General features: G+C 44.2%; 1 long non-coding RNA gene across 1 annotated transcript; it reads right to left on the bottom strand.

The window, feature by feature from the left end:
* Positions 1–14659: 14659 nt before the first annotated feature.
* Positions 14660–39735, bottom strand: LOC115088863. The gene is made up of 3 exons (XR_003855944.1): positions 39655–39735; positions 19186–19363; positions 14660–16010 (listed from the first exon to the last, which is right to left on the bottom strand). It is a non-coding gene; the product is annotated as an uncharacterized LOC115088863 (long non-coding RNA).
* Positions 39736–72089: the final 32354 nt, after the last annotated feature.

Below are 72089 nucleotides of genomic sequence, written 5' to 3'. Positions count from 1 at the left end.
GGTGATCCTCTTCTCTCAGTGCTCCCACTTGTAGACATGGTCAGGACGAGGGTACTTGGAGATTTGGATGAGGCGAAGACACTAGGAGAGTGGACAAGGCTAAGGCAAGGCTGAGGGTCAGGTTGAACAGGAGGACCTGGGCAACTCTCGGAACAGATTCCAGCCGGAGAAGGCTTCAGTGACCCAGCGTGATCGATGCACCTGACAGGTCATCCAGAAGGCAAAACTTCAGACCCGGCATGGAAGACGCACCAGAAGATCAACTAGAAATGGAGTCCACTGGGGAGGCTAGGGCTGACCTCGGAACCTGAGACATACGAAGCAAAGAGCAGGGGTGTACTAGGACATCTGGAGAAAGGACATCAGAGGAGAGGAACATCAGGAACATCGACTAGGACACTTGATGTGGATAGATGACAGCAGATCAGAATGAAGAGGAATCCAGGCATCACTCGAAGCAGGATCCTTCCCAGGCAGAGGCTTCAGAGACCCAGCGTGATGAACACACCTGACAGGTCATCCAGAATGCGAAACCCCAGACCCGGCATGGAAGACACACCAGAAGGTCATCTGGAAGTAGAAATTGGCAAGGAAAGCTAGGAGTTGAACCGGAACCAGGAACATCCGAGGGCTAGGCAACCAAATAGAGGAGCTGGAAGTCTGGAGCTGTAAGATCTGAAGATGAGGACATCAGGGACATCTGAAGACGAAGACAACTGAAGACTGGAACATCTGAAGACGAGGACACGGTATTCGACGAGAGACCAGGAACTATGGATGAAGACAAGTCGAAGACGACAAGAGAATTCCCAAGAAGATAGAGTGCCTTGAAGAAGCTGGAATCAAAGAGAAGTTCAGGAGTGGACTGGCTCCTTGCAAAGGCGCTAGAGGACTGGCAAAGTGCCATTTTATAGGGCAGAAGTGGAGACACACAGATGACATCATCAGACAGGGCTGCAGGTCCTTTCCTGCCACGGGAACTTTAAGAAGGCAGGAGAGGCGTGGCCACGTGCCTAGGAGGCAGGACCACAGACAGTGGCATCCATGCCGCAAAGAGGAGGACTGGAGGGGGCACTAGGCCACAAAGCAAGTCTCAGCATTGGCGGCAGCGTCCTCCAGCCACAGGAGGGAAGTAGAATGACAGCTCCATACCATGTGGGCAACAGGGCATGCAGCGGCCCTGCCAAGCAGGAAGGGATGGCAGCAGCGGCGGCCCTGCCTGCCGCAGGAGAAATGACAGTGGTGGCCTCTGAGCTGTGCGAAGACATGGTTGTGGCTCCCTGCCACCGCATGGCAGGAAGATGACATCAGCAGCCTCCATGCCGTGGAGGCAGGACGGTGGCGGCTCTGACTGCTGCGGAACTCAGGCGGTGGCTCCAGGTCACAAAAGACAGTGTCAGGCAGCTGGCAGCATCGCAACAATAGTTATCCAGATAAATGGCTTATCTGGCTATATTCAGCCTTTATCCAGCTAAATTCTAGCTGGCTAGTAATTTAGGTGGCTAGAATTTAATCAGATAAGTTAGGAGCGGTCCAGGGGCATACCTGGGATGAATTGAGTTACCTGGCTAAGTTAACTGGCTAACTGTGATATTCAACGTTAACCAAATGACTTAGCTGGCTGTCTGGTTGAGTCAAAGAGCTGTCCTAAAGTTAGCTGGCTATAGTTAGCTGGCTAAATAATATACAGGGTCACTCTTTATTCTGCAATGTGCCGATATTGCATGCGGTATAGCAGTATCGTATGTGTTAAGGCCCTACACACGCGATACTGGCCGCATCGTGGTGGTATTATTCTAATTAGGTGAAGGGGAGAGGTGTGGGTGAGATTTGAGTGGAGTTATCTCTCGGCAGCGCTGCGGGCAATAATGTTTTTCACATTATTGCAGGTAGCACCACAGGAAATAACTATACCTTTTCCTGTGGCACTATGGGGGCAATAGTGTGCGGCGCAGCCATACTGCGGTGGGCAAAACCACACCACCACGATGCGGCCAGCAATGCAGTCCTTGTATGAAGGTCTCCTAAATCAGTAATTTCTAGTTTTAGTAATTCACATAAGTTTACAGGATCTTAATTGAATGATATAAATGGGTTTATTTTTGTAAGATAAAACAGAAGGTCCACAAGCAAACCCACAACATAAATTCACTTTACATGGACCAAGGCAGAAGAAAGACAGATTGGGGTAGATTTTCAAAGGGGTATGCGCGTAGGAACAGAGGCAGGCTGCGTGGCTTTGCGCGTGCCGATCCCGGATTTTAATGGATACGCGCGGCTACGCGCGTATCTATTGAAATCCCGCGTACTCTTGTTCACGCCTGGTGCGCCTGGTGCGCGAACAAAAGTACGCGTTCACGCTAAATTATAAAATCTACCCCATTATATGGGCTTCTTTCATTGGTAGCCCTCTATAAAATTTATTTATCCAATTATTTATACCAGCTGTGAGACTCTTTTATTATTTTTTTTTACCCTGGTAGTTTGCTCCTGCTTATTTAGGATGAATCAGAACTAGCAACTATTGGCTATTGGGCTATTGCCATGAGTACAAAGTACTTCCAAACTTGTTTACCTCCTTTTTATAGGAATTTGTTTTCCAAGGAAAATAATGTGGTTGAATAGAAAGTGCAATCTATGTGTGTTATTTTCCTCCTTCAATCTAAATGTGCCTCAGGGAATGCCTCCTTTAAATGTGGCTATAAGTAAAGCTCACCAGTTGTGAAACAACATGCATACTTTCAAGTGCATTGAAGGATTGCAGACAGACATTTTATGTTCATAAAGCACTATATAGCCATGCAAATGGCTTTGAAAATTGTTTTTACTACTCATCGTACGAGATAACCCTTTCACATAAATTCATATCTTAATTACACAACCTTTGCCACCTGTATTTTGTTTAAACCAATCATTCATACTACATCTAATCCCTTTTCACTCACAAATCACCACTTATGACTTCTAGTATGTATTCATAACACCAAATATTTTACAAAGGAATTATCGCTTAAGCTTTATTTACAAGACATAAAAAAGGTGAGCCTTCAGCCGCTGTCTTGTTGTCTAAGGGGGATATAAGTGGAGCAGAGTCTGATTAGGTTTTTCCCTGCCTCTGTACCTGCTGTGGTGGGGGATTTGGGGGCCTCGCTTTTTGCTGCGGCTGTTGCTCCTATAGCTGTTCGAGCAAGAACAGTAGTGTTATTGATATAACCTTCATATGTGGTGTTGTATTAAAAAATGCAGGATCTTTTCTAAGTAAAATATTCCAACAACATTATAAAAAAACAGAGAAGTCTATTTCCTGATTGAGACCATTAGGTAAGAGAGTATTGAAATCATGTATATATTTTTGTTCTAGTCTTAGAAAGTTATTATCAAAGTTTCCACCTCTCCAACTCTTATTAAGTTTCTTTATAGTGCAAAATCTATATTCTTCAAACTTGTGCCCTGCTTCAATACTATGAGCCACTGTTGTCCAGCCTTCTGGAGAAGTCCTTTTGTGTGTTCCCACAACTGATGTAATTCTTGCCCCGATGCCTGGGCTGCAGGAGAGGCTACAGATAATGGCATAGGTAGTGGAGGTAATGGCTGACATCCATAAACTAGTTATAAAGGAGATGACCCAGTTGAAGCGGACTGATATGAGTTCAGAGCAAATTCAGCCCAGGAGAGCAATTCTGACCAGTCGCTTTTGTCTGAAGTTGATGTAAGCATGGAGGAATTGTTTTATTGTGCGGTTAGTTCTCTCCATCTGTCCATTGGCTTGCAGGTGGTAAGCTAATGTAAGATCTAATGAGATGTCAAATTTCTTGCACAGCGATCTCCAGAACTTAGTGGTCAATGGTAACCCAGATGGTATTTATCTGTCACCAGTGAATATCGAGAGTAAAACCTAGGGGGCTAATGAAATGGTGAAATCATATCAGAAACAAACTGATAACTTAAGAAAATAGCTTTTATTTATTTTTTAGAAGCAGAATAAAATATCTCATAAGAAACATTATCAATTAACAACTTAAGAAAATGTCCCTGCTGTATGAATCCTTGCCTCCCTCCCCCATGACTGTCCCTGTTGTTTGAACCCTTCTCTTTTATTCAAATCCTTCCAAGTGATTCTTCATCATCGGAATGTCCGAATAAACAGTGGAACTGTTCTTTGGTGATGCCATCAGAGTAAATGTTGTCTTTGCTGTCTCTATCTATTGAATCATCATCCAATGCTGATTTGTCTTTGCTTCATAGATGGTGTCATCTTCTGATCCATAGCATTGCTAATGCCGCATTTCAAGAATGACTTCTTGACCATTTCTAGAGGAATTGACTCCCAGGCATCCTTTACCCATTTTGCTACCGAATCAATGTCTGTTTTCATCAGGTTCCCTCCTTTCGTTAACTGTGCTTGACCAGAAAGTCTTGTTGAGACAGACATCTAATGGCTAGAGCCATTTTCTTTGCATTGTCTTTCACATCCTTTGTTTTATGTGTGTGGAACAAATCCCACACCAAAAGTGATGGTTGTTTTCTTAGCCCCTTGTTTGGTTGCTTACCCCACATATCGCACGACCACCATTTCATTTTCTCCTCATCTATCCAGCCTTTAGGATGAACCTGAACAGTTAAACCTGCTGGAATTTTTAGGTTCTTTGGCATCTTTTCCCTCTTGAATATTACCACCGGATACATTTTTGTGCGATCTACGAGGCAAGACAGGACCACCGTGAAATGGGTCTTTTCATGATCAGTTGTTTTTACAAGTATAGTCTTCTTACCAATGCTAGCCACAATGCGATTGCCAGGCATATCAAATGCCTTCGGAGTTTCATCCATATTACCAATGTTATTCATATCGAAATTATTCTTTATTCTCTGCTGAATAATGGATAAACAGATCTTTTCATCAAGCTCTTTAGGCAGGTTCTGTGAAATCTTTGTGCGCTGACGAAGGCACAATCCATGTCGGTTCATGAACTGCGAACACCAAACAGAAGATGCTGTGAATTTTTTTCAGACCTTTGGTCGCTGGATATTTTTCTTCTCTTGCCATTTGATGGGCATGAATCCTAATGCTCAAACAAGTCACAATGTAGACATTCTGTCTACATTCCATTACCTAGTTATTCAAATCCTTTTCCATTCCTTCAAAAGGTGCAATTTTGAAGCGTAAGGCTTTCTTTGACTTTGGCATTTCTAGCAGCTTTTCTTCATTTTTTTGTCCAATCTCTGATGAGTTTTTCACTAATGTAAAATTCTCTTGCAGCTACACAATTATTGACCTCCTTTGCATGTTCTATAACCTTCAGTTTCAGTGATGTGGTATAAGATGCTCTCTTTTTGTTCTCAGCACTCATTTTCCTGAGGGTAAAAGATCATTATTCTAATGGCTGACCCTGCTTTCTCAATCTTTCCCTCCCTCCCTCCCTCCCTCATGTCTATCCCTGCTGTCTGAATTCTTCCCTCCCTCCCCCATGGCTTTCCCCCTTCCCATTTTAATCCTTCTCTCCCTCCACCATGGCTGCCCCCCCTGTTTGAATCCTTCCCCCCACCTGATTCCTTAACTCACCCACTGCTATCTGGACAAGACAGCACTTGCATTGCTCAGGAATGTCCTTCCTCCTCCCCCACAGTGTCCCAGTGTAGCAGTTGGACAGCTTCTCCCTCACAACTCCTCTGGATTCCTTAACTTGAATGCTCGCTCTTGCTATGAGATTGACGATGAGCTTGTGGTCGCTCAGGCGTGTCCTCCTTCCTCCCCTACGCGCTTAGAACCATGTGGTTCTAAGTGCGCTAATCAGACCTTGGCTTGGGATGGGGGAGGACATGCCTGCACAAATGCAATTGCTGTCATTGTCCTCATAGCAGCAGGTGAATTAAGGGATCTGGAGGAGGAGCGTGCCAATGATTCACTCGTGCATCTTGAATTACAGTACCGGCATTATGTGGATTGACCCATGGCATGTCTTCGAAGAGCCAACACTTAACAAGTTCATGGGCCTTGGGAATAAAGCAAGAAAGGAAGCCAGAGAATGTCTGCAGGACTTTCTGTCAGCCAGAATCACAACACTTAGAGACGAGGAGCTGCAGGAACAGTGAGAGATGCAGAAGTATAACCAGCAGCCTGTGATAGTACAATGTGTGCTGTACCGAATCCCTGTGGATGGCATTTTCTGCTAATCTTGGGCTCTGGGAGGAAAGGTGCCATTAGCTGGTTGTCACTGACATATCTGTGCAGGATTACAGGCAGCATAAACTGTTTGGTTATACTAGTTTAAAAAAAAAAATCAGTCTCCTACATTGACACTCTATCCTTCAGTCAGATTTTTGTTGTCACAAAACCTTAGATGAAACAATTGTTTTTAAAATGTTTAGCAGATAATTTATTTAGCTGAAGTTATCTGGATAAATTATGCTGGATATTCAGTGGGATAAACATCCCACTGAATATCCCTGAATAATGTTATCCAGCTATACATAGCCAGACAACTTTGAAACCTAACTGGCCCTCTTTGAATATTGCTGGTTAAACGGTTTCACTGCGGTCCTCGCAGCCAGATCCTCTAACCCCCATTACAGTGAAAAATTGCAGGCCAATCCCCTCTCCTCCTCAGTCCCCCCAAATGAAAATATGAAATGTTGTGGGCCTTTTAGCTTGAAAAGCTGACCACCTGCAGCCCCCATAACCTCCTCTGCAGACAGAGCTCAAAACTAGCACTCAGCACATGTAGCATGGTTCTGACAGCCACACTGGTCATGTGACTAGACCAATGCTGGATCCACCGGGAGCAAGCCACTAGTTCCGAGCTCCCAGTCTCCATACAAGGTTTGGGGTGGATATGGATAGGGCGGGAGGGTTCTGTTGGACTTGATGGAGGTGGGTTGGGTTGTCCTATGCTGCAGGCCTTTTATTTATTAATATCTGGACTAAACGATTTACCTGGCTAAAATCTAGCTGGATAAATGTTGGAACTATTCAAAAGTTGCTGTTTAGTTAAATAACTCGCATGTTATTTGTCTAAATGCCTTTAGAGTATTGACCTCTCTTACCATGCATGTGAGACATGGGAGGAAGGGTTTGGGATTGGGCACCATTGTTGCTGTGACTGCAGCTCTGTCCTGGCTTGTCCTCTGACTACATTGCGGACTGCTGTTGCTCCTACGGGCACAGTCTTTGATCCTATGGCCTCGCAACACCTGGTTAGGCATGTAGTTTTCACCTTATGGTATACTATAGGTTAGGCTCTGTTCAGATGATAATTGACTATTTGGGGTCTGGTTTCTTCCCTACTTAGGGTGCTGGTGTTGCAAGTCCTGGCTACAATGCATCTTTCAGCTGACATTGGTATGTTCTGCAAACTGGCAGAAGCCCATCTATTGTCACCAGGTGGACTGAGAACTGAACCAAGTTTGTTCGGTGCTCTTCCTCATGGCTATGTGGTACCCCTGGATAGCATTGACCCCAAAATGGAATGGTTTAGATAAGATTGGATTCTGTCTTGTTTGTCCAACCTATATTACATGACCAAAACATCCTGGAAAATACCTATTTAACTTGTCTAAGTAATAGTAGAAGTAGGGGGGGGGGGGGGTGACAAAATGAAACTCCAGGAGGAGACGACTCAGAACCAACATCAGGAAATATTTCTTCATGGAAAGGGTGGTAGATGCTTAGAATGCCCTTCTGGAAAAGAAGGTGAAGATGAAAACAGTAAACAAAATAAAAAAGGCATGGGATACACTGTGAAACCCTAAAGGCTAGAGGTGGATATAAAGAAAAGGGTGCTTGGGAGTAACTTGCAAGGAGTGGCAGTTACTTGCATACGAAACTTGCTGGGCATGCTGGATGGATCATTTGATCTTTTCCTGCCAGCAATACTATGTTACCATGTTAAGACAATTGCGATTGTAAGAACTGGTTTTGGGAGTAAAAGTTTTTGACTTATACATGAGTAATTAAGGTCATTTTCCAGGACAACTTAAATAGCTTTGAAAATTGCCCTCACAATGAATAATAGTTATTTTCTGATTTTGGTATGTTGTGCATGGTGTCCAAACTCCCAGCACTTTTAAGACAATGCAAATCTAGACTTGTGACATGAAGGCAGGTCTGTATTAGTAAATTTACTGACTGTCATTAAAAATAATGAACAAGAAATAAGCATGTCTGTAAAAAAAAAAATAAATAAATCTTAGTAAAAACATTGTGAGTGACAGCCCCTCTGCCTTTGCTGCACTCAGGCTTTGCAAGCCTGCAGTACTTGGAGTTGAGGACTTTATCTCACTGTTTAAAGGCGTGATTCCTCAGCATAGTAAAACTAGCTCTGCATAAAATGGTGATGATGTGTCTGTAATAAAGTTAGGTTGTCAGTAAAAATCTGAAAAATCAAAAGTAAAAAATATTTTCAATAGTTGGCAAATCTGCATGAGATACAAATTCAGGCTTTCCAAGGTGACTGTAATGAGCAGCATGGAAGTGAGCCCGTCGTGCCGTGGAATAGCTGGCACAGCCTTTTAGGCCAGCTACGGGGCCCTATGCCAGCAGCTGGTGAACGCGCCCTGTAACGTCTGGAGCTTCACCTGTGCCAGCCACCTCCTCCACAGGTTGAGCCCTTGGGTTCTGGCATGGGTCCCTAAGGCGGTGAAGCAAGCAAGAGTGCAAGGGCACACCAGGGTCTGGACAGGTAGCAAGCTGAAGACATGAAGACAGGCCAAGGGTCAGGGCAGGCAGCAGGAAAATGTGGACACATCCAGCCAAGAGGTCAGGTCCAGGGGCCAGGCAAACGAGATCAGGTCCAGGTAAGAGGCCAAGTCCAGGTGGCAGGTAGTTATGGTCAGGTCCAGTCAAGAGGTCAAGATCTGAAAGTCAGGTCATGGTAAAGACTTACTGAAGACGTGAATGAGACAGACAGAGCAAGGCAAGGCTAGACGAGGATGGCTGCACAAGATTAGACTGGATGAAGCAAGGCTGGAGAAGGCAAGGCACAGGAATGCAGGACACTTGGGACTGCATGAGCAACTCGCGCGACAAACATAAGAGACCCATTGCTGAAGCAGAGGTAAGCTGGATAGTAGGGGGCTGGATGATGTCATCAAAGGGCGCCGTGGGGATTTTCTCACGGCGAGCCCTTTAAAGGCATGCCTTAGGAGGGGCCAGGATAGCAGTGGCATGGCAGCATGTGGGGCTGCACTCAGCGGTGTCCCTGCCATGCTGAAGCTGGGGCCTGATGGGGGCATTTAGGGTAAGTGCAACAGCTTGCAGGGCTGACCCATGAGCTGTGAATCTTAACAGTGACTCTAATTTGTTATTTTCTAACCTATAGGTATTTTGATTTGCTCTTTCTGCATAATCAACTTTTGACCATGTCATGGTTAGTAGTAAATACATTTATTTTAATAATTATGTTTTACAATATGGTATTTGATAATAGAAATTGATGACAGCAAATATTTCTTAATGAAAATTTCAGACTTGAATTAATCTGTTTCTGTTGTATTGCTTTTTCTTCTGTGAGGCTTCTTAAAAAAATATGTACAAACTTGACCCATAAGTAAATTTTCTGTCTTAGATACTTATCTTTCAGATGTCTCAATTCTGAAAATTTAGCCCATTTAGGCATATTACCTCTTTAAGGTCAAAAGAGTACCTCATCTCCTTAAACCCATTCACATTCTGAAATGCAGTTCAAGTGTGAAAATACCAGAGGCGATTGTGTATGTAAAGTTTTATATGCAAAATATGATGCTGCAAACGTAAGCATCATTGGGAATCTATTTGGATTATGCACATTATTGGAAGAAGGAGAAGAGAAACGACTTTAAGTGAAATCATGAACAATTGTTTTTTAGTCCAATTACATCTCTGCTACATCAAAATGAAAGTAATTTATATTTTAGGATTTTCACTGGACAGTGTCAAATGCATTACCCTATAATTTCTATTTGTTTTTTTTAAACGTATACTTGTTTTTTTTATCTGTCAAGATCAAAAAATCTCTGCAACCTAGAAATACATAGCAATTTGCCATTACTTTGTAGCACAATCTGTGAAAAGTAGGGACACCGGATCATGTAATTGGTAAAGGAGTTATTACTAGCTGCAGTTCAGTGGTACCTCTAGATAGCAAATTCCTTTGTAACCAGTTTTGATATTAAACAAGTGGGAGTCTTGTCTTCTAAAGAAGTTCATATGCAGTTTTGACTGAAGTAGCAAAATCTGGCAAATAACATATCCTCTTTATAACAAAAACATTTGTTGCCTCCTAGCTTTTTCTAAAGCTGTAACTTGGGATGATATAAAATAGCTTCTTTGTCATCAAGGTGGGTGAACATTTCAAAGTACAATATCTAGAAACTGTCTGCTTCATACCACATAATTACTAAGTTTTAACTAATGTCTCCTCTGTCTCCTGAATATCCAGTAGACAAAATTTGACTCATCTGAAAAACAAATAAGAAAGAAAGCATAACCTAGCAATACTATAGACCATGGGGTAGCCAGTTTGGAACCCCATGGTCTGTAGTATTGCTGAATTATCAAGAAGACTGTTCACCTCATAAAAATGTTGCTAGCAGTAATTTTGCTATGGGTTTGATGGCTACTTGGTTTTGATTGTAAATATTGCCACCCTTAACATAAGGCTTGGGGGGAACCTGCATGGAGTGGCAGTTACTACCCTTAACAGAAACATGGGGTAACCTGCATAGAATGGCAGATATTACCATAAGAAACTTGCTGAGCAGACTGGATGAACCATTTGGTCTTTTTCTGCCATCATTACTATGTTACTATGTTACTATATATCAGAAGGCAGAGCGGCTTCCCTATGAGGAAAGGCTAAAGAAGTTAGAACTGTTTATCTCGGAGATGAAAAGGCTGAAGGGGGATATGATAGAGGTCTACAAAATCATGAAAGGACTTGAATGGGTAAATGTGAATCGGTTATTTACTCTTTTGGATAATACAAGGACTAGGGGGCACTCTATGAAGTTAGCAAGTAGCTCATTTAAAACAAATCAGAGAAAATTATGTTTCACTCAATGCATAATTAACCTCTGGAATTCATTGCCAGAGGATGTGGATATGGCAATTATTGTAGCTGGATTTAAAAAAGGATTGGATAAGTTCCTAGAGCAGAAGTCCATAAACTGCTATTAATCAATAAGGATTAGTAGCTTGGGATCTATTCATTTACAGGCAGTTTTTAAATGCCCAGCGGGCGTAATTTCTGGCCTTCATGGGTGTGGCCGGGTTTTACATGCCTGGCCAATTTTCCAAGAGGCCCGTCCACGCGCATAAAGACCGGTATGCTCTCAAGTGCCGGGCTCTTTGAAGGAAAGGCCGGGGGGCGTGTTCTAAATGATGAGGGGTGGGGTGAGGTGGGGCAGGACAGCACCATTGATTGCTGTCACAGAGCCTCACGTGCTGGTTGGTTGCCGGCGCGTGCAACTTACTTCAGCTCCCGAGCTGAAGTAAGTTGCTGAAAAAGGTAAAAAATCAGAACTAAATGTGGATTTAGGGGTTGGGGAGGAGAGGGGAAGGGGAAGGCGAAGGGGAAGGGGAAGGGGAAGGGAGGTTAGGGTAGTGTGTAAGGATGTTAAAGAGCAGACTGGGAGGGAATTAGGGAAGGCCAGGATGATTCACCGTGTGAAGTTTGCATTAATTTTCCCCTTCTTGCGTGTGCCACACGCACATGCGTAGTGGATTACAAAATCTGGCACACATGTGCATGTGGTCCAATGATTTTATAATATGTGCATGCCGGCGCACGCATGTTATAAAATCGGCACATCCATGTGTGCGTGCCGGGAAGCGCATGCACATGGATGTGCACATGCACCTTTCAAAATCTACCTATTAATGTTTGGGTTCTTGCCAGGTAATTTGGTTGGCCACTATTGGACACAGGATACTGGGCTTCTTGGATCCTTGGTCTGAACCAGTATAGCATGTTCAAATGTTCTTATTTAAAGCTGCAATTCCTTAGAAGCCAACTTGGTTGGTGCTGGCAAGATTGGTGGTTACTGGGTACTGTCTAGTAAGATCACAGGGATCTAAGGGGCCAGACATTTTGGCAATAGTCTCAACTAAGTTTGTTAACTGTTTAAATTATGTTATAACTTAGTAGTGAGATATGGTGCTAGTCGTAGTGTGTGTGTAGTGAGGGGGTGTCTGAATGTTGGATTAAGCATGGGATCTTGTATGCTCATCTGCCTAGGATGGTAGAAAACCAATGATGAAGACAATAAAATAAATTCTGACTTGGACATGTAGGACTATCCCACAAACAGTCAAGCTTCTACAATTGGTAGCTGGGATATATTGAAATATTTTATATACTGTTGTACCATTTATAGATCACAATGGTTTATAATTTAACAGACAAACAATGATTGGTTACAGATGCAGTATTCCTGTACAGGCATTAATATCTACCTAGAGAGTTTCCTATAACTGGTCTAGTGCTTAAGGTAAGGAGTATGGGGATTTCAAATGGTAAGATAATTTTCTACCTCATTTAAATATCTTCATTTATATATCAATATATCCTTGCATTGCGGATAAGAATATTGAGCAGACTTGATGGGCCAATTGATATTTTCCTATCGTCATGTTACTTTATACTATGCTACCTTGGAATCATCATTGAATATCTAAATACAATTTATTTTTATTGGCGGTCATCATCATTTCAAGAACCAGGAGGAAGATGCTGGTGCGATGCGTGTGCTTGTCTTTCCGAATAGGAATTCTGAAATGAATATGCAGTGGGTCTTGTGTCTGTGTGGAATTGTGTGGAGGGTGACAGAATGGGGTTGATGTGAAGAAGGCACACTTTGAGAAAGTGTTGCTGAGAGGTTGAAAAAGGTTTTGGTGTGGGCAGAACGTGTTTAGTAAATATGGATAAACAGAACAGAGGAAACAAGTCAAAATGTCTTGGCAAATACCCCTAAATATATCAGGCAATTTACACACCTCAGAAATTTTGCAGAACTGAGCTCTTGATATTTATTTATTTATTTATTTATTTATTTACTTATTTATTTATTTACGGGTTTTTTATGTATTTATGTATTATGTAATTGCTATACAATTGCTACCAAAGTCTTATGTTAGATGGGAAGAGCTGCTTAAATCATGAAAAAAAATACCTTCCTGTCTAATCCCACTTGGCACGTTAGGAAAATCTGATCTATCTTGCATCAGAAATTCATAATGGCTTTTGGCTAAATCTGAAGTGACATGCTTTAAAACATGAACTATATACTATGGCAGGCATATCTAAGCCAGACCAGAAATTCAGATTTTGATCCAAGTCCTCTTAGATCTTGTTCAGAGAACCAAGCAAAAATTCAAAAACAGGCCAGCCTAAACTGAACTGACATTCAGTAATTATCAACAGTGTGCCTAACTCAGCATATACTTGCTTAAATCAGTGTGTCTACAATTATGCTTGCATTTTATAAACTGTGTAGCAGGAGCAAGACAATTATATTGTTATAAACCCTCACACTAGTTGAGATCTTTCCAGGAAACATAGTTATGCATTCTGTCTATATTAGAAGCTAAATTAGTGGAAAGTAGAGAATGAGCCTTTCCTATCATTGCTTCTTGTTGGTGAAACTTGCTACCAGAGGAGATTTGACGCTGCCAAAATCTAATGGATTTTAGAAAAAGAGTAAAAATATGGCTTTATAAGAAAAGTTTTGGGGTGTGATTAAAGTCCTATTTTGGTTTTATCTAATCAACATTTTAGCTTATTCTGGGTTGTATTAAATTTTGATGCAAATTGCCTTGTGAACATAAAGCTTTTGTTATTACTATAATACATTTTGAAATAAATAAATACAATTATACGAGGTTGCTGTAATGGTGCAATCCAGCTTCTATTTCAGAAAGTGACCCTGAGTGGTTTTTGAAATTTTGAGTTGGATTTTTAGAGAGTAGAAGCTTTTTTCCTCCTGCTCCTCTGTTTATGATTTGCAGGCCCATAGTCTGGGTGAAGAGTCTAGGTCTTGGGTGAGAGATTTGCTGCCAGCTCACACCCACTGTTTAGTGTTTAGTGTCTAGTGAATTGTTTCTCTCATTTTGAATTTTGTTTGGGAAGGAAGTGTTTGGTCTACCTTCTTTTCCAAGAAGGAGGAGAGAAGTTGCCCAAGCCCTGGACGAAAGCCTCTAGTTCTCTGGGGTTCTGGCCCCTTGTGGACCTGGCCTGGGAGTATTTTTTTGAACGTTTTGCTTTAGTGGCTGGAGATTGTCTTGTGTTTTAGGAAACATTTCGGTTCATCCCTGTCTCATTCAGCCTGCCTCAGTGCTAACATGGCAAAAATTGTTTGAAGGAGCGCGTGCCAATCCAGTGCCACATTGAGTGGAGAAGAAAACCATGAAACTAACCCATCCAGGGCTCACCTAGTAATAACAGCGAGGAGGTGCCCTCAAGGAGGAGAAGAATGGAGTTTCACGATCAAGAAGTGGATCCCATGTATCAACAAGAAGAAATCTTAGTAAAAGGAAGGAACCTTGCCAGCTGCCTTAGGGGCAGCCCTAAAATCCATGAAAGTACAGAGGAAACTCCTAATTTGAGAATTATGGGAATACAAAATTGTATTTAATATTTCATGTATTTCATGCATTCAACCAGAAAACAATTTACAAAGTGCCATATTGTTTCTCATAAAAAATTAATTCAGTAAAATGTTTTTGTTGGATCACTACTATAAATCAAAAACCCAAATATTTGTTGGAACACTAACAGACTTCTGATTAGCAAATCCGATACAGACATAACCAATGCCTTGGGCCTTGAAGATTAATCCCCCTAATGGAGAATCCACTCCAGGTTGGAAGTGAGTGAGGTAGGCGCTTAGCGCAGGTTCTGAGTGTGCACCCCTTTACCCATTGGTAGAGCCCTGGAAGGGGTCACATGAATATTCAAGGAAACTCTCAGGAAATAGCAGCATTGAGGACTGATGGCAAGTGGCAAGGCTCAGCATGTAACTTGTTGTCCTTGACCCCAGGAGAGATCCGGGGACAGGAATATGTGCATTTCCTTGCGCGCGCTGACCCCGGATTTTATAACATGCGCGCGCCTCGTTGGGACTAGGGAAGGGAGAATGAGGGGCAAGGTGAAGCAGAGGGATATATTAGGATATTTTTTTTATTTTTGTTCCATAACAACTTTTTTTATAGTCTGCCTAACAATTTTTTTTCTTGAAAAATAAAATAAATTGTTAAAAAGCCATTGTCTTGCATACTAACATTTTTTCCATTTCTGGCACCAGTGGGCACCCTTGTGGAGGAGGAACCTATGAGATGGAGGCATTGCTCAATGCTAATAACCATCATCACCAAGGAAACCGAGTTTACAACATCCTGAGATGTTTACAATATTTCTGAGATCCATAAGCTCAGGTCCCTTACCTCGCATGAGAGCAAATACATCCACCCAGTGACCATTTTTTGTGGTATACCTGTGACTGTAGGCTACATGTCTGACTGCAAGCTATTGCAATACTCATCTGCTTGTTTAACTGATGTAAAAGAGGAAAGATATTACCTACGCAAACTGAGCTGTGCTCCTGAACTGTAGCAGGGATTTTTTTCTTTGACAAACTCCTAATCAGGAGCAGACAACAAGGCAAACAATCCATGCAGTGGTTTTTCCACTGAGCTGAACAAACCACGTCTGATAGGCTATAATTTGGTTGAGTAACTTGGGCCAAAAATAAGGCAGATTTCTACTTCTACTTTTATGCTTTCCAGAAAAACAGACTTCTGCTTTTTAACAGTGTGCATGCATTTTGTTTCTCTAAAAAAAAAAAAAAATCTGAATATGGAGCAAATGGAAAATGCTGCTTTGCATCTTCCTGTTGGCTGTCTGACTCTGGAGCCCAAGTGTAGAGAGTTGGGATGTGCTCCTTTTGTTACCACTATAAATCTGGAGAGGGCAGGAAAGGCAGCAGCATAGTAATAATATGATGACTTTCACAGCAGAGCAGATTCTTGGCAGGGTGGCCTATGGTAAGAAAGAGAAAGACAAGCTCAGGATCTTCTAAATCATCTATCTCAACATGTTCACTGCTTTCACGGCACTGTTTGTTCCAGAGAATTATTTTGTGCTTCTAACAATGTTGCTGTCTATAGTTCATTGACCAGAACAAGAACACAGTCTTTATAATTCTTATTTTCCTTTTTTTTTTAATGTAATTTCTTCTCCTGACCTCCGGAACTATAGTGCTCTGTTTTCAAAAGAACCTTGCTAAAGACATAGGCTGGGAGAAAAATATTTCATTTTGAACATAAAAACAACAACAACAAAAAGAAGCTAATACCTTTTGTTAGACTCAAGTAATACATTTCTTGACTGGCTTTTGAGAGCTAATATTCTCTTTGGCAGGTCAGAATTAAAATGAACAATAGATGACATTACCAGGAAATATTGCCAATCTATAAGTATTAGCTCTCAAAAGCTACTCAAGAAATATATTGTATGAGTCAAATAAAAAGATATCAGCTTAATTTTTTTGTGTTTTTGATTTTATTTGTTCATCTTTATTTCTGTGCATTCAATTGGACTAACACAACAACCAAACTACTTCATTTTGCAAAGAAACCCTGCAAATGTGTATCTAGCAATTTACATTTTTGGTTTATGGTTGCAAACATTAAAAAAAACCAAAAAACAACCTTATTAATATAACCTGGTTGAGATAAAATAAGAAATGTGACATATTTTGCTGTGCAACTTACATCGCAAAGATGCCACAAATGCAACACTTTTGTCATGCTTTCAAAACAACTCTTTAGATTTTAAAAATAAACAGAAAAGAAGCAAAGAGTAACAGGTCAATGATTTTCATTTCTAGCTCACCAGCTTCTAAAGTTCGAAGGAATGTACTGGCTGGAAAGTTCTTGTCATGGACACTAAGCACCTTGAATGCTACCTGTTCAAAAGGTTTGTGGTGTAATAAACAAGCAGGCAATGTGCCAGGGATGTGGCTGTGCCAGAAGTGACAAAGAAACAGCCTGTGTTGCAAAAGGATTTTTATGCTTTTGCAGACTTACTAGGATGAGTTGTATTCCACTGACAATAACCCAACTGATATTTTATTAACACCTCGTACATACCTGAAACTAACTGGCATTTTTAGGCTGATAGCAATTGGGATCTCCTAACCTGTTTAATTCTTACCCCTCCACATCCTAGCCTGCCTTCTGCTTGTCTTTCCTCCCCTCTGTGTAGCTTCTTTCATTTTCTTACGCTTCCTTGGTTTCCATTCCCATCCTCTTCAGGAACCTTTCCACCTTTCCCTTACATCTCTTCCATGCCGGCAGCCTGTATCCTATCCTTTCCTTTCCCTCCTCCTATGTGACTGGTTTCCCCTAATGTGTTCCCGTAACTCCATTCATGATGCCAGCTGGCTGCATCTGCAGTGTTGGGATATTGTGGATGCATGGTCTCGGGGGGGGGGGGGTGGGGGTCGGGGGTCTGGATATGTAAATATGCACTTACAGGAAATGCTACTACATCCTTGGAATCCTGATGAAAATCCCCCCAAATGGGTTCTGGAGCACTTTTGCTTCCTCTGTTGCACTTTACTTTTCTATGAGTACTCCACTATTCAGTTGCTTTTTCATGCAATTTTAGTCCATGAAAGAGACCATGGGGGTAGCTGGATTGGTACCAGCAGACTACAACTCTCCAGAAAACAACTAGGCCCGTGATAGCAGGTTGGTGGTGACTAGGGATTAACAAGCAACGTTATAAGGAGAAAACAAAGGGCAGATAAAGCAAGCACAATGCAGAAATATCACAGGCCACAAGACATCTGGGTTAGATCCGGCAGGCTACAACATCCCAGCCCCAATCAGATCAGTTGCTGGCAGGTTGCTGATTGCAAGGTACCATCCAATAAGGTCACAGAGATCTAGAAGCCTGATGTTCAGCTAATGGCCTCACTAGCGTTAGTAGCTTGTAAATGGGAAATAGTGTGCTGTAATCACAAGTAGGGATGTGAATCGTTTTTGAATGATTAAAATTATCGTCAGATAATTTTAAAATCGTCCAAAATCGTTAGAGTGCACGATACAATACAAATGCCCCCGATTTATCGTCAGGGGCATTTGTATTGTATCGTTAAATAGGGCGCGAGAAAACCGGCACACCAAAAAAACCCTAAAACCCACCCCGAACCTTTAAAACAAATCCCCCACCCTCCCGAACCCCCCCAAAATGTTTTAAATTACCTGGGGTCCAGTGGGGGGGGGGGTCCCGACGCGATCTCCCTCTCTCTGGCCACGGCTGGGTTGAGAAATGGCGCCGGTGGCCCTTTGCCCTTATCATGTGACAGGGCAAAGGTAGCGCCGGCGCCATTTTGGTTCCTAGCTCCCGATGTCACGCGTGCGGGAGATCGCCCCCGGACCCCCGCTGGACCCTCAGGGACTTTTGGCCAGCTTGGGGGGGGGCGCCTCCTGACCTCCACAAGACTTGCCAAAAGTCCAGCGGGTGTCTGGGAGCGACCTCCTGCACGCGGGCCGTATTGCCAATCTTCAAAATGGCGCCGGCGCTACCTTTGCCCTCACTATGTCATACGGACCGTCGCCCGGCGCTACCTTTGCCCTGTCACATGATAAGGGCAAAGGGCCACCGGCGCCATTTCTCAACGCAGCGGTGGCCAGAGAGCGGGAGGAGATCGCGTTGGGACCCCCCCACTGGACCCCAGGTAATTTAAAACATTTTGGGGGGGGTGGTTTGGGAGGGTGGGGGATTTGTTTTAAAGGTTCGGGTGGGTTTTAGGGTTTTTTTGGTGTGCCGGTTTTCCCGCGCCCTATTTAACGATACAATACAAATGCCCCTGACGATAAATCGGGGGCATTTGTATTGTATCGCGTATCTAACAATTTTGGACGATTTTAAAATTATCTGACGATAATTTTAATCGTTCAAAAACGATTCACATACCTAATATTTATTTGATAAAGTTGCATAGATAGTTCTTGCCGGCTGCTTTGTTTGTTAACTAGCAGTTAGGCATCACTTTCCAGCCATCATTGGTTAAAATCTTGATCTGGATCCAGTTTGCTTCCTCCTAGAGTCAGGGAAACTCCACGAGTCAATGAAGCCTACATATAACTGTTTGCAGATTATGTCTCCTGTAATTGTCATAACCGTAAGTATATACTGTATATACCTATGCATTTAGACTCCTATAAGTAAAGTGTGGCCACCATTATTATTGATCTTCTTTAAAGAACACTGTTTGTTTCTTCTTCTTTTCTCTTCTCTCTTTGTTCTTTTTTCTTCCTCTTGTTCTTCCACACTCATATTCCTTTCACATCCAATTGCTTGTTCACTTCCATAGAAGCACACTGGGTGGAGTAAAGGTAAGGAAGAGCAATGGTGACCTATAGAATAGTGGGAGTGGCCAAGCTCGTATAATTTGACAGCCAGGAGAAACCTTATCTACATCAGTGCAAGCAGAGGCAATTGGCCAGACTGGTTGGGAGAAATGATTCCTATCTGCTGACATATGCCTTGCCATTGAGTTACACACACACACTCCTGAAACATAATACACATACAGCTGCAAATAAAGTACAACAAATACTAGGACTTATAACAACTAATAGATAACCACACATACTCTCCGTTCAAGAAACAGAATAGACAAATGAATGGAAAAAGAAAAAAGGGAAGATACCACACACCAAAAATACTAAACTGCTCCCTAATGCCCTCTTCCAGTTGCTTATCTCACCCTCTTTGCAGCACTCAAAAAAATGAAGGGAAAAGACTCACTTTTTAATTTTTTGAGGGGTAATTTTATTATTATTATTATTGTTTATTATTTCCATTTGATAGTCCACCAATCCACTATAAGCCCTTAAGGTAGACTGCAACCAACTCATTTATGTTTCTAGTAAATTCAATTGCTACTAACATAAAAACAGTAATAGTAAATCCAAATCAATATTTTGCAGCTCTTGCATTTCTTTTTACTATACAATAAATTGTTTAGTGTGTCATGGCCTTATTGTATAATCACACTTGTAACCTATCATAATGTGTGCAACATATGTCCTGCATGCTCTTTTTGCAAGCATTATCATAATATACAGTGCACAAACTTGCTTTTCTAAAAGTGTGATGACTTTGGTCATTTGCCAGAGGTATAGACCCCTTTTTTTTGCTCTCAGGATTACCCATACACTTGCCTACTAGAACTGATTCACTCAGAGTCAAATGCACCTTTTATGTGACTCCAGGGGCATGCAAGTCAACTATATTTACATGTGCCTCAGGCGGGAATAAATCTGTCTCCAATGTCTGCTGCTGCCACGCAGCTCTAGTCAAGTCTGCCGGATTATTTCTGACATGTTTTCTTTCCCTGACTTCTTCCATTACTTTCCTTTTTCTCTAACTTTCTTTTTTCTCGTGCTTTATCTGCTAAGAGAATCTTTATATTTTCAGACTTTTTATGCATTTTTAAACTCTTTCAGAAGAAGTGCTACTTGTAACCCCACTTTTAAGGGCACTGATTTTATTATTTATTTCTCCCACTTCCTTTCTTTAATCTTCCATAAACCTTATGTTGTTATAACTTACCTAGCATTTTTTTCAATGCCTATGCTATGAGGCCAATGCACTAAAGTGAGCTGTTAACACACATTAATAATCTTGTATTTATAGACCATGTTAATGGCATGCAGATGAGTCTGTATACATTTATTAGCATGAAAGAGTGCATTGGGGTAAATTTTCAAAACATTTCTGCATGTACAATTGGAAGTTATGTGCCACATATGCACGTAAGTATTCATTTCCAGGAGCTCAAAGTATACCTGTAGTAGCAATGCTGTGTGCAAATGTGAAAGGAGCGGGGTTCAGAAGTTCATGCACAGGTTAATATTTTGTAAGTGGCGCATATGTATTCATTAGCAAAAATATCTGTACACTTTTACACTTCCTTATCAAGTCATGAAAGTGAATTTATCTGTGTCTGTAGCTTTGGGGTTGGAGAGCTCTGGGTTAACATGCTGGAGGGACTGGAGGGGATCGGGGAGATGTGCTGGATGGACTGGCTTAATCGGTGATGCACATAAGTAATTTTCATAGGCATGCATCCATGTATAATATAAGGCTATGGTGTGTATATGTTACAATGATTACTTATATAAAATATATGGGCATTCTTTTATAAAATAGGTAGTGAAAATATGTGTTTTCCTGCATTTAAATATATGCACGTACTGAAAATTATGCATGTATTTTAGGGTAGAAATGTGCAGTATTTTATAAACAATGTGGTTCCCATGACACTTTATAAAATACTACTGTAAGTTTAGACACACTGACTCATACACAAAAGTGCTGCTTATGCACACTATTGAAAATTATCTTTCCTATGTGAGCATTATTATTTCTTTATTTCTAAATGTATATACTGCACCATAAAGAAAATTATCAGAGCAGTTTACAATAAAACATCCATAAAAAAAAATAAAAGCAAGCAAACAAAAAAAACAATTACACTCTACACTGCTAAACACTTTACCCTTACCCACTCAAGCACCAGGGAACAGAAAAGCCTTAACTTGTTTCCAGGATTTTTGATAGCTCAATTCTACTGCACTGCAATTGGCTACATATTCCATAGCTCTGGAGCTACGCTAGTAAAGGCTCTTTCATGAAAATGCTGCAACTGAAATCCATATCCCACTGAAGTTGACAATTAGAAATCCTGTGAAGACCGCAAAGAACACACCATTCCAACATCATACAGGAAATTTGGACTATTACTCCTCAGCTAGTGAAAAACATTGGGGTAGGTTGTGCGCTATGATGAATATTAGAGATGTGAATCGTGTGCCCGATCGTCTTAACGATCGGGTTCGGCTAGAGGGGGGAAAAAATCTGATCGTGGGTGATGTGGGTGATGTGAATCGGAATTGGTTCCGATTCACATCGTTATTTTTTTTGTAGTGAGGCCCGACCCTTTAAAATTAACCCCTTACCTTCCCCCACCCTCCTGAACCCCCCCAAAACTTTTTACGATTACCTGGTGGTCCAGTGGGGGTGCGGGGACCGATCTCCCGCTCTCGGGCCATTGGCGCTATTTTGGCTGCCACTCAAAAATGGCGCCGATGGCCCGATAAAAAAACCCCCCACCCGACCCTTTAAAAATGACCGCTTAGTTTCCCCCACCCTCCGGAGCCCCCCAAAACATACCTGGTGGTCTAGTGGTGGTCCCGGGAGCAATCTCCCGTTCTCAGGCCGTCGGCTGCCACTCATAAAGATGGCGCCGATGGCCCTTTGCCCTTACCATATGACAGGATATCGTGCCATTGGCCGGCTCCTGTCACATGGTAGGAACACTGGATGGCCGGCGCCATCTTTAAAGATGGTGGCGGCCATCTTTACAACGGTGGTGGCCATCTTTAAATACGGCGGTGGCCATCTTTATGATGGTGGCGGCCATCTTTAAAAATGGCGCCAGCCAGCCAGTGCTCCTACCATGTGACAGGGGCAGGTAAATGACACTGATACCCTGTCATATGGTAAGGGCAAAGGGCCATCGGCGCCATCTTTATGAGTGGCAGCCGACGGCCTGAGAACGGGAGATCGCTCCCGGGACCACCACTAGACCACCAGGTATGTTTTGGGGGGATCGGGAGGGTGGGGGAAGCTAAGGGGTCATTTTTAAAGGGTCGGGTGGGTTTTTTTTTTATCGGGCCATCGGCGCCATTTTTGAGTGGCAGCCAAAATGGCGCCGATGGACCGAGAGCGGGAGATCGGTCCCCGCACCCCCACTGGACCACCAGGTACTCGTAAAAAGTTTTGGGGGGGTTCGGGAGGGTGGGGGAAGGTAAGGGATTCGTTTTATAGGGTCGGGGTAGGTTTAGGGGTTTTTTTGGTGTGCCGGTTTTCCCCACCCTCCCCTCTCCCCCGATTTACGATTTTTCATGATAAATCGGGGGAATTTCTATTGTATCGCGACCCTTAACGATTTTTGACGATTTAAAATATATCTGACAATTGTTTTAAATCGTCAAAAAACGATTCACATCCCTAATGAATATGGAATGTATGGCATCCAGGTTATCCCCACGCCGACGGCAAGGATTTCTTGCTGTTTGGCAACCATACATTCAATCATTCCCACATTGTGCTCATAGCCTAATAGTGAATGATTGATTCATATCCTTTTTTGTGCACATTGCCAGTTTGTTGGAACACTCAGAAGTGGAAGATAGTTGCTCGCCTGTCTAGATTTCATGGGAGGGGTAATGGGAAGGGGGGTGGGGAAGAGGGGGCTCCATGGCTAATATGTATGTGTTCAAGTTCTGAGGAGGGATCAGGATCACACCCTCCTCAGTGTTGTATTGCTTGTTGTCGAAATTTAATAAAAAATGTTTATACATAAAAGGTTGTGTGCGGGTGTACATGTGCGTGCGCTACTCGGCATGCACACATGTATGCCAGATTTTATAACATGCGCGCTTTTCACGCGCCGAGCCGTGCTGCCTTCCCCATTCCCTTACCCCCCACCCCACCTTCTCTTCCCCTACCTCCCCCGCCCTTTTCCCCCTATCTTTTTTGTTTTCTTTTTGTTGTTTCCAAACTTACTTCAGCCTTGGGGCTGAAGTAAGTTCGCACGCCAGCCGACTGCTGGCGCATGATCCCAAGCACAGCAGCAAATAGCCACTGTGCCTGGAGCCTCGGGCCCCGCCCCACCCTAGACCACCCAAGCCCCGCCTCCTCCCCACCCCTTTTTGCAAGCCCCGGGACTTTCACGTATCCCGGGGCTTTATACGCATCACCGGGCCTTTTTAAAATAGGCCCTGTGCGTGTAACCTTTTTAAAATCCGGCCCATTGTTAGTAATTTAAGCTTTATTCTTTCCATCACTGGTAAACAATAGAGATGTGCTTCGTTTATCACGAATTAGGCAATTTCAATGAAATTGCCTAATTCGTCGTGGGTTGGGGGCCCCGAACCCCGAAACTGATTTTCCTCAAACTACGAGGAAAATTAGTTTTTCGGGTTTGTACGGGGGGGGGGGGGGGAGGGGCACATTTTATTTTTTGAAATAAAAAACCACCCCAAGCATTAAAATTAACTGTAATACAACCCCCCCTACCATCCCAATCCCTCCCCAAGATTTACTAACATCCCTGGTGGTCCAGCTTCGTTTTCCCGCGTCATTTTTTGGGCCCGTTTCATTTTTCCCCATTTCATTTTTTGTTCATTTTTGCAAAAAACGAACAGAGGAAAAATGAACTTTACCCCAAAGCGTCCAACTCAAAAAACGACCTGGTAGAAAAAAACGAAGCTCATCTCTAGTAAACAATAGAGGTAACTAATAATGGAACCGCACTCTCATTTCTATATTCTTACCACAAATTAACCTAGCCTCACTATTTTGAATAACTCATCTCTGAGGTATAATTAAGATTTTTGCATTAATGGGACTATGTTCACTTTTTCACATTTTTACATACATTATTTTTCTATCCACTGATAAGTAATGAGCTGTTTTACATTGTTTTGCATCTTTTTACCTTGTTAGCATAGGTTTTTACATTTAAATCCTTGAGAGCTATTTAGCCTGTTGAAAAGCACTGATAATCTGCATAAACTAGATTGTACACACTAACAAAGCTGTTAATGTACATTAATGCTTGTGAAAGCATTAGTGCAATTTAGTATATTAGCATCTATATTTTAACAGTCAAACCTTCTGTGATGTCCAGTCAGACTCTGCCAGGGATGGCAAAAGTGGATGAGCAGAGGCTACAACTGCATAGAGCAGCAGCTTCTGGGGATGGCAAAGAGTATCAGCATTGAAAGGCACACACGCTTCTAAAGCCACCAGGGCTTTTAATACTTTTATATTCACATTTTTCATGTGCACAAATAAACAGGTGCACCAAGAACTGCTTTTCACCATGGTTTTGTTTATTTTTGTGTTTCAAATGTAGCCCCACCCAGGGCTGTAGTCCATATAATAAGAGTTTCTGCTCTGTGAATAGACTGCTAAGGAGAGATCACCTTGAAATGAATATGCTAGTAATGCATCCAATTCCTTTATCTGTGAATCGATAAACACACCAAGGTAAAGCAATGCAGCTTTTATTATTTCAGGAACCAGGGCTGGGATAAGAAAGCTGCTTATAAGGGGTTAACAACCATGGACAGGTATGAACAGCTATACACAGTGCAAACTGATTTTCACTGACAATCTGCCCTTAGGACAACAAAGTATGAATAATATGTAACCTTACATTTATTGGTACCAAATTCTAGCATACCTTTAGATTATCTATGAGCTCACTAGAGTAGAGCATTCAAAGTTATATACACTGAGTTCAGTCATATTCATGCATGAACATATACACTTATCTCTAGGCCCCCTGAGGGCAACAAGTGATAATGAAGCACACAAAGAATTCAACCAGGGTGTGTGAAATGATGCCCCTTCCACCCCTTGGGGTTTGGTGATGGGACCAGGGATTTAAGAGTTAATATTGGATACAACAAAGAACTTGGATTTATTGTAATTCACAGACATACTATATGTATGATGTAGATGAATAACTGTGAAGGAGTCCCTGGATCAGTGGATCTTGACCCAGTGCCTGGAACACATCCCACTGCCTAGCAGAGCTGGGATACTCATTCTGAGATCCCTGCCGGAGATAGCAGGCATGATTAGGCAGAATCACAGGCTAACTTCTGCTCTCTTGCTCTATCACTAACTAGAATAAACACCCTGGCCAGATTTGAAAATTCTTGTCTTCTCCAGCATTCTTTTTGGCCATGCCTTCTCTGTGCTCCCCTTGGCTCCGACAGTCATGTGATCAGGGGCATAGTGCAGTCCCATGAGGAAATACAAGCTGAGGCAGTCATGTTGAAAATGGCTGCAAAGACTTAGAAGCAAAAAGTGAACCCTCTCCTCCCCACACACAAGAGCGGAGGTTTCAGCATGTTACCATTTAAGTGAACTGCAGCAGAGAAGAAAAAAAAGAGACCAATGCAGCTATGCAACTTGAGTCACCAGCCCAGGAAACCCAAAATACCCCTTACTGTGAAGGTAGTTAAATGGCCATTAATTAGATTAAAACAATCAAGAGCTGTGCTCTGTCGCTGACATTGAATAAACTTTTGATGAATGATGTATTGTATTTTATGTTTGTTTTAATAAAGTGAGTACCTACACAATGAATGGAATAATTTGTAAAAATTATGTGTATGAATTAATTTAACAAAAATGATGAATGGAGTCGGAGCAAGGTTTCATACATGGTGTAGGTACCCAGCACCTCTGTAAGGTGATCTTATAATCATTAACCTTCCTCCTCCTCCTCAGATGCTTTTAACAATTTTTTAAGAATTGTGTTTGTAATTAGTGTTGTCCCGAAGGACGCCTGAAGACTCTTCCGTGGCAATATAATATTTTCAAATGCGTACACCGCAAAAATTAACTAAATGAAACTCTATGAACTGTCAATAAAGGGTATAAAAACAGACTTCCCCGATTCTAGTTGGTGTGTCCATCTTCTTGTGAATTATCCCGACATGTTTCAGACATGAATGCCTTTCCTCAGGGAGTTTGATGTCTGCTGGAAACCAACTTCACGGAGTCTGTAACCCTTTGCTCAACGATTCCTCCAGAGCTCAAAGAGTGGCAAAATCTTTGAGCTCTGGAGGAATCGTTGAGCAAAGGGTTACAGACTCCGTGAAGTTGGTTTCCAGCAGACATCAAACTCCCTGAGGAAAGGCATTCATGTCTGAAACATGTCGGGATAATTCACAAGAAGATGGATACACCAACTAGAATCGGGGAAGTCTGTTTTTATACCCTTTATTGACAGTTCATAGAGTTTCATTTAGTTAATTTTTGCGGTGTACGCATTTGAAAATATTATATTGCCAGGGAAGAGTCTTCAGGCGTCCTTCGGGACAACACTAATTACAAACACAATTCTTAAAAAATTGTTAAAAGCATCTGAGGAGGAGGAGGAAGGTTAATGATTATAAGATCACCTTACAGAGGTGCTGGGTACCTACACCATGTATGAAACCTTTCTCCGACTCCATTCATCATTTTTGTTAAATTAATTCATACACATAATTTTTACAAATTATTCCATTCATTGTGTAGGTACTCACTTTATTAAAACAAACACAAAATACAATACATCATTCATCAAAAGTTTATTCAATGTCAGCGACAGAGCACAGCTCTTGATTGTTTTTGTCTAGTTTAACAGTTCGCTGTACAGGTGGTGTATTTTTGATATTTTTTTGGTTTGTCACATTAATTAGATTAGTCAGAGATTCAGATAGGGGATTTGCATGTCACAGCCCCGTGGACTTCTGCTGGTAATTTTGTAGGAAATATCTCTTAAAATCAGAGGATTCAAACAGAACTATAACTTGGAATGGGATTTATGAGAGTAATGTTCTGGGGAACAGTCCTAGGAAACAAACAGATTCTCACACTGACTAACAAAGGGTATTCAGACACCTGTGTGCAGAGTTCCCGGACAACAGGAGGATATGGCCAGGCAGGATAAAGGAGTGTGTATATGTTTTCTGTTCCTGGTATTGCCTAGGTCTTGGTCTTTTGGCTGAGAGAAAGTGACCCATGCATTTGCAAGGTCAGACAACAGATAAAGCAAAATCCAGGCTGGATAACACCATGTGACAGGTCATAAGCTTAGCAGAGCTAAAAATACTAAAATATAAGACTGCAGTGGGCCAGAGCTACTGCATGCTAAAACAACCATAAGTCTAGTGGAGCTGTAAATCCAAGCCATAGAAAATCTTCCAACTGAGAGAAGAAAACTGAAGGACAGTATTAGCCAAGGAGGTGGTGTGGTCCTCCCCCTTAAGAGATGGGACCCCAGTGGCAGATCTGGAGATCAATTGATCCCCCTTGAGCAAGGACACTCCAGTGACCATCCAGTAGACAGAGTTGGGTCCCCCAGGAGGATGTGGACCTCAGCATAGACCAGGAGGCAGAGTTGCATCTCCCAGCAGGGTATGGACCCCAGCAGCAGACTTGGATGCAGAGTCAGGTCCCCCAGGAAGGCAGGGACCCCAGTGGCAGATTTGGAGGTGGAGTCAAGTCTCCCAGAAGACCATGGACCCTAGTGGCAGTCCAGAAGGTGGAGTCAATTCCCCCAGGAGGGCATGAATCCCATTGAGAGTCTGGGATGTGGAGTCAGACCCCCAGCAAGGCTTGGACCCCAGCATTGGCATGGACCTTTCAGCGGAGTGGAAGGAGATGGTTTAGATACAGTGGGATTCTCCCAGGCCAACACTGCTCAGCAGAAGCAGATTACCCATTGAGCGAGATAGGCTCTCAGCACTCTCGTGCCTCCAAATGTATTTCAAGGTCTACAAGGTCACACAGGTCAAGGCACTCGAGCCGCTCTCAACTCGGCTCTATCATCCTCCTTAAAGAAAGCAAAGTCTGAAGCAGCTATAACACGCGTACAGTACGTTGAACAAGAAGCAGCCCTTAAAAAAGAAGAGCTCAGAATAGAAGAAGAACAACAAAAAGCCGCTGCTGCTACAGCTGCTACATCTGATGCTCAGATAAGAACATAAGAACATTAGAGAATAAGAACATGCCATACTGGGTCAGACCAAGGGTCCATCAAGCCCAGCATCCTGTTTCCAACAGTGGCCAATCCAGGCCATAAGAACCTGGCAAGTACCCAAAAACTAAGTCTATTCCATGTTACCATTGCTAGTAATAACAGTGGCTATTTTCTAAGTCAACTTAATTAATAGCAGGTAATGGACTTCTCCTCCAAGAACTTATCCAATCCTTTTTTAAACACAGCTATTCTAACTGCACTAACCATATCCTCTGGCTATAAATTCCAGAGTTTAATTGTGCATTGAGTGAAAAAGAACTTTCTACGATTAGTTTTAAATGTGCCACACGCTAACTTCATGGAGTGCCCCTTAGTCTTTCTATTATCCGAAAGAGTAAATAACCGATTCACATCTACCCTGTTCTAGACCTCTCATGATTTTAAACACCTCTATCATATCCCCCCTCAGCCGTCTCTTCTCCAAGCTGAAAAGTCCGATTAATGATTTTTCACGATAAATTGGGGGAATTTCTATTGTATCGCACTCTTTAATGATTTTTGATTATTTAAAAAATATCGGATGATATTTTAATTTGTCAAAAAACGATTCACATCCCTACTGTGTAATGCACCAGTACTTGCTTTTGCTGACCTAGGAAGACTATATGAACTGCATATAGATGCTTGCCTGGAGGGCTTAGGGGCAGTTTTATATCAGCCACATCCAGAAGGACTAACATCTGTGGCCTATGCAAGCCTCAGTCTGAGTAAAACTGAGAGAAACAACCCTGCTCATAAACTGGAGTTCTTAGCCGTTAAGTAGGCAGTTGTGGACAAATTCAGGGAATACCTTTATGGGGTTGAGTTTAAGGTGAAAACAGACAATAATCCACTGACTTATGTTTCAACATTGAAAAATTGGTTGCAATAGGGCATCAGTGACTGGCAGCATTCCTTTTACAAATTCAGTTTGTAATACCGTCCTGGAAATATAAACAGGAACACAGATGCACTGTCCTGGTGGCCCCATAGGAGTGACACTATCCAGGGGGATTGGTGCAATTTATAGGAGACTGTAGTGACAGCAGTGTATAATCAGGCGGGGAATGGGAATGAAGGTGTACTGAGAACTTATGTTGTGCTGCAGCATCTTGGGCCCCCTACTTCTGACAGCATTCCCCCTGCCTACTGTGATGTTGTGTCTCTGGTCTCCACTAATATGCCAAGATTGACTTTGCAGGACATTCGACAACAGACTGATCCCTTAATTGGTGATGTGCTCAGAGTCAAGGAGAAAAATCTGGGGATACAAGCAGTCCATCAAAGCCACCCAGACATTCGGTTGCTCATCAGAGAGTGAGATCGACTATTTGTGCAGAATAAGGTACTGTACAGAGAAAGGACAGATACCAATTCAGGTCATACCGAACAACGGTTTACCACAAAAATTCCACAGAAATGTGCTACAGTCTCTCCATGATGACATGGGTCATATGGGGGCAGAGAAGGTCCTACAACTGGTAAGGGACAGATTTTATTGGCCTGAACAAGCACAATACATTTTGTATAAAAAGAAAGACCCTACCGCACAGAGTAGCAGAGACTGTAAACATTACTAGTCAAGGCCCTATCGATTGGTTTGTATAGACTTCTTGACTTTAGAAATGGATTCCCAGTGTAAAGAGAATATTCTGGTCATGACAGACCATTTCAGCAGGTATGCACAGGCATACCTCACCAACGACCAGAGAGCAGAGACTGTTGCCCAAGGATTATAGGAGAAATTCTTTGTGAACAATGGACTCCCAGCCTGGATACACTCTGACCAGGGAAGGGATTTTGAAAGCAGACTCATTAAAGAAATGGTGCAGGTGGCTGGGGTTATGAAGTCACACACCTCTCCCTATCATCCCCAGGAAGACCCAGAGCCCGAGAGGTTTAACAGAACACTTCTAAACATGTTGGGGATATTGAAGCCAGCTCAAAAGAGAAACTGGAGCCAGTATGTGAGCTATTTGGTACATGCTTACAACTGCACCCTATTTTCAGATGTTTGGGCGAAAGGCCCGGTTGCCAATTAATTTTTGTTTTGGGGTTTCAGAGATGGGTCATTGCTTCAGACATTTTAAAGCTATGTGAAGAGGATAAAAGAACAGTTGGGGGCAGCCTATAAGTTGGCTGCAGAGTCTGCCTACAAACTGAGCCAGAGAAACAAGCACCAATATGACCAGAAGATGAGGCAGAATGACTTGACGGCAGGGGACAGAGTTCTCTTAGAAAACTGGGGGCTGACTGGGAGGCACAAAATTGCTAATAGGTGGAGTTCTATCCCCTATGTTGTTGGGGAAAAACTGAACAACCTACCTGTTTACTGGGTAAGGCCAGGGTGGGGTGAAGGACCAATAAAAATGGTACACAGAAACCATCTCCTGCAGATTGGACAATTGGTATTTTCCCTGGGGGAACCCAAATCTAGATATGAATCCCTCCACCTTGACCAAGAAGAAGGGTAACAATAAGACCTGAGACCCAACCTCATTGGGAGTTTGACAGTAATCCCCATCGGGATTAAAGATTCAGAGGAAGAGATATGTGAGGGGAGACACATTGGAGAGACCATACCACTAATCAACAGGCACATGATGGGGAATTAGTAAGACAGTTCCTGGGAATGTAAAGAAGTCCCAAGAAGCCTTCCAGAGTAATGATAGGACTGAGGGTGGTACAGATGGCAAGAGAAGGATGGACAACCTGCAACAAGAGAGGGAAAGAGGTGCCACAGGTGATATTCACCCTCAAAGAGAATCAGAAACTACAGAGGCTCAGGTATTGGTTCTACTGCCAACCTGTGAGCCCAGAAGAACAGTAAGACTGTGTAGCTCACAATAAAGTTCACTTATGATAGTCTTGGAAATACAGTGAATGTCCCACTGACAGTAGCACACAAATAGGTGACTGCCTGTTACCCTAAACTAATGAAGTAATCCCTTGGGACTTTGGTCTAAAGGGGAGGTACATGCAAGAGAGAGACATCTTGTTGAGGACAAGAAGAAATTTAAGTGGGGAAGCGTGAACCCTTCCTTACAAGAGATGGAGGTTTGAGCACGCTACCATTTAAGTGAACTACATCAGAGAAAAAAAAGAGAACAATGCAGTTATGTAACTTGAGCCACCAGCTCAGGAAACCCAAAATACCCCTTACTGTGAAGGTACTTAAATGGCCAATAAATAGATTAATCAGAGATTCAGGTAGGGGATTTGCATGTCACAGCCCCCTGGTCCTCTGCTGGTAATTTTGTAGGCAATATCTCTTAAAATCAGAGGATTCAAACTCCTAAATTATAGAACTATAACTTGGAAAGTGATTTATGAGAGTAATGTACTGGGGAACAGTCCTAGGAAGCAAATAGATTGTCATACTGACTAACAAAGGGTATTCAGACACTTGGGTGCCGAGTTCCCAGACAACAGAAGGATATGGCTAGACAGGATGGAGGATTGTACATATATTTTCTCTCCACGGTCCTGCTTGGGTCTTGGCTTTTTGGCTGAAAGAAAGTAACCTAATCAAGGTCAGACAACAGATAAAGCAAAAGCCAGGCTGAGAGAAGGTGGCTTATCCAGACTGAGTAACAGCACATGACTGACCACAAAGATGAGCTTTGAGGAGCTAAAAATCACTGAAAGCTGGGACTGCAGAGGGCCAGAACCACTGAACATTAAAACAGCCATGAGCCTAGTGGAGCTGTAAACCCAAGCCAGGTAACACTTTCAGCAGCTGGCCTGGAGGTGGAGTGGTCTCCCCAATCTTGAGTGGGGGAACCCCCAGCAGCAGATTGGGGGGGCAGATTCACCATCCCCCAGTAGGGCATGGACCCCAGTGGTAGACCAGGGTGCTGAGTCAGATCTCCCTAGGGGCATAGACCCCAATGACAGTCTGGGAGGTATAGTCAGGTCCCTCAAGAGGGCAGGAACCCCAGCAGTAGACTGGGAGGTAGAGTCATGTCCCTGAGAAGGGTGTGGAACCCAGCTGCAGACTAGGAGGTGGAGTTGGATCCCCCAGGAGGGAGCGGACCACAGTGGCAGTCTAGGAGGTGGAATCAGTTCCCCCCAGGAGGGCGTGGATCCCAGCCACAGACCAGGAGACAGAGTCAGGTCCTCCATGAGGGTGTGGACCCCAGCATTTACGCAAACCGTTTAGCCCAGTTGCATCTGTTCACATGGGTGAGACTTGGGATAAAAAGGGGCGGATAATAATAATGCTTGAGTAAGTGAGAACACAAGAGGTCCCTTCTATTCTATTTGGTGGTATATTGTGGAGGCCAACAACACCAAATTGCCAAATACTAAATATTCTTGCTACCTTGTAGAAATGTGTATTGTTGTGTAGACTGAGACTATTAACCATGAATAGATAAGTGTGCTGTTTGACATCCTATTAACCATGTACATAGAAATGTGTATGCTTGTATAGTCTACCTGTATATATTTGTACATACTGCCAGCCTTTTTCACAGTCCTATTTGTTTCCTGGGGTGAAGGGAGGGGAATCCCACCCGCTCACACCTTCTTCCCAGGTGGAGGCACCAGGAGCCAAAAACGTGAGGACAGATGGAGTCTGTCCTAGGGGGCTCCTGCCAGGTCAGTCCCGAACCCAGGAATGCCCTGCGAGGTAAGCGGTCGTGGGGGCATTACACAAGTTTAAAAGTTGACCTGAAAATAAATAATACTAACTAGGCATAAGAAGATTCGGCCATGATTCACAGATGAATTTTGAATCCTAAAACAATCTGTTTATCACAGTGAGATAACCTCATATATGTCAAAGAGCATTGCAGACAAATAATACTGCAGCACCCAGATCAAATTATATAAAGCCAAAATATTAATGGTGAAAAAGACATTATTCAAAATTGTTTCAAGATCCAGTTATAAACTCCTGTGAAATTTTCAGTGTGGCAAAATGCTTTAATTCTTCTTGAGGTCCATTAAGTTGATTAGTATTAGAGTAGCAGACTGTGAAATTTTTACCTCAGTAACAAACAATTCCTTTCAAAATTTATTTCTTCCCTCAGGCTCTCAAGGTAGTTTTATAGCTTTAGTTAGACACCTCCTTAAGAAACCAAATTTACAGGGTCATTTATCAAAATGCATTATGGTATTAACACATGCGATAGTTATTACACACGTGATGTTATTTTTCCTGGCGTTAAGCTGTGTGATATGCCTCAAATGCAATTTGTGATAAAAATGATAAATATCACAAATTCTGTTTTGGGGAGAGAGAGAGTGAGAGAGAGAGAGCCCCTGAGGCGGCACACTTAGGGGTAGATTTTAAGACCTGCGCGTGGGAGTACATGTGTGCATATTACCTGGCGTGCACACATGTACGCCTGATTTTATAACTCATGCGTGCAGGCGTGCGCAAGTTATAAAATCGTGGATCGGTGCGTGCAAGGGGGTGCACACTAGTGCCGACATCCGCGGGCTTCCCCCGTTCCCTCCCAGGCCCCCTAAGCTAACCTTCCCACCCCTTCCCCTAACATTTCCCCCCCTAGCCCTATTCTAACCCCACAAAAATTATTATCAAAACTTTTGCGCCTGCCTGGAGGCAGGCACAGGTTGCGCACACCAGCAGCCCGCCGGCACGCGATCCCCTGACACAGCGGCAAATGGCCGCTGTCGGAGGTCTCTGGCCCTGCCCCCACTTGCCCCTGGACCACCCTGCCCCACCCATGCCCCACCCCTGGACCACCCCCTTTTGCAAGCCCCAGGACTTAGACATGTCCCGGGGCTTTACGCTCGTCACCGGGCCTTTATAAAATAGGCCAGAGCGTAAGGCACTGTACGCACATAAATCTTTTAAAGTCCGGCCTTTAGTCAACTATTTATACAGCTATAGGAGGGCCAGCTAGTATCTGGAGGTGAGGCTTTAGTGGTGGTCTAGGGTTTTGGGGCCAGTTTTACATGCACAGTAAGATGAACAAACAGCATAGTAGACCTCAGTGAAGATTTGACATGATTTGGAGTGAGGAAAGTCACACAAAGATGAGATTTCTACAATGTTCTCTCGCTCTAGCTTGATGGATTCTCTACCAGGGTACTATCAAGCTAGAGCGAGAGAACACTGAAGTAATCTAACTTTAGTCTGACTTTCCTCACTCCAAATCACATCAATTCTTCACCGAGGTCTACTGTGCTTTGTAAGTCTCACTGTGCATGTAAAACTGGCCACAAAACCCTGGACCACCACCAAAACTTCACCTCGAGTTACTAGCTGGCCCTCCTATAGTTGTATAAATAGTTGACTACTATGTATGCCACCCTAGAGGCCCTGGTGCTCTCTCTCTCTCTCTCTCAGAAATGCGTGACTGGGGACTTTACAACTTGCAAAGTACAAATATCGTGGGGTGTGATAATTTTAACGCATGGTGCAATAAAATACCTATGCGAACCATGGTAACTCATGAATTACCAGAGTCATGCCTCTTTTCCTTATTCCACTATTCCTTATTCTATATGATAATTATCACATTTTGATGAATCTAGGCCTTAGATATTTCCAAACCAAAAAGCTATCAACCTGTTTTGAATGTCCTTTTTTTATCCAAGATGATAGAAAAAGTAATTCTTCAATGTATTTTGGATTTTATTGATGATAACAATGTGCTGAATAATTGCTTATCTGGTTTCAGGTGAATCCACAGTACTAAACCAGTTTTGTCAATTGGTTTTGATTATCCATTGGAGAAACTGTTTTTTGTTCTTTTTAACTTGAGTGCAGCACTTGAGACAATGGACCATGTTATTCTGTTAGATTGCTTAGCTGCAAAGGGAAATTACTTTCGTTGTTTCTTTCATTTCTGTATAAAGAAACTGAAAATAAATCATTGGAAAACAAAAGTATTGGTGGTAGGAAGGAAAAATGTACAGTGCTCCCGCCTTTGTGTTAAGTGGGTTGGGATCATAATTTAAGCAAAAGATCAAGTACATAGACTAAGTGTCCTGATGCCTCTCTAATCTTGTTTTTATAATTTGTGACAGTTAAGAGTTATTCGGCCATTTTTTCTTCAGGTAGACTTTGCACAAATATGATATACTATTGTGCTGTCACATATTGATTACTGTAATGTCCTGTACATGTGTTTACCAGAAAAATGTACAGGATATTTACAGCTAATTCAAAACGCTTCAGCTATACTGCTTATTCAGGCAAAATTCAGAAAACGGGTTTCACCCATTCTAATCGCTTTTCACTGGCTACTGGTTTTTGGCATATTAAATCTAAATATTTAACATCGGCATTTAAGGCTCAATATGATATGGCCCCCACCAATTTGACTGATTAGTTGGTCCCATACATTCCACAAGGGGGTAATAATCTAATTATTCCATCAACCAAAGCCTTGAACTCAGCTTTGGCCTGAAATCATTGTTTTTCTAATGTGGTTCCAAATTGGTAGAATAAGTTATCTCAAGCTGTGCATTTATCAGCTGACCTGTTGGGGATGGGGGAATGAAAACCTCAGGTGAGTAAAAGATTTAACGTGTATAGAAATGGGAAAAAAAGGGCAGCATCTGAAAAGCTATGTACACTAATGCTCATAATATGGGAAATAAAATCCTGGATCTAGAGGCAGTCATGAAAGAGGCTGACCTGGATGTAGTGGCTGACACAGAGACATGGTACACAGAAAACCATGACTGGGATAGAGTTATACTGAGCTTCAATCTATTCAGAAAGGAAGGAATGGTGCTACATTAAACAACAGAACTGCAGGTCTTATGAGGTAAGAAGGAGGCACTGTGGGTTAATCTGGAAACAGGGACTGGAATATCTGTTTATATTGGTATAATACACAGACCTTCATCGCAGACAGAAGAAATAGAGAATTAATGGAGGATCTTCACAAAATTATTATGAAAGGATAAATGGATATTTCAATCTGTCAGTTGTTGATTCAGACATTCTGGCTGTGATGTCTTCTACTAGAAGCAGTGAGATCCTGGATTCTCTGCAGGGAGAACTGTTCCATCAACTGATAACAGAACGCATGCAAGTCATGAAATTAGACCTTTTGCTTATTAGGGATGTGCATTCATTTTTAACAAATGAAAATCATGCAATGAATGAAGTCATTTTCTGTTCATTCTAAACGGATTCGGTGGATGGTCATATCTGGTGATCTTAATAAGGTGGTGAACCAGGTGGACGAGGCAACAGCAAAAGCCACAGAAGTGCTTGGGTGCTGAAAAAAAAAGGAGGTAAAATTGCCTCTGTATACAGTAAATCCCTGGTGAGATCTCATTTGGAATACTGTGTACAGTTCTAGAGACTTCATCTACAAAAGGATATGATTAGGATGGATCGGTTCAGAGGGTGATTTTTAAAATGGTCAACAATCTTCATTGTAAAGCACATGGATACAGACTTAAATATTTAAACATGCATGCCCTAGAGGAAAGGTTAAATAGGGGAGATATGACAGAGACATTTAAATACTACAGAGTAGGAGATGGATCTCTTTCAATGGAAAAGAGACGCCAGAATGAAGGGTCGTGGGATGACGTGAAAAGGAGATAGACTCAGGAGTATTCTAAAGAAATATTTCTTTTTAGAAAGGATGCTGGATGCATGGAAGAACCTCCCTGTGGAGTGATAGAGACATGGGAGCAGATGTAATAAGCTGCGTTGAGTCTACAACAGGTTTTTTTGGGCGCTAAACTTACTCATGTATGTAATATGGGCTTTAGTGCTGAAAACCCCCCTGGAATGCTAAGCATGGGTTCGTGCAAATCATATTGAAATGAAGCTATTATCTATTATAGGCTATTGCAGAGAGCTGTGTGAGCAGAGAAACATTTTAGTGTGTGCTTTTTAACACAGGAAATTTAACACCTGGCTCAGAGCAGGAGTAAAATTTAACACACGGTTCTGGTGGTCATTTTAGTCTATTGTGGTGCTGTGTGTAGGTGCTTCTCTGAGTTTTTCTGTGACAAACATGGATTATGTATGTTTTCTTTAATTTTTTTAATGCTTTAGTACATTTTGCTGGTGGGCTGAAGAATTAAAGCAGCAGAAGCTTTAGAGCAAAGAAGAGAGCGGGGTGGCCATTTTAGGGAATTGAAGTTTTGTGTGTGGGTGTTTCTCTGAACTCTTCTGTGCCTTATTCACATGCTTTTGCATGTGATGAGCGCTAACTCATTCACTCCGCGACGGACGCGCGTTAAATAGGCGCTAATCCCCATATTGCATTAGGGGGTTGATTAGCACCTATTTAACCCGCGTCCGACAGCGGGTTAAACAGTGCACTCGTGTGAACGCACTGTATTGCACCGGCCCCTTAGATTCCTGTTGCTGGTGATGACTAAGCAGGAAGAACTTTTTAAAAATAATATCCCCCTTCAGGAATGAAATATAAATAAGATCAAAAAGGTGAATCTTAATGATGTTAAACAGCTAGCTGCATTATGATAAAAAAAAAATGTCCTTTTACTTTTGTTTGTGTTGTTTTCAGGAAGTCAAAGCACTTCCTTAGCAGTGTTATCTTCAACTAAGCCCTAGGATGCTCGCTTAGATTGCTCTTGGTGAACTCTGGAGGTACTAGGCAATCTGGGTTAAAGTAACCTCACAGCACAGAAAATGTGCCTTCAAGGTGGAGAGTGCTTTAAAAGGAGAGAATCATGTTCTCTAATACTGCTGGCCTCCAGGGTAAAAAGTGCATGCTCTGTGCTGTGAGGTTAGTTACATCTGAGCCTCATTTTATCACTGGGGGCTCTTCAGGCCCTTTCAAATGTCACCTTTGAAATGTGAAACAGCAGAGCATTAGCATTTATTGTTTTGACATGCTTACAGCATAGAAGTCTTTCATGAGAGATGCTTCTAAATTCAATAAAACTGGGCCTATTAATATGCAGCTTGACCAGGATAGCAAACATCCAGTGAGTCAGCACCTCCATGATATTTAAAGCTCTCTCTATGCCTCCTCAGGGGAATACAGAGCATTTTTTTTCCAGAGTCCCTACACTGTAGCTGTTTGCATAGTGAAATGTAGTCCACTACCTTGTGATGTAGTGTGCCTTGGCTTTCAATTACATGAAATCCAACATAATCATGTTCTTTATAACAAATCTTCCTTAACACCTGAAAAGCTTGGCTTCCAAGAGTACGCTATTATGTTTCCCGAAGCAAAAATTTAGAAATTCCAGTGGAAATGTACCGTAGTTATATGTCCGGAATTCTTTGAAAGTGAGATTGGCACAAAGGCTTTCATGATATGGTTTTCATTTAAATCAGACAGTGACAGAAAAATAGTTCTCCAAGCAATCAAAAGCGTTCTGCTCGTGCGAATGCACGTCCCTAAAATGTACTTCACTGCACTGAATCATTGCACTATCGCACCAGGATATCTTGCATGGAAAATCTTTGCTCACCAAAAAGAAAAAAAAAAAAGGTCATACAATTACTTTTAGGTGCCACTGAACATTTTCTAGCAGCCCTGAGCAAGGAATTTTAAAGGGTATAAAATAATAAATTGTGTGTGTGGGGGGGGGGTGTTCTCGATAATTGATAATTTTGTGAGCGCGGGCCTGGCATTATATTTTTAGGGCAGCGTGATGTTTCCTAAGAATCAAACTCTAAAACCAAGGTTTTTTGAGTAGGAAAAAAAAAATCAATTTCAGCTGTTTAAAGGGACAATTTTGTCAAACTGTCTGCACTGGCACAGACTCGGCAGGTAGTTGTAACCCCCTGGATCTCGCACCGGTTTTCAAATTGGCAGTAGGCGCATGCTTCTGCTTCGATATTTGTTGCAGGTACAGAGCACCTGTGGACGTGCGCACCTGTTTTTAGTGCCAGAACTTTTGAAGCTAAAATAGCACAGATTTGAATATACAATCTGTGCATGTTGTTTTCGCTTTCCTGACCAAAACGTGCCCCCTGAGAATAATTCTTCTGTGCACAAGTAAAGTTAGGTGTGTCGCATGCTGACTTTCAGCTGCTTTGGCAATTTTCAGACAGTCAATTAAAAAAGGAAAGACACTTTTTACCTGCATAAATCGCTTTGAAAATTGCCCTCTTTTTTTAATGCCCACAACTGCGTTGCTTTGTCTCACAAACATCTGTTCTTGCTGAGAAGAAATGCAGACTACTAGGTAGGAAGACAGGAGTTGAAGCAGAGAAAAATTAGGCAATGTTTACTTATCTGGTCTCGCCTCAGACTTTAGACCCTTTTTCTGTCCCTATCCAAATCTATCTGTCCACCTTCACTCCCACCTCTCCCCTGCAGAGCTATAACTAGGAATTTCAGCACCCGGGGGGGGGGGGGGGGGGCAGGCAAACGTTCCCATCTGATAACTGATCCTTTCTCCTTCCACAATCCCCCTCTTCCCTCCCCCTCAACCTGAAGGATAAGAGAAAAGTGACATTCTTCATAGCTCATAACATGGGGATGTTGGCCTTGCTGTCCTTCTTCTGAACCTTTTATCCATAACAAAGAGGCAGACAAAGCACAATGGGTTAAATAGGGCCCAACAGTTTATTAACAAATTCACAACTCAGCTCGAGCCCAGTAAACAAGCCATTACAATACCTCCAATTCCAGCTTCAGTTCTAACCCCATCCCACTTCCGGCCAAGCTCTGGGCTGGCCCGTTACAACCAGCAGTACCGCCAACAGCCCAAAAAAAAAAAACAGCTTCCAAAGCAGCGCCACCTCCATTCCCCCCTCTGCCAGTCCTCTGCCGGAACAGTCCCTCCCTGCCACGACCCAGCAGAGAGGACCCGCGACACGGCCAATGAACCCCGCCGCACCGCATCTGCTCCGGGGTTTTCATCTTCCCCAAGGCCTGCCCCCCCCCCCCCCCCATCCCTATTGTATTTAATATTACAACAATACAAAATTGTGCACACAAAAATAACAATACAAAAATCAGAGCTCGGGCCCCCCTACCAACTGCGACAAGTAATACCAGCAATGAATGAAGTAAAAAACAATAATACAGAACGTGAAAACATTGGGTGGGAGGGAGGAAAGAACTAGAACAGGTAGGCCGTTGGGGGAATAAAAAACCATGAGGAAGGAGGAGGATGTCTAGATATATATATACCCCCGAGGGACCCACTCCCAGGGTGCCGTACATGTGCAGATTGACCAACCAGGGCCACCTTAGCCCTGGTTTGTTTCAAATCTACACATGCAGGAAACGTACCCCTGGAAACGGATGCAGTTATTTACTTTTTTGTAAAAAAAAAATAATGTTTAAACCTAAACTGATACCTTCAAAAGTTGGGGAGGGGGGGGAACAAATCCCAACATAGGCAGGAGTGGAGAGAGGGGGGAGGTTGTGGAGAGGGAGGGGGCAGCCAGCCTTCCATGTTTACTACAGCAGGCTGGAACTTCTTTTTGCCTGCCTTCACATTATTAACTACTGCACTATACTTGCATTTCAGTCAGCTTCCCAAAAGGCTTTACACTCTGGGTGGCTGCCCCTCTCATCCCCACCCCCTTGCTGCAATGGCCTAACTCTTCTTAGCTCCCCTAAGACAACAGCAAAACAGTGTACCTTGCAAGTGCTACCATAACAAATTGATTTGCATGGCACAGAAGAATCAGGCCTTAAGGTGCTCTACTCCTCTGCTAGCTAGGAGAAGGGCGTACTTGTCCATGGGCAAAGTGTGGTGCAGAGAAGTGCCAATATATAATATCAGCATTGCGTTGTAAACAGCATAAGGACTGGGTGGTGATTAGGCCAGTCACTTGCCAAGAAGAAGATTCCATTCCTGGACTATTCCTGGAGTCAACACTTAACCCATCGGGCTATTGGTGCTAGTTCTTTAGTTCTAGACATCTCATTGTAAATCTAGGATAGTGTACACTGCACTAGGGGGGGTAGCGGAAAGTGAAGGGATGAGGGGAGAAAATTACCTTTTTTTTTTTTTATGAGTTTTATAAATATTTATTGTAGTTTCCACTGTGTAGTAGAAGCTATTGACCCTTTTTTGAAAAGCAAACTTTTGTAAGTAAGCAGTTCTTTCAGACTATAGTTTTGGAAATTATATCCTGGGGCATTCTGGTAGCAAATTACATGAACTGAAATTTGAAGATGTTTGAAGTAGATGGACTCAAGTTTTCCTGCAGGTCTCCCATTATGTCAGTATATCACATAACATATGGTGGGTGACCTTTTTAGCTCACAAGACCCTGATTTCCTTTCTTGTGCATGGGCCTTATTTATTAAGGGCTCCCCTGCCTCCCACTATAGACAGAATAGGACAGAATATTTGATAAATCAGATCCTTTTTAGGGCTCAGATCGGTGAGGGGATTTATTTCAATTTGCTCTTGTGATAAACATTTTTGGCAAATATAGCCTATATGCCTGAACCCTGGAACTCTGGTTAGTATTTCCTATGTGCAGTCATAATAATAATAATAATTATTATTTATTTTTCTGTATCACCTTTCATCTTAGTAAGGCTCCAGCATGCATTCCAATTATAATACATCATAAGCATACATAAAGCTGTCTCTGGAGTGGAAAGCAGGCCTATCAGTTTTGGTGTTTGATCTGCAGCTGCCTAAGGAATTTAAGGAATAATGTTGTTGTTATTATTATTATACTTCAGTTACAAGTTAATAAAAAGACTAAGGGCCTGATTTACTAAGCTTTTTTTTCCCCTGAAGACAAAGAATGGGTAGAAAAAAAATTAACTTAAATCAGGCCTTAAGGGAGATAAAGAACCCAGTTTACTTTGGGGGTAAATTTCAAAAGGATTTATATACTTAAAACCATAAATGCGCTTTACGCATGTATGTAGGCTTTTGAAAACTGCTATAATACATGGCATTGAATTGTCTATAGGATTTGCTCATGTGAGTGCACTTTATACACGTAAATGGCTTTTGAAAACTGATATGATAGTGTGCTTCATTTATGTAACTCTTTTGAAAATTCACCTGTATTTTGAAAAATTGCTACAATATTATGTTACATTTACGCATGTTACTCCTTTGAAAATTACCTTCTAGGGAATTTTCTATGTGTCTATGGCAGAGCTTTTCAAACTGTGTGTTGCGACACATTAGTGTGTCGCCTGCAGTGTGAAGGTGTGTTGCCCGGTCCACATAGCAGTTGGCACCTGGGAAGCCGCTCCCCTCCAGCGTCGCGCGCATGCGACAGCATGTGACGCCGCGCCGTCAACTCAGACACGAACGTAGCATGCAGTGTTGCAACCTCGCTTATTTCCCGCGAGTTTGGGCTTTTTTTTCTAGCGATTCGCTTTTTTTTTTTTTTTTCTGTTCGCGGGTTGCTTATTATTGGGCAATTTTTGCTGTCAGTCGCGTTTTTTTTGGGCTTGGTGGGTGGGACTTGAGCCCAGCTATCACTGTCATTGGCTGCGGCTGCCATGTGCAAACAGGTACTGACTGCAAGTAACAGTGTCTGGTGATCATGGAAGGTGTTATGCACCATGGCAGGCTTGAACCCTGAAGGGAGTGAAGCACTAACTAGCAACAATAAAAAAGAAGAGATACATGAGTGTGGGGGCCAGACATGTGCTGGGGGGGGGGGGGGGAAGGAGACATGAGTGTGTGGGGGCCAGACATGTGCTTGGAGGGGGAGAGAGATGAGTGTGTGGGGGACAGATGTGCTTGGGGGGGGTGAGAGATGAGTGTGTGGGGGACAGACATGTGCTTGGGGGGGAGAGAGATGAGTGTGTGGGGGCCAGACATGTGCTTGGAGGGGGAGAGAGATGAGTGTGTGGGGGACAGACATGTGCTTGGGGGGGAGAGAGATGAGTGTGTGGGGGCCAGACATGTGCTTGGAGGGGGAGAGAGATGAGTGTGTGGGGGCCAGACATGTGCTTGGGAGGGGGAGAGAGATGAGTGTGTGGGGGACAGACATGTGCTTGGAGGGGGAGAGAGATGAGTGTATGGGGGACAGACATGTGCTTGGGGGGGAGAGAGATGAGTGTGTGGGGGACAGACATGTGCTTGGAGGAGGAGAGAGATGAGTGTGTGGGGGCCAGACATGTGCTTGGAGGGGGAGAGAGATGAGTGTGTGGGGGACAGATGTGCTTGGGAGGGAGGAGAGAGATGAGTGTGTGGGGGACAGACATGTGCTTGGGGGGGAGAGAGATGAGTGTGTGGGGGACAGATGTGCTTGGGAGGAGGAGAGAGATGAGTGTGTGGGGGACAGACATGTGCTTGGTGGGGAGAAAGATGAGTGTGTGGGGGACAGACGTGCTTGGGAGGGAGGAGAGAGATGAGTGTGTGGGGGACAGACATGTGCTTGGGAGGGAGAAGAGAAATGAGTGTGTGGGGGACAGACATATGCTTGGGGGGAAAGAGAGATGAGTGTGTGGGGGACAGACATATGCTTGGGAGGGAGAAGAGAAATGAGTGTGTGGGGGACAGACATGTGCTTGGGGGAGAGAGAGATGAGTGTTTGGGGGACAGCTAGTCAAAAGCTGTGTTCATCCCATCAAGCTCATAGATCTCATTAAAGAGGTAAATAATTATTGGTGTTATTCAATTTGTTTTATTATTGTTACTCATAAATTATAACAATAACATTAATCTTGGAATATTAGATATTTTTAATATAAATGAAAGATTTTCATGAGATAGGTCGTGTCGTGAAACATTTTATTGTTGCATCCGTCGATCACAGATGGCTGTGACCGCTCGGCCTTACCTCTTTTCTACCCTTTTCCTCCTCCTTGGACAAGATGGCTGCCTCTGGTGCCGAGTGCCAAAACCCTCGGCATCTCCAACTCAGCATGGGCGTCCCATTCTGCCATGCTCCATCCCGTGGCCTCCTAGGGCGTGTGCGTGCACATTGCCTATGCTTAAGTTCACGTCTTGGCGGGAACCTTGGGGGCATCCCCACCGCATGACGTCAATACCTCCATGTATTTAAGCCTCCACTACTCTACCTCCTTTGAGTTAGCAAGGACTTCGGTTTAGCTACTCTGACCGCTCTAAGCTGCTCGCTTAGATGCCTCGCTACCCTCCGGGGAATCTCGCACCTAATGAAGCTCTAGGCACCCGCTCCTCAGGAGCCTCTCGCTTCCACCAACCCTTTGGGGTTTCTACTAACTAGACAACCGTTCCTCGGGGGTCTCTCTCTTTTTTTTGAAGATCTTCTGTGCTATCAGGTACTCACTCTGCGAGGGCCTATCAGCCCTGTGAATCCTGCACCATGGACCTTCGGTCCCACCATCTCCATTTGCCAGGAAGAAGCCTCCACTACGTTTCTGTGAGTACCTCTACGATCCGGTTCTCCAATTCCACCCACCAGGCTCGACGATTCCCGCACTGCGGGTCCCTATCTACCTTGAACATCTGGGTGAGACCTCTACATCTGAGACTGTCTGAACATATTGGCACCTTGCCAGACTCCTGTGCCTTTCCCTTCTTGCCTCATACCATCTATCTACAGCAGTACAATAAAGCTTTCCATCTACAAGTCTCTGCTCTCTGAGTTTAGCCTATCGCTGTGGTTCCCCACGGGGCCCCTCCCCATGGGAGGAGTCATCTCCACAGCGACTAAGGGTCCACACGACACTTATTTATATATTTAAGGAAACATACATAAATTGTCGAAATACGTTTTGTCGTTTAACCTTTAACCTCTGGTTTGCCAATAGACTGAATTACTGTGTCGTGAAATTATGTTTGTCTAAAAAGTTGGCCACCAACATGAAAAGTTTGGAAAGCTCTGGTCTATGGGAAAGAAGCATAAGTAAGTCAAGCTGAAAGTGACCAAAGTTCATCTGGTGAGTGGGAACTGAACTCATGAGCAGCAGTTTAGTGATCCGCAACTTCTCTGACATATTATGCCAATAAAAGGAAAGAGATAGAATCCTTTGCTTTGGGTACACTAGGACTACATAGTTTCTCTGTGGAGTGAAAAAGGTCAGGCGATGCAGGCCTGTCCTGCTCTGCCAATTATAACACTGGGAAAAGCGCGCAAAAGTGAATGTTTAGCGGGAAGTAGGGGAGGGGGTTGGGGTAGCGGGGGGGGGGTTAGTTTAGAGGGAGGGTGATGAGACAGTTGACAGGAATTTGAATTGTAGGCTTCTGATTGGGTAGTGGGCAGCAAAGATGACGTGGCTGGCTACGTTTGCTACTTTGATCGAGTTTGCGGCCTAAGCGGCGGTGCTCGGCTCAATGTGGGAGCGAGTCACCCCTTGCTGCTATTAGAAGGGTCTAGGTTTCGGAGCTAGTTGTGTAGAATTACCCAGTTGTGCGGTGTATTAGTATTAAAAAAAAAAAAAAATTCAAAGGACTCACAGGGGAGGCAGTAGCAGGAGTCGGTACAGCAGCTAGCGTGGTGCTCGATTGGGCATGCGTACGCCCGTGAACAAGGCTGGCGGCCGAAAGAGAGACGCGGTGGGAAGGCAAACTATGGTGCCCAGGGACCCTGTCCAGATGGCGCAGGAAAGTGCTTTGGGCTCCAGATCCCCAGTTACAAGCTCAGGGGAGAGCAGGCCTGAAGTCGGCTTGACGCCATCCCTGCCTCCCTTTGGTGCAGACAGCACGTCGTAAAGCTGTGCCCCTTTGGATCTATTGTTGAATGTCTCGGGAAGCGATTTCATCGCTCCACTCAGCCTCCCTCCAGGTGTGGGTCTGGCCGCCCGCGGCCTTTACCCGGGGTGGGGTCAGTTGGGAGGAAGGGGTAGATGAGGGCGAAACCAGGAGGAATAAGGTGAAGGGCAGAGCCCATGCGGCTCCTAGGGGAGGGAGGGTGAGAGATGCTGACGAGAGGAAGGACCTTGTTCCGGGAGGGAGACCGGTGGCTAATTGTTTCCATGGTGTAGGCCGTTCTAGGGAGTTGGGCAGCTAGGTGGAGCTGAGGATGGATAAGGGGCAGAGGGGAGGTTCCGAGGGAAGTCGGAGTAGGAGCTTGGAGGTGCAGCATGCCTCATCTGGGGAGCCTTTGCTGATGCCTAGTGCCAGCCTGGGGCAGCCGAGGAAAAGCAACGTTGTTTCAGGGGAAGGTAGGCATGTTGCCCTGCTGGACAGGGGGGGGGGGGAGTTAGGGCAGGGGGCCAGCACAAGCAAAGGGTTTGGGGGTTGGCCCACCTGGCAGAGGGAGGAGTGGGAAGATCTGTATAGAGGATGGGATGCGGGAGGGCTAAGAGGAACAATAGCTTTGGGATCGGGGTAGGTGGGGGTAAGCGGCAGGATGTGAGAAAGAGGGTGAGTGGGGACAAGGGAAAAGGGGAGCAGGGGGATTCGGCTGGTCCTGCAGCCTGTTCTTTTCTTTCCTCAGGTGTTGCTGAGGACGAGTACCCTGGTACGTCCAGGGAGGAGGCATGGAGAGGGCGGAGCTACCCTATGAGCAGGTCTCCATACAGACAGGGTGGATCCCGTGTGCACGAAGGAGCTGGGAATTTCGGCAGAAGGCTCGGCGTGGGAGTGGTGGCAGGTGAGGTGATGCAGATGGGGGATAAGCGGGAGCGACTGGTAGCTAAAAAGAGGAAGAAATCCAGTTCATGTCGCTCCTGGTCGGATACGAGTTCTTCATCGTCTTCCACCTCCACCTCAAGTGAGTTGGTTTTTGCTGGGCAATTGAGCAGTGAGGGCCCCCAACAGGATATGGGGTATCCAGCGTTAGCATCATTGACAGAATTATGGGAGGAGGTCCCGAGCAAGTTGAGGAGGAGGATTCGTAAAAGAAAATACGTGAATATTTTTAAGATATTGGAGGATAGGCGAGGAGGTAGGAAGGAGAAGAAGAAGGGTAAAAAGAAGAAAAAAGGCGAGGCAGCTGGGCCAAAAGTATCTAAGAATATTGTGAATTGGGTTAGAGGTTTCCTGCGATTAGCTAGCGTAGTTGGGCACTTCCAGCCCATGCAATATGGTGCATTATTGGCCTATGGGGATAGTATCTTAGGAGCGTTTAAGGATTATGAAGATTGGGCTTGGCTCAATTACGATGAGAAGTTTAGGGATAAGATGGTGGGGAACTGACACATGTTTTGGGGTACGCAGGACATCAACTTATGGTTGATGCAAATGACTAACAAGAGTGCGGGGAAAATTAAGAAGTGTGGGAGTGTATTTGGGGAGCGGGTGGCGGGGGGGGGGGGGCATTAGCAGGGGAGGAGTGGTAGGCTCCTTTTGAGGTGCCGGGTCCATTGGAAAAGGAGGAGCAGGTAACAAAGGAGTGGCAGAAGGACAGGACATTTGCTGAAGATTCAATAAGGCCATGTGTCTCTTCCCAGATTGTAAGTTCAGACACGAATGCGCCACGTGTAATGGAGCGCACCTGGCTTCCAAGTGCTCCCAAACTCTTGGTACTGCCCCTGCCAAAGGGGGAAAGTAGCGATGTCCAGTTAGCTAAAGCGGATTCGCTGATAGTGCTAGCAGTGATGCAGGTGTGGTTGCAGCATTAACCAGATAAAAGAGCAGCAAAGTTACTTTTCTGGGGTTTTAAGGAGGGTTTTAAGATACCATATGTGGGTTCGGGGAGTAGGGGGAGGGTACGTAATGCGAAGTAAGCTGCTCAGATGGCGGACATAGTGAGGAACAAATTGTATGTGGAGTTGTGAATGGAAAGGATAGCGGGGCCTTTCGCGGATCCTACGTTTCAGCGCATGCATTTGTCACCTTTGGCAGTCATCCCAAAAAAGATACTGGGTAAATATAGATTAATTCTGAATTTGTCTTTTCCTAAAGGTAAGTCTGTGAATGATCGTATCCCAAAGGAGCACTGTACTGTACGATATACCGCCTTCGATGAGGCCTTGAATTTAGTGCGGGCAGCGGGACAGGGGGCTTGGATGGCTAAAGCAGATATTGAGTCTGTGTTTTGGTTGTTACCCATACACCCGTCAAGCGTGCCGTTATTGGGTTTTTCCTTTGAGAGTCGTTATTTTGTGGATCGTTGCCTGCCTATGGGTTGCGCGGTATCGTGTGCATATTTTGAAGCCTTTAGTTCTTTTTTACAATGCGTGATGATGCAGCATACAGGTTGTACACAGTTGTTGCATTATTTGGATGATTTTTTGTTTGTAGGGGAGTTCAGGTCAGACCGGTGTCTAGTACAGTTGGAAGGTTTTTTGGAAGTGGCCAGCAGATTGGGGGTACCGATTGCGTCCGAGGTCCTATGCTTCGGTTAACCTTCTTAGGCATCGAATTGGACTCAGAGAACATGGTGTCACGGTTACCGTGGATAAGGTGGTCAAACTGCGGGAGTTGGTGCAGGAAGTCAAATTCGTCCATAAAGTGACTTTACTCAAAATGCAGTCATTGACTGGGTCTCTGAATTTTGCTTGTCTAGTTATTCCGATGGGGAGGGCTTTCCTTCGAAGGTTATCAGCGGCCACAGTTGGGATCAAAGCGCGGCATCATTACATTAGAGTTACGCGTTAGATTAAAGAGAAGTTAGGGATTTGGGAAGTCTTTTTGCATTCATTTAATGGAGTTTTGTTGATTCCAGTGGGTGAGGTTTCTAACAGGGAGATTGAGCTTTTCTCTGATGCAGTGGGTGCCACGGGTTTTGGAGTTTATTTCCAAGGTCAATGGTGCGTGCGACTGTGGCCAGAAGATTGGGTCGAGAGTGGGTTGACCAGGAACATCACCTTCTTAGAATTGTTCCCAATGGTAGTAGCCATGGCAATATGGGGTGAGCAGCTTGCTAACCAGAGAGTTGTATTTTGGTGCGATAATTTAGGTGTGGTGCAAGTGATTAACAGATTGTCAGCGCATTGTTTAAAAGTTTCAGCATTGTTGAAGGAATTGTTTGCCAGTTGTTTGTGTCGGAATGTTAGCATAAGAGCCAAGCATGTACCAAGAGTTCAGAACATTATTGCTGACGCCCTTTCTTGTTTTCAATGGAAGATTTTCAGGGAGCTGGCACCTCAGGCGAAGGAGATGGCGGAGCAGTTTCCAGTGGAATTATGGAATCTGGGGAGGATGAAGAATGGAAAATGATTTGGCAATCCGTGGCACCGGCGACATGGGCGGCTTATGTAATGGGATGGAATGCAGTCACTCGTTTTTTGCAAGTGGTGGGTTGGAGAATAGGGCCTGTCCCAGATGACCAGTTGGTGTAGTTCATAGTCTAGGCAAAACGTCAGGGTTATTTGGCGGCCACAGTTTGGGTTCAGCTGGCTGGGTTTGCCTTTTTTTCAGAAATTGCAGGGTTGGGGTAACCCGATATGCAGTTTTAGAATTAAGCGGATATTGGGGGGCTGTCAGAGGGATACTGGGAAGGAGCAGAACTCGAGAAAGCCCATCAAAAATGGGGATTTGATTGCTTTAATCGGTCTGCTACCATCCGTGTGTTGGTCAGATTACGAGGTGTTGTTATTTCGAAGGCATTTTCGTTGGCCTTTTTTGGAGCAATGCGGATAAGCGAGTTGGTGGCAAAGTCTAAAACGGCTGTTGCAGCCCAAGGGTTGTTGGAGCATCATGTGCAGGTGAACGAGGAGTCAGTCGTGTTGTTTTTACCTAAATCCAAAATGGATCAAAAATGAAAAGGGCAGGTCATCACGCTTCTTCCAGCTACACCTGCATTGGTTTGCCCAGTGCGTAATTTGAAGCGGTATCGGAGGGCGCGTCCGTTAGTACCTGGGACCTTTTTTTTCATAGGGATGAGTGGCCTTTAACCAGGTTTCAGTTTTCCAGAGTGCTGTCTATGGTAGTGAGCACGCTGGGGTGGGATGCAAAAGATTATAGTTCACATTCTTTCAGAATTCGAGCAGCTACCACGGCTGCGGAATGCGGTATATCCAGTGTGGGCATACAGAACATAGGGAGGTGGAAATCTAAGGCATTTCTATCTTACAAGAGGGTTTAACAAAAAAAAAAAAAAATACTAGATGTGATCAAGGGGGTTGGGGTTTGAGTGAATGGTTATTGATAGTATTTTCTTCTTTTACAGAGCTCTTAAGGGTGGCTAGGAGGCAGGAGTGCGTCTGGATTGTGGGCCACTCTTACGTGCATTGGGCACAGCAAAGTGTAACGCGCCCCACCAGCAGTCGTCCCGCGCACTGGACAGCTCACCTTCGGGGTCACACAGCGGGTCCTGGTCCTGTCTCCCTCGTGGTCCTTGCAAGTCCAGCTAGGCCCTGGCTTCCCGCAGCAGCAGTCGCTGGGCCTTCGGTCGCACACCAGGCCTCACACCAGGCCTTGGCGTCTCAGCAGCTAGCCACGCCCCTACATGTGCACGGACCAGCTGCCCTGATGTATTTCCAGGGCAGGGCCTAGTTCCGCGGCGCACCCTGATTGAACTCATGTTAAAAGGAAGTTCCTGGCCTCACTTGCTTGCCTAGGCAATCGGGTCAGTTTGTTCCTGATATTGCCTTGCTTGTGTTCCTGCTTGCTTGTTCCTAGTCTCGTTCCAATATCCTTCTGTTCCAATTCTGTTCCTGCTTGTACCTGCTTCCTTGCCCTGCTTGTTCCAATGTTCGTTGTTCATCTCCCTGGTCTTACCCAGGACTGATACTGGTAAAGACCTCAGCTTGTTCCTGACCTGCCTGCCTGCCTGCCACCTGCCAAAGATCTCAGCTTGTTCTTGACCTGCCTGCCTGCCTGCTGCCTGCCAAAGACCTCAGCCTGCTCTTTGACCTTGCCTGTCCTCTGGAACTTGAACCTTGCTTCGTTGACCACACATCGGACTGATTCCTGGACTTTGACCTTGCTTGCCTGACCTCGCTTGATTCTAACTCTGTCCCTAGCCTTGTCCTCACCATCTCTGTTTTGGTTCGCTCTCCTTCAACCTGTTTCCAACCTCGAACCCGATAGCGCTCCCCCAGTATCTGTGGGCACGCCAGACTCTTTCTCTCCCAGGGGACCCTGCGAGGCCCACCTAAATCCAAGCAGCCCGGGTCCCTACGGGCTCCTCCTGTGGGGACCTCGGGCTTCCAGTGGTGAAGCTCTACACTGCCTCTGTCTCCCTCCATGTTCCGCCCCCTGTGGACAGTCCCTGTACTGCCACAGGACAGGGGTCCACCCTCGAGTGGAACAGGTTGCCAAGGCCATGAACTCAGTGGAGTCTTCCGCCTCCAGGGCCCAACCAGGACTAGCCACTACAGTAAAGCAACATCATTGGAGTCACTGACTTCTTCAGTAGAGGAGCTATGCTCCCAGCTACAGGAGACTGGTATGGCCAACCCTGTGGGCCTCCCAGCCACTATTCCTCCTAGAGCAACACTGGCACTTCCTGCTCCTCCTAGATACAATGGGGATCCATGCTCCTGTCGTGGCTTCCTTAATCAGTGCTTTATGCAATTTGCTCTCCAGCCCTCCTTGTTTTTGAAGGAGATCACAAAGGTCACCTTCATCCTGTCTCGATTGGAAGGGAAGGCTCTGGAATGGGCCTCTCCCTTATGGGAATGTTCTGATCTCATCCTCTCCAAGATGTCGGTCTTCATTGCTCACTTCAAGCAGACCTTTGGAGATCCTGGTCGGATGGCTATTGCCAGTCACAATCTACTAGGGATGTGAATCGTGTCCTCGATCGTCTTAACGATCGATTTCGGCTGGGAGGGGGAGGGAATCGTATTGTTGCCGTTTGGGGGGGTAAAATATCGTGAAAAATCGTGAAAAATCTAAAAATCTAAAAATCGCAAAACCGGCACATTAAAACCCCCTAAAACCCACCCCCGACCCTTTAAATTAAATCCCCCACCCTCCCGAAACCCCCCCAAATGAGTTAAATAACCTGCGGGTCCAGCGGCAGTCCGGAATGGCAGCGGTCCGGAACGGGCTCCTGCTCCTGAATCTTGTTGTCTTCAGCCGGCGCCATTTTCCAAAATGGCGCCGAAAAATGGCGGCGGCCATAGACGAACACGATTGGACGGCAGGAGGTCCTTCCGGACCCCCGCTGGACTTTTGGCAAGTCTCGTGGGGGTCAGGAGGCCCCCCACAAGCTGGCCAAAAGTTCCTGGAGGTCCAGCGGGGGTCAGGGAGCGATTTCCCGCCGCGAATCGTTTTCGTACGGAAAATGGCGCCGGCAGGAGATCGACCTGCAGGAGGTCGTTCAGCGAGGGTTCCGGTGCCTCGCTGAACGACCTCCTGCAGTCGATCTCCTGCCGGCGCCATTTTCCGTACGAAAACGATTCGCGGCGGGAAATCGCTCCCTGACCCCGCTGGACCTCCAGGAACTTTTGGCCAGCTTGTGGGGGGCCTCCTGACCCCCACGAGACTTGCCAAAAGTCCAGCGGGGGTCCGGAAGGACCTCCTGCCGTCCAATCGTGTTCGTCTATGGCCGCCGCCATTTTTCGGCGCCATTTTGGAAAATGGCGCCGGCTGAAGACAACAAGATTCAGGAGCAGGAGCCCGTTCCGGACCGCTGCCGTTCCGGACCGCCGCTGGACCCGCAGGTTATTTAACTCATTTGGGGGGGGGGGGTTCGGGAGGGTGGGGGATTTAATTTAAAGGGTCGGGGGTGGGTTTTAGGGGGTTTTAGTGTGCCGGCTCACGATTCTAACGATTTATAACGATAAATCGTTAGAATCTCTATTGTATTGTGTTCCATAACGGTTTAAGACGATATTAAAATTATCGGACGATAATTTTAATCGTCCTAAAACGATTCACATCCCTACAATCTACTCCATCTTCATCAATGGTCAAGAACGCTCTCGAAATATACAGTGGAGTTCCGAACCGTAGCCACAAAACTTAGGTGGCAAGAGGATTGCCTACAAGCCATCTTCCTAGATGGACTCTCGTCTGCTCTAAAGGATAAGCTCTCCGTCCGTGAGACTCCCACGTCTCTAGAGGACCTAATATTGCTTGCCGGAAGGATCGATCATCATCTCTGGAAAAGATGCCTAGAAGTAAAGGCTCCACGCTTTTCTCCAGTACAGCCTGCAAGCATATCCTGCACCCCTGCAAGGAACGTAACACCACCATCTTCCTCCATGGTGGAACCTATGAAGGTGAACCGGGGACGGTTGTCTGCCACTGAACATCTCCACCATAGAAAAGAAGGGCTTTGCCTTTACTGTAGCATTTCTGGACATCGCCTGCAGTTCTGCCCGATCTAACCAGGAAACTGCAACGCCTGAGCCCAGCGGGGGTCCTGAGCTTGGGCACAACTGTTTCTGGCCCTCAACTCCTGCTCCCAGTATCCCTGGGCATCAAGACCCACACGTTCGCCACCACTTCTCTCATTGATACCGGAGCGAGTGGCAGTTTCATTATGGACGATATCGTCAAAATCCTGGGAATACCCCACCAACCTTTGGAGGTGAGTCTCCTTATCGTTTCCATTCAAGGAGAACATCTGCCCAGTCTAATCACCCATTGGACCGTGGCTATCCACCTTTCAGTAGGTACCCTCCATAAAGAAGAAATATCCTTCTATGTGTTGAAATGCTCAACGCATCCAGTAATTCTGGGGTTGCCTTGGCTCCAGACTCACAAACCCCAGTTCAATTGGCAGTCCCTACAGCTGGTGCGGTGGGGTCCTAAATGCCAAACTACTTGTTTCCAGCCGGTGTCTCCCGTGATGTTGGTTTTGAAATCTACTACGCTTCTTGGTCTGCCTCCTCACTATGTGGAATTCAGAGATGTGTTTTCAAAACAGAAAGCAGACACCTTGCCCTCCATTACGTAAGTTCAACTGTCCTATTGAACTGCTGCCGTGCACTATACCTCCCAAAGGCAGAACCTATCCCTTGTCACAGCCTGAGACTTAGGCTATGTCGGAGTACATAAAAGAAAACTTGGAGAAGGGGTTTATTAGACCATCCGATTCGCTCACTTGAACGGGGTTCTTCTTTGTGAAGAAAAAGGATGGTGGACTGCCCTTTCATTGACTATCGGGGCCTCAATGCTATAACAAGTAAGGACCGTTACCCACTACCCCTTATCAGTGAACTTTTTGATCGCCTTGAAGGCGCCACAGTGTTTTCCAAGTTGGATTTGAGAGGCCCGTATAACCTAGTACACATCCAACCTAAGGACATATGGAAGACAGCATTTAATACTAGGGATGGCCATTATGAATACGTAGTCATGCCCTTTGGGCTATGTAATGCCCCCACTGTCTTCCAGCGTCTCATGAATGAGATCTTCAGGGACCTCCTGTACAAGTTTGTTGTCATCTACCTTAACGACATTTTGATATTCTCCAAGGACAGTGAAAGTCACCGTGAACATGTTCGTACTGTCCTCCAATGACTACGAGAGAATCAGCTATATACTAAACTTGAAAAATATTTGTTTGAACATATTCACCTTTCCTAGGATATATAATATCTGACCGTGGCTTTTCCATGGACCCGGAGAAAGTCTAAGGAATCCGTGACTGGCCCCAACCAGTTGGGCTTCGAGCCTTATTTATTTATTTATTTATTTATTTATGTATTAACTTTTATTTACCGACATTCGTGAAGCACATCATGCCGGTTTACAAAGAACTCAAGGAGGAACATTACAATAAAACAATAAAACAATAGAACAATACAACAATAGATCAATGAAGCAAGGGGGAGAGTGGGGAAGGAAGATAAGGAGGGGTGGGAGAGGGAGGGGATAAGGAGGGGATGGGAAAGGCAGAACTGATAGATGAAGTAAAAACAAACTAGAGGAAACTATATACAGATGACTATATGTACAGTTACAATCAACTTATGTAGAGCTAAGGAGTGTTGAAGGGCCGGCAGTGGTTCTTAGGCTTCACTAACTATTATCGAAGCTTCATTGCCAACTACTCCTCCATGGTCACTCCACTTACGTCAATGACTAAGAAGGGGGCCGATACCCGAGTCTGGACACCTAGAGCCATTGCGGCCTTCCAGATGCTCAATGATGCCTTCAGCTCCGGTCTGTGTCTCCATCATCCAGATCCCAAATGTCCATTTGTAGAAGAGGTAGATGCCTCAGCTATTGGAGCCGAGGCTGTCTTAAGCCAACACTCATCCACGGGCAAGTTAGTTCCTTGTTCCTTCTATTCACACAAGTTCACCCCCACAGAACAGCGCTATGCAGTTGGCGATCATGAACTATTGGCTGTGAAGTTAGCTCTTCAGGAATGGCGTCCCTGGTTGGAGGGGGCGCAGTACAAATTCACTATTTTCAAGGATTGCAAGAACTTGGAGCACCTGAAGGAGGCCCAGCTCCTAAATCCCTGGCAGGCCCATTGAGCCTTATTTTTCAAGAGATTTGACTTTAATCTCTGCTTCCGTCCTGGTTCCAAGAATCAGCGAATTGATGCACTGTCTCGATCCTTTGAACCCGGGGATCTTCCAAAAGTTCCTAGTTATATCATTGATCCTGCCTGTATATCCATAGCAGCAGCCACTACTGTTACAGTCGGGAAGACTGTTGTCCCTCGCCGAGCAGGTCTTAAAGTGGGTCCAGGATTCAAAACTGGCAGGCCACCCTGGCCATGCCAGGACGCTGGAGATGCTGCACCGACATTATTGGTGGCCCATCATGGCACAGGACTCTCGCAGTTATGTGGACTTTTGTCCCACTTGCGCACAACAAAAGCTGCCAAAAGGGAAGCCCTGGGGCTTGCTACAGCCGCTCCCAGCGCCCATGGAACCCTGGTCCAGTATTTCAACAGATTTCATTACGGATCTTCCCCCATCGCAAGGCAACACAGTTATCTGGGTCGTAATCGACCGCTTCTCAAAGATGGGGTACTTCATCCCATTGCCGGGTCTTCTGTCAGCCCCGGAATTAGCAAAGCTTTCCTTACAGAACATTTTTCGACTTCACGGGCTCCCCAAGGAGATTGTCTTCAATCGGGGACCACAGTTTGACGCCAAATACTGGCGCTCCCTATGTCAGAAATTCAGTATTTCCTTGAGTTACACCTCAGGCTACCATCCTCAGGCCAATGGGAAGGCCGAGAGAACGAATCGGACCTTGAAAACGTTCCTACATTCATACGTCAATGACCAACAGAATGTTTGGTCAGCACTTCTCCCTTGGGCCAAGCTGTCTCATAATACTCATCTTGCAGCAGCCACCAACATATCTCCCTTTTCAGTGGTCTTCGGAAGGCAGCCCTGTCTGCTTCTTCCTGTTCCTGTTATGGTTCCGTCTCCTGCAGCACAATCCATGGCTCAAACCATCTGCCAAGTAGGGACTCATGTAAGAGAACGTCTCTCGCAGGCTGCTGAGCGTGCTAAACGTACCTCGGATCTCCATCAACTACCTGCTCCACTCTTCTGACCTGGCCAGAAAGTTTGGCTGAGTGCCCGCCATATCCGTCTCCGACTTCCATCTCATCGGCTGGCCCTGAAGTATATCGGTCTTTTTCCAAAACTCAGACGAGTGGGAGCTGTTTCCTATCAGCTCCAGCTACCCCAGTCCATGGGCATCCACAACACGTTCCACGTGTCTTTGTTAAAGCCTCTTGTCCTGTCATGGCCTTCTCGCAAAGACCCTCCAGCTCCACGCATCTTGGCAGAGCCTGATACTTCTCTGCAGGTAAGAGAAGTCCTCGATGTCCAACGACGTCAAGACAAATGAGAGTATCTCCTAGCTTGGGAGGGCTATGGGGCCGAGGAGAACACGTGGGAATCCTCTCAGAATATCCTTGACAGGGATCTCTTGAAGACCTTCCATAGACAGAATTCTGAGAAACCCCAACCTCATGGGGGGGGGCCTAGAAGGGGGGTACTATTACGCGCCCCACCCGTGGTCTTCCTGCGCATGGGACTGCTCACCTTCGGGGTCACACAGCGGGTCCTGGTCCTGTCTGCCTCATGGTCCTTGCAAGTTCAGCTAGGCCCCGGCGTCCCGCGGCAGCGGTCACCGGGCCTTCGGTTGCATGCCAGGCCTCTCGCCGGGCCTCGGCGTCTCAGCAGCTAACCATGCACCTACGCATGCTTGCACGGACCAGCCGCCCTGATGTATGTTCCAGGGCGGGGCCTAGTTCCGAGATGCACCCTGATTGAACTCATGTTAAAAGGAAGTTCCTGGCCTCACTTCCTTGCCTTGGCAAATGGGTTGGTTTGTTCCTGAGATTGCCCCTGTTTGTGTTCCTGCTTGCTTGTTCCTAGTCTCATTCCAGTATCCTTCTGTTCCAGTTCCATTCCTGCTTGTACCTACTTCCTTGCCCTGCTTGTTCCAGTGTTCATTGTTCATCTCCCTGGTCTTACCCCAGACTGATTTACTGGTAAAGACCTCAGCTTGTTCCTAACCTGCCTGCCTGTCGCCTGCCAAGACCTCAGCTTGTTCCTAACCTGCCGCCTGCCAAAGACCTCAGCCTTCTCTTCCCTTGCCTGACCTCTGGATCTTGACCCTTGCTTTGTTGACCACTCCTCAGACTGATTCCTGGACTTTGACCTTGCTTGCCTGACCTTGCTTGATTCTGGTTCTGTCCCTAGCCTTGTCCTCACCATCTGTTTTGGTTCGCTCTCCTTCAACCTTTTTCCAGCCTCGAGACCAATAGCGCTCCCCCAGTGTCTGTGGACATGCCATGTCTCTCCCAGGAGACCCTGCGAGGCCCACCTAAGTCCAAGTGGCCCGGGTCCCTTCGGGCTCCTCCTGTGGGGACATCGGGCTTCCAGTGGTGAAGCTCTACACTGCCTCTGTCTCCCTCCATGCTCCGTCCCCTGTGGACAGTCCCTGTACTGCCACAGGACAGGGGTCCACCCCCGTGCGCAACATGATGGGCACTGAGAAGGCCGTATGGCGAGCATCTTGACCTCGAGAGCAGGAATGTGAATGTTGCCTGGTTCAGCAAACATGGAATGGGATGAACTGTTACCGTTCTTGTGTGAGCGGGAGGATATGTGGGCGGTGCCGGATATTCTGGTGACTCACTTAGAAGGCAACGAAGCGGGGAGGAAGTCTTGCAGGGAATGGGTAACCTGTGTTAAGAAGGACTTATCTCAAATATTCATTCGTTGGCTGAGCATCTAAATTGGGTGGTCAGACATCATTATGCGACTTTGGTGCAAGGATGAGGTTTTATGGAAGTCAGGCATTCCCAAGATGAACAAGCAAATTGGGAAATGGGTGATACAGGAAGGAGGTTCTTGGGTGCGTCACGGTTGGGCTTGGGGTATGGAAGTGGGTTTGTTCAGAGGGGATGCAATCCATTTATCAGATATTGGGTTGGATTTGCTGAATAATGATTGGCAGGAAGGGATAGAGCATGTTATCAGGGTAGGAAAAGGGCTGCAGTGGGGGAACACGGGTGACTTATGTCGTCCTTGTTTGTGGCAGAAACCCGAGCCCAAGGGATTATTGGAAGAATGTGGGGTTAAAAGGGGGAACAGGGGGGGCAGCTAATGTAGTGGGGGGGGGGGGGGGCTGCTACATGAGATGGCCAGCGAGCTGAGGGGCTAAAGCTTGAGACCAGGGTTGCCCTCGCTGGTAGTGAGGCGGGGCAAACATAAGATGGGATTGGGGTGGGTTAATGCTTTGCCACTGGGTCGAGGTGGTAAAGGCTTCTGTGGGAGGTGAGGGGAAGGAGGAGGTGGGGAGGTTTGTTGTTATTGTTAAGGTTTTGATGTTATTGTATGGTTTGGGCTCAGGTTAGGTTAAATAAACTGTGGCCTGTTATAATGCCAAAAGGAAATTGTGTCATGTTTCATTGGGGGGGAAAGAGGGATGAGCAGAGTGCATGTCTTGACTCCCTGTGTTACTGAATTATTTCATTTCATTTCATTGATTTAGATGTTTTTACCATCCTTCCAATAAATCCCATGGCAATTTCAAGAAATGTAAATTAAGATATTTTCTTTCAAACAAAATTCATGAAATAGTTTCTGTACAAATGTTCATAATGACTATTGCAGCTTCTTTTCTTGCTGTTTTCTTGCTGTTTTTGTGAAAAGGTTACAGAACTGTACCCTATGACTTTATGGCTTTTTAAAACAGCTATGTTATTCTTCATTAGTATTACAAGGTAAAAATATGCATATTTTCTTCGCACAAAGATAATTAGCAGAGTAATTAGCTCATGCTAGCTACATCTTTTTTTATGCCACTGCGACTGAACAAGAGAAGGCATAGACTTTTTTTTTTTTTTTTTTTACTGTGGAAGCAGAAAATGTGGCTGCCTATATCAGTCCAGCGGCTATGACAGAATATGGAGAACATGCTGGTGGTGCTGCATGTGTGCTCCCATTTCCGATTCATTCATGTGAAGTTTACCTCCTGCTTTGCTTCTGATTCCCAGGACATATTTCTTTGAAGTGTTCCTAGCCTTTTCTAGGCTTTCTCTCCTCTTTCGCTAGATGTTACTTTATTATTTCTGGGAGTGGAGTCTTCCCAGCATGAGCTTTAATAAATGGTTAAATAATACACAGAGGATTGCCGGTATGGAGATAAAACTTTACTGATCCACTTTCAAGTTGGCAAAATCTGCACTTTGAGCCTGATTCTTCGAGGTCTTCTCCCACTGACAGAAAAAGAAAAGCCTTTAGTGAATCAGGCTCTAATTGTGCATTTTTTACTATTCTACTTGGCTATTGGAATTAGAATATGGATATGGATACATCTTTTTTTAAGCAAAAATCCTGGCTGTTGACTATTTATCGAACACTATGGGGTAGATTTTAAAAGGTTGCGCGCGGGCGTACATGTGCGCGCCCTACCCGGCGCGCACACATGTGCGCCCAATTTTATAACATGCGCACGCAGGCGCGCATGTTAAAAACTCTGGGGTCGGTGCGTGCAAGGGGGGGCACAATTGTGCACCTTGCGCGCGCCGAGCTCGCTCCGAGCCGCGCTGCCTCCCTCCCAGGCTGCTCCAAAATCAGAGCGGCCTCGGAAGGAACATCCCTACACACCACCCCACCTTCCCTTCCCTTCTCCTACCGCCCCAGACCGCCCCAGACCGCTCACGCCCCTCCCCGCTCTTTTTTGCAATCCCCAGCACTTACAAGCGTCCCGGGGCTTTATGCGCATCACCGGGCCTTTTTAAAACAGACCCGGCGGGCGTAAGACCGGTTACGTGCGTAACCTTTTTAAAATCCGGCCCTATATGTTGTAGCACTGAATTAAGTGTTCTGATTTAGAGTGTGGATTTTATTTGGAGATAAACTGTTCCACCTTAAAGTACTTTTGTTCCAGTGCTAACATTACTGACTACTTAAGGGCTCTGGACAACAGTGATTTATGTTCCTGCCATGCACTGACTTCCCATGAACAATATTGGGGAAAACTGGCACTTAAGGTGATGTTGAGAAAGGTACTTCAACATTTGTGTATAAAGAGCTTCTTCCTGGCCCCTACACGGCTCTCACATTTGTTGGTGCCAAGACAGAAAAATCCACTGTATGTTGGCAACAGTATATGAGGAATAAAAGATTGGTGGCAGCATGACAAACCAAGGATTATGGCCTCTGAATAAGAAGAAGCAAGATGAAATGAATTATTAGCTTAGAAGGTTCACCCTATCCTTCCAAACAAATATGTGTTTAATTGGTAATTTTTAGATTAAAGTACTTTTTGAGACACTTTAAAGGTAAGTTAACCCATGGTGAACTATCACTCAATATTCATTTATATATTGGTAAATAAAGAAGTGGTCCGACTCCTCAACCCTTGGGGATCCCCTGTATAGTCTGGTTTTCTAGATATTTATAATTAATATGCATTATAAACATGTGCATAAATGGAGGAGGTGCATGCTTCTGTCTTAGGAATAATCATAGGTGATATTTTGAAAGCCAAACTGGTCAGAGGATCCCCAAGGACCGTGTTGAAGACCTCTGTATTAAAGATGTTGTTTATTTAAGGTTAAAAGCTATTCATGCAACTTAAAAAACAAACAAACAATAATTACAATAAAAACAAAGATCCCTTTTACCATTCATTTCCTACAGTGCGGACCATTGAAAAGCTCCAGATTTCGGTGGAAATTTTGTGGAACTCGGGGGGGGGGGGGGGGGCGGGAGGGGAAGAGGGCAGTTCCATTTAAATCAACAGAGTTGCCTCATGGGCACATGTGGGTTACTCAGAGAATAATGGAACATTTTGGGAGCCTGCTCTATATGGGGGCTACTTTCAAACTGTGCAGAAAAGTGTAAAGTCTGTGGGTGCTTTTTTACTTTATAATGGTTTTCAAAGGGAAAAAGTTGCCTTTGAAAATTGATTTGGAAAAAGTGCATGCACAGGCCTGCAGCTATATTTGAGTGTATACTTTTCCCTGGAAAATAATATACGCATAAAAGCACTCGCTTAAGTGGGAGCTCCTTCCCAGCCCTGTCCCAAAGGACCACCTCTGCTATCTGCGCGTAAAGATACGTGCATAGTGGAAATTTTCAAGCACCTCATTTCTGCCTGTAAACCACTGTTTTATCATGCATGGAAATGATTTTGAAAATTTCCCTCTATATGGTTAAACCTTCCTTTCGAAAGAGGTTTCTGACTCGGTATATGGATGACTGCTCCTAAAGAACCCTTTGATAAATAGTACATCAAACAATTTTGCCATTGGCTTCAGCTGGACTCCTCTTTCATCTCCAGAATTGATTAGCAGACCTGAAGAAAGAACAAAAGTGCAGCCTGCAATACAGGAATGGTTTAAAGAATATGGGGGGAAGCTAGTGAGCTACTTTCCATTGTAGACATGATCTCACAGCTCCCCCAGCTTGCAGCACAATCTAGAGAGCAGCTCTGGCAGCAGGAACACAATGAAACTGAACTAAAGCTGAGAATCCCTTTAGTACACCATGCGCTGATTCCAAAGGAAAGAGAGCTGAATTGGTAAACTAAATGGTAGCCTGCTGAAGGACAGATGAACTCAGCATTAAGCATCTGAAAATGGTACCCAGCAGATGATGAAGAGGCAAATGAAGACCTCATTTAGGCATCCTCTTCAACATTTGATCTACCCAGCTGCTGTGTCTTATTGGATGGAGAACTGATGAGGTAGGAGGAAGGGTTTGCTCCCAGTGTCTGCTGGTTGACTGCATGTTTGGTCCTGATGTGTAGCATTTCAAGATGGTTATGGGAGGAGATTGAAAAGAGCAGCAAGATGAGGTCAGACTCAGAATATAAGTCCGATAGGTTCCAGGGCTGTACTTAAAGCAAATATATGAAGCTGAGGAAGAAATCAAGTACATTCAAACCATAGGGCTGACAAATATACAAATATCCATGACACCAGAATGGCGAGTGTCCAGATGACTTGGTATAAAGACAGTATGGTAACTTTAGCTCCAACTCAACTCTTCTTTAATATTTCCACTACTACTAATTAAAATAAAAGAATAAAGAAAGAAAGAAAGGTGTGTCCTTTTGTTTTAGAACAATAAAAGTTGAAATTCCTGGACATGACTTTCTGTTAAATAGTGTCATGGAAAAAGACCCATGGGTCCATAGCATATATACACAAACCTTTTCTATGTAGTTTGATATATCAGTACTTTAGGTCTACGATCGTCGATGTCTACTATGTGTACTATGTCTACTATGTGTAAGTGTAAGAGATACAGTCATATTTGGCTCACATAAGACCAAAAATGTATTGTTGAAAATGCTCCAGAATAATCTGTATTGTACCTGAGATGAGTTTGGGGTTATAGATTAACATAGAAACATGATGACAGAAAAAGACCATATGACTTACCTGGTCTGAAAATTCACACAGCTGCTCAGTTCTACAACTTCTTCAACTCCCTCCTAGATCCCATGTGCTTGTCCCATACGTCATTAAAATCAGATACTGTCCTTGTCTCCTTCCACTGGGAGGCTGTTTCATGCATCTACTACCCTTTCCATAAATAAATACTTTCTTGGATTACTCCTCAGTTTATCCCCTTTCACCCTCATCCCATGACCACTCATTCCAGTTATAGCAGCAGTCCATTAATTTACTCACCACAGAGGTCAGACTAATTGGCCTTTAATTCCCATCTTCCTCCTTACTTCCATCTTTGTGAAGAGGATTCACATCTGCCTGTCTCCAGTCCTCTGGAACTTCTCCTGACTGTGAAGAAGCATGGCAAGGTTAGCCAGTGGAGCTGCTAGAAGTTCTCTGAAAAACTCATTTTAAAAACAGCCCGGCCACACGCATATCCCCTGGAGCGAGCACAAGTGTCAGGCTCCTTGAAAGGGGCGGGCCAGGGGGTGGTGTATGGGTAGGGTGGGGGCAGGGTAGGGGCCGACCAGGACAGCGGCCATTAGACTCTACCCCGGAGAAGTGCGCAGAACCCACTTTACCTATTCAGATGAAGTAAGTTCTAAAATACAAAAAAAGGTTGGAAAAGGGGTTAGGGGTCAAGGAGGAGAGGGGAGTTAGAGTTGGAAGGGGGCTAGGAAAGTTCCCTTCCAGTTCGCTCCTTAATTGAAGAGGACAGGGCGGGAACTGGTGTAGGCCCGATCGCCTCGCCTCACATATTTGTTTTAAATCTCCCTTTGCGTTCGAGATGCCACCCACCTGCACATGCACGTAGGAATTGTATTTTATAACATGCGCATGCTAATGCGTGCATGTTATAAAATCGCCACATCCATGTGCACATGCCGGAAACTGCGCGCACATGGACGCGCACGCTCGGGTTTAAAAATTTACCCCTTAGCCTTTAAAAATTCCTTCTTCATTTTCTAAGGATCTCTGTGTTGATTTTTGCAGCTCCACCTTAACCTGTATTCATTGCAGCATGAGTAAGAAATGTATTTTTTACCTGCTTCTAAGGTCTCCTTTTAACAGCGGCAGAGAGCTTTGTAGGCAAACTGTGTTATACTAAAAGAGAAAAAAAGAAGCTGAAATCTTTTCTACAAACAAACAAGGCAAAAAGCCATTAATTAGTTTTGTTTTGCTAAGATATTCCTCATCCAGAGTATAAGCGGGAAGTGATCAATTTCATTCCCCTGTGTGCCACTATTCCCGCCATCCTCTGCCAGAATGATGCATTGTGGGGACCCGTAGTTTCAGCACACCCCGTCCACCTCCTCCTTCCACCCCCTTCCCTTTGTGTTTTTCTTTTGTAATGGTGAACCAGAGAATCATTAGTTTGACAGCTTTATGTGCTTTACAAAGCGACAAGGACAGAAAATAAAGCCCCTTGGTGTAAAACACAGAACAAAAATGATATTTTTTCAGCCTGCAGACTTTTTTTTTTAATTTTTAAATACAGAGAAAAAACAAACATCATGATTGGTTGTGATGTCATGCAGCATTGCCTACTGGGAGAAACATAAGGCATGCGGGGAAGGGTACCTAGGCAATGTCCCCCATGGCCCCTCCTCTTTTTCACCTGACTGGAACTCAAGCACAGTATTTAATGAGCATTCCCCCACACAGCCACCCCCCTTCTTCGCCACACACATAGACAGTTTTTAACATCAGCCCATCTCAGCCCTTCCTTTTTGTTTTTAAATCAACCACTTTTTTTGATATAAAAGGAAACTTTTAATAAAAAAAAATAAATGTTATGAGAAATGTTCGGGCAAGCTTTGGACTTGGAAAAAAAAGAGAAAAATGTAGTTTGCATAAAATGTAACTATTTCTCAGATAATAACAGTTAGCAGTATATTTAAAGGGAAAAACAATATTATAAGTGACCCAAGATGTATTTGTTTGACACCTGTTGAAAACTATCAGTATTTTATATTTGTGTAATAATTTTATAAATACCTGTTTAATTTAAAAAAAATCTATGAATTTGAACTAAGGTCTGTGTCCTATGGTGAATATGGATTTGACCCCCTATGAGGTTGGGGGGTGGGGTGGGTTTTGACTTGAACTAAAACAGTATACAGATGTCACAGCAAAAGATGTTGTCTTCCAGTACTTTGTTGCAATTTGGAAACAATATTACAATATTTTCTTAATTTGTAGTAAAATATTTGAACTAAAGTCTGTTTCCAAATACTAGATATAAAAACTGGCCTTGTCAGAATAATGCATGCTGGGACCTGTAGTTTGACTTATCCTTTCCTCTTCTTTTTCCCCAGGGAATAGATTCCCCTGTTTGCTCCTCCTTTCTGTCAGGATACAACACATACATTTCCCTTCTCCACTTTATCTGACCCCCATGAACCTAAACAGTATAGATAAGTTAAGCAAAAGATGAATTTATGAAGAGATAATTTTTGGCAGCTAGCTAGATCCCCGGAAGACTTTGTAATGCGAAGAGAGATATTGATCAGAAAAGGCCTCAATGATTGATGATTGTGGATCAATATATATATATATATATATATAAAATTTAAGTATAAGGATTGTAATGACACTATCACTGTTATCTCCTTCATTCCTAAGGCTCCCTGACATCAATAAGCTGATAAAAAGTTAATATAACCTCAAAAGACATCCAGTGTCTCTTAACAACTGAGAAGATCAGAGACTAGTACTGAAATATCTTCCTAACGAGCTGGTTGCAAATCTTTAGTTAAAATACAAGCAGAGTACCTAGTGCTTGCAGACCCTGAAGTTAGGTCAGAAAAATAAGATATATAAAGAATTGCATTTGCCCGTTTTCTTTGAATGATCCAAAAAGACCAAAGAGCGAAACAGCTGGTTCTTTTTGGGGTCCCTGGGCTACCAAACTTCCAGGTTTTCAAGGACACAGCTTAAAGAAGGAAAACTTATGAGGGAAGTGTCCTTTGTATGATATCTTATCTTTATTTCTGTATGTATTACTATAATCCTATTTACCTGTATTGATTTATGTGTCTTTCTGTGATTCCATATTTATTTTTGACATTACTTATTTTTGATGATTCATTATCCATATATTAGCAACATTTAGGGCTGGATTCACTAATGCCGCAAGGCATAGTGAATCCCGCAGTAATGGGGAGCGGGGAGACGAAACGGGGGGGGGTGGTTCTGCGCTAGCTGGCAGTGATCGCACCGCGGCAGTGCGATCGCTGCCGGCGTCATGCCAAATAACTATATCACAAAAGGTGGCACAAAAATGACAGCAAAAAGCATGTTTTTCGCTGTCTGGGAAATCTTCGCGGAGTCGGCCCTGGTGCCGCCTCGACTCCTCCTCTTCCGGGGCCGACTCTGCCCCGAGTTAGCTATCGCACGCATGCGATAGCTTTAGAAAATGACCCCCTTAGTAAACTAAGTTTTGCTTTACCAGATTTTTGTAGAGTGTTATATAACATAATATATCACCACGTAAATCTTCCAGTACTTTGCCTGCATTTCGTAAACATAACATTTTCTTTAGTTGCAGTAAAACATTTGAACTCACTTGCCCCTTCTTTCTCTCAGAATGCAACATGTTACTTTTCTCCTTTCTGCGTTACCAAAAACCCTGAGACACTTTCCATAAACTGTAATGTTTTGTTTTGTAATAAGATATTTTTGGGCCATTAGGAGCATGTATATAGAGTAAATATTAACTGTAAGAAATATATTAAGGGGCGGATTTTAAAAGGAGCACGAATAGGCCTACTTTTGTTTGTGCTCCAGGCGCAAACAAAAGTACGCTGGATTTTAGTAGATATGCGCGGAGCCGCGCGTATCTACTAAAAAATCTGGATCGGCGCGCGCAAGGCTATCGATTTTGTATAGCCGGCGCGCGCCGAGCCGCGCAGCCTACCCCCGTTCCCTCCGAGGCCGCTCCGAAATCGGAGCAGCCTCGGAGGGAATCCTCTAACACCCTCCCCTCACCTTCCCCTCCCTTCCTCTACCTAACCCACCCGCCCGGTCCTGTCTATACCCCCCCCTTACCTTTGTTGGGGGATTTACGCCTCCCGGAGGGAGGCGTAAATCCCCGCGCGCCAGCGGGCCTCCTGCGCGCCGGGCCGCGACCTGGGGGCGGGTACGGAGGGTGCGGCCATGCCCCCGGATTGCCCCGGGCCGTAGCCACGCCCCCGTAGCCGCCCCCAAAACGCTGCCGACACGCCCCGAAAACGCCGTGACGACCGGGACCGCCCCCGACACGCCCCCCTCAGAGAACCCCGGGACTTACGCGAGTCCTGGGGCTCTGCGCGCGCCGGTAGGCCTATGTAAAATAGGCTTACCGGCGCGCAGGGCCCTGCTCGCCTAAATCCGCCCGGTTTTGGGCGGATTTAGGCGAGCAGGGCTCTGAAAATCTGCCCCTAAGATACTAGTGGCAGAGCCCCCCTATAACAGCCACCATCCTTAGGGTTTCTGAACTACAAAACACAAATCAAGCAGAAGGTGAAAAAAATTGGTAGTCAGTAACAGCAAAATGCCAGAAAAAAACCATTCTGTTATCTAAAGGAACATACAGATTAAACACTTTCTTTTTAGCACTTTTTTCCTTCTGAAATATACTAATATATTATATTTCTAAAATGGGACTGTTGTAACCTTCAGCTTTTCACAAATGATATAACATGTCTTCTCTTATTGTTTTGTAATATTTTATTTTTGGGCCATCAGGAACATGTGTATAGAGTAAATGCTGACAATAAAAGACTACAAAGTAATATTCTCAAAAAGGCCAAGAATATATATTTTTTTCTTATGGTGTTGGAAGAGATAGGACAAGGGGCCAACAAGTCTGAGCATGTTTAGGGTGCTTATGAGTGCAAGGCAGAGGCATGCCCACACTGTGGGGTAGATTTTAAAAGGAGCACGTGCAGCCAACATGTGCGAGCACTACCCGGTGCATGCACATGTACGCCCAATTTTATAATTTGCACACGTAGGCACGCGCAAGTTATTAAATCAGGGGTCGGCGCGTGCAAGGGGGTGCACAATTGTGCATCTTGCACGCACCGAGCCATGCTGCCTTCCCCCGTTCCCTCCCCCCTAACCTGACCTTCCCACCCCTTCCTCTAACCTTTCCCCCTAGCCCTATTCTAACCCCCCCAAATTATTATTTAGCCTTTTGTGCCTGCCTCTGGGCAGGCGCAAGTTGCTGCTGGTGCACGATCCACCAACACAGTGGCAATGGCCACTCTGTCGGAGGCCTCTGGCCCCACTCCCACCCCGCCCCTGGACCACCCCACCCCTTTTGTAATGCTACGGGACTTAAACGCGTCCGGGGACTTTACGCATGTCACCGGGCCTTTTTAAAATAGGCCCGGCACACGTAACCCTTTTAAAATCCAGCCCTGTATGCTTAGAAAAAGGTTACATGCGGCACCCGCCAAATAAACCAGACCCCAGGCAAATTTATTTTTTTAAATAAAGTACTGTCAAAGCCCCCCCCCAAAATAGATCCCTATAAACTGCCTGAAAGACAGGTGATAGAAAGAGGGGACCAGCCCTGCTACTTTCTTAGAGACAACGAAGTAGAGTCAGAAGCATACCTGGCTGTAGGAATTGTGCTTGATTCTCTGGAGAGTGTTGCTGTTTCCAAAAAAGGACACTCTGATGCAGAGATAGATGAGATGGGATTGGAACAAAACTTGTTCAACTCCCAAGAAATGAGTGATAATGAAGTTGACCGGTAGACCTCTGAAAGACAAGCAATAGAAAAAGGGGAAGAACCCATCATTCTCAAGGAGGATCAAATGTCTATGATGTTCTTAGGGCCCTTATCCTTAAAGTATTTATTTATTTATTTATTTTTTATATACCGAAGTTTAGCTAGAGGCCTTCACTCCGGTTTACATTTGAAACAACGAAATACATGTGTAGAAACCATATGAAAGTCATTTCAATAAACTGGTCGAACCGAAAAATACATCTAACGATAAGAATGGTAATACAACATTTAGGATAAAATGATAGAGCGAGATAAAACAGTATAACGAGATATAATACTATAACAAGGTAGTTGGTAATTCACGATTTAGGATAATTAACAGCAGGGGGCAAGTTGTGAATCTGGTTGTGAAGGTGGTTGGGAAAGGATGTGCGTTATCAGGTTTTCTAGCGGTATATTGGGAGTATCATTATATTCATTAAATAACCATAATGGAATGGTTTAGTGATAAGTAAATAAGTATGAAGTGTCTGTAGGGTTATGGAGTGTTGGTTGTGATGGGTAGTTTAACCAATCCCGTCTTTGAAAGTTTGTCTGAAGAGCCAGGTCTTGAGTTCTTTTTTAAAGGTTTTAGTGTTATTTTATAGTCTTAGTTGCTCTGGAAGTGAGTTCCAGAGGTGAGGGCCTGCTATTGAGATGGCTCTGTTTCTTACAGTAGTATGTTTGGCAGTTGAAATTGTTGGGATGTTGAGTTTTAACTTGTTAGTTGTTCTCGTATTACATTGAGAGACATGTCTCTGAATGACGTTATTTAGTCCTGTGTTTTCCATGTTGTGAATTGCGCTGTGTATAATGGTCAGAGTCTTATATTCGATTCTCCTATCCAAGGGTAACCAATGTAGTTCTTTTAGGACTGGGGTGATGTGGTCGGATCTTTTGTGACCAGTCAGGATTCTGGCTGATGCATTCTGTAGTAGTTGGAGTGGTCGAATGGTAGATTTTGGTAGGCCTATCAGTAGTGAGTTGCAATAGTTGAAACTGGTGAATATGAGTGATTGAAGAATGGTTCTGAAGTCGGGTTGATATAGTAGAGGTTTAAGGTGTTTGAGGATTAGTAACTTATAGAAGCCTTCTTTGATTTTCTGGGAGATGTGTTTTTTGAAGTTAAGTTCTGGGTTTAGCCACATTCTGAGATCTGTCACTTTGTTCTGTAGTTTGATGTGTGAGTTGTCGATTTGTATGGTGTGGTTCATGTTGATCCCGGATTGTTTTTTCTCGAGTAGTATACACTCTGTTTTATCCATGTTTAGATATAGCTTCATGTGGTTTAGCATATTTCTGATTTTGTCGAGGTATGTGGCTGAGGTTTTCATTGCGTTTTCGATTGTGTTAGTTACGGATATGATTAGTTGGATGTCGTCGGCATACATGTAGTATGTTATGCCGAGACTTGAGAGAAGCGTGCAGAGTGGTATTAGGTATATATTGAACAAGGTGGCAGATAGTGCTGATCCTTACGGTACTCCGGTTTCAAGGGATATGGCATCAGAGCAGTGGTTGTTAATGTTTACTTTGAAGTATCTATTTTTAAGGAATGATGTGAACCAGTCAAGAGTTTTACTGGATAGACTGATGTCAGCTAGTCTTGAGATTAGGGTTTTGTGATCTACTGTGTCAAATGCTACGGTGAGGTCGACGAGGATTAGGATGAACTTTTGTCCATTGTTGAAACCTCTTATTATTGCGTTAGATAAATTGAGAAGTAAGGTTTCTGTGCTACGATTTTTTCTGAATCCGTGTTGTGCGGGGTGAAGGATGTTGTTGCTTTCAAGGTGATCATTGAGCTGTTTGAGTGCAGCATTCTCTGTCACTTTGGCGAGGAGAGGTCGGTTTGAAATTGGGCGATAGTTGTTTAGATCGTCTGGGCTGAGGTGGATTTTTTTTAATAAGGGTTTAATTGTTGCCATTTTTAGTTTATCAGGGAGTTCACCTTCCTTGAGAGATTTATTTATTATTGCAGAGATAGGTGAGTCAGAAGAGCATTTGACTCCTAGGAATTTTGATGGAATTTCTGGAGAGCATTACCGATGCTAAAGGAGAACACAAAGAAGGACAGACCTATGCACAGATAGATGAGATAGCATTCAATACATTGATAATTGTGGTTTCAATACATTGCATGTATTCATACATAAGTCTATATATACTCATATGTTGTGGGGGTAGAGATATGTATGTTATAAAATACTTGCGTAGATCTGTTTGTGGTTATATGCCGCCATGCATATTTGTTTGAATGTTATCCTTTTAGATTATAAGTCCATTGGGGCAGATACTTAAAGCCTGATTTTCAAAGCTATTTTCATTCGTAGATCTAAGTTTTACAAGTGTAAATGTACTTTACGCACGTAAATTGATAGTATGTTACATTTATGCCTGCAACTCTTTTGAAAATTCACCTGATATTGTACCTGAATTGTAATAACGTTGTTAGCTGCCTTAAGCATCATTTGAAAAGGTGGACTAAAAATCCATATAAATATTAAAAACTAGTCTGAGAAAAGAGGAAGATTTTTGCATCAGGTAGATAAATAGCCATAATATTAATGGCAAATAAATCTATGCAATATAAGAAAAGAAAGTGTTCATGAGCAAACCCTAAATAATTGAACAAATGGCATTAACAGATGATCTGCATTGTTTAAGGACATAATGTGAATGGTATATATACAGGCTGCAATGCATATACTTGGTATGAGGCTGAGATTCTCTTCCTCTCTCTTTTTCCAGTTTGTTACTAAATTGCGATTTTTGAGCATGGATCATCCAAGTTGGATCAATCAATCTCCGGTGAATGGGGCCTCCAGTATCCTCTTATCTATTAAGACTGTACAGAGCTTAAACTGAGTAATGATCTGCTTAATAAGAGCCAGTGAGAACTCTTCAAATAGCAGATGCCTTCTTTGAATCTAAAAGGCTATCTTAGGCTTTTGGCAAAGATTGATGAATAATATAAATTCCTATCTGTGTGCAACATGAAGATCAAGCTAAATTTAACTGTACATTTAGACAAGAGGTATCTAGTGAGACACTGTGCTCTATTATGATAAAACTGCAGAAAAATAAATCTTTCTATTTAAAAGGAAAAGTTTTACCATAGACAGAGGACCATGGGAAAAAATCTGAAATTAGGACCCTTAATGCCTTTGAGATAAATGATATAGCTATTTTCATTAAAAC

This window comes from Rhinatrema bivittatum, chromosome 3, assembly GCF_901001135.1.
Source record: "Rhinatrema bivittatum chromosome 3, aRhiBiv1.1, whole genome shotgun sequence".
In the NCBI taxonomy this organism is placed as follows: Eukaryota; Metazoa; Chordata; class Amphibia; order Gymnophiona; family Rhinatrematidae; genus Rhinatrema; species Rhinatrema bivittatum.
The sequence above is the reverse complement of the archived record's forward strand: the minus strand, read 5'-3'. Positions and strand labels throughout refer to the sequence as shown.